At 39.7% G+C, this 72,089-nt stretch overlaps 1 protein-coding gene across 1 annotated transcript; it reads right to left on the reverse strand.

Annotated features, from left to right (window-relative positions):
* Positions 1 to 6,835: 6,835 nt before the first annotated feature.
* On the reverse strand, positions 6,836 to 49,968 carry LOC133766252 (histone deacetylase 2-like). The gene is made up of 2 exons (XM_062199967.1): positions 49,899 to 49,968; positions 6,836 to 7,606 (listed from the first exon to the last, which is right to left on the reverse strand). Exons 1-2 carry the CDS (start codon positions 49,966 to 49,968, stop codon positions 7,101 to 7,103), a joined length of 576 nt encoding a protein of 191 aa, XP_062055951.1. The 3' UTR covers positions 6,836 to 7,100.
* Positions 49,969 to 72,089: the final 22,121 nt, after the last annotated feature.

A 72,089-nucleotide genomic window follows, 5' to 3' on the forward strand; every position in this document is an offset into this window, starting at 1 on the left:
CTACATTTATTAAAAGTATATAAAAGAATAAAATGCTTAGGGAAAACATAGCACTGAAAACTGTGAAATATTTTTACAAGAAACTAAGGAATATCTAAATAAATCAAAAGACTTGATTCATGTCCCTGGATCCCCAGGCTTAAAAACGTTAAGGATTACTCCCCAGATTCAACCTGGTTAGAATCCCCACTGCTACTTTTGCAGAAATGGACAGAATGCTCCTAAATTCATAGGAAAATGCAAGATACCCAGGACAGTCAAAATAATCTTGAAACAAGGTTCTCTTTGAAGTGAAGAAAATGTTCTGAAATTGGATAGGATTGATATGAATATACTAGAATCACTGAATTGTACATGATTTAAAGCATGATCTGTTTGGTATATGAATTACATCAGAACAAAGGTGATTAAAAAAAAAGCCAAAAACTTGTGGCAGATCTGTCAGGAGAAATGTATTTACAGTGTACTGTTTAGTCTTCCTCTCCTATTCCTTCCACACAAGAAATATTAGAGCATTTATTTCTGATTTAGAATTATTGATCCAGGGGCTGGTGATGCAGTATAGCAGAGTGAGCCACTGCTTGTGAGGCCAACATCCTACAGTGGAGCTCTGGTTTGTGTCTTGGCTGCTCTATTTCTGATCCAGTTCTCTGATAGTGAACCTGGGAAAGCAGCAAAAGATGGCTCAAGTGCTTGGGCCCTTATTACTCGCATGGGAGACCTGGACGGAATTTCAGGCTCCTAGTTTTGGCCTGGTCTAGTCTTGGCCATTGTGGCCATTTGTGGCCAATCAGCAGATGGAAAATCTTTTGCTGTCTCTGTCTCTTCCTGTTTCTGTCACTTTGACTTTCAAATAAGCAAATTAAATTCAAAAAAAGAATCATGGGATGAAGATTTATTTTCTAGAGTATTCCAAGTCTAAGTTCAAAGCATTTAGTCATTGAAGAAATGGATGGTTCCGTCCGGCGCCGCAGCTCAATAGGCTAATCCTCCGCCTTGTGGCACCAGCACACCGGGTTCTAGTCCCAGTCGGGGTGTCAGATTCTGTCCTGGTTGCCCCTCTTCCAGGCCAGCTCTCTGCTGTGGCCTGGGAAGGCAGTGGAGGATGGCCCAAGGGCTTGGGCCCTGCACAGTGCACCGGCCGCAGCGGCCATTGGCAGGTGAACCAATAGCAAAGGAAGACCTTTCTCTCTGTCTCTCTCTCTCACTGTCTACTCTGCCTATCCAAAAAAAAAAAAAAAAAAAAAAAAGAAAGAAATGGATGGTTCCAAAAATTTTTCAGGTGTGATCAATTCTAGTTTGGTAAATATTTGATAGTGAAACAATGCTTCTCAGGATCTTTATGACATTTTGAATTCCAGTTTCCTTGTAATGGGCACCTTGGGAGGCAGAAGGTGATAGCTCAAGTAATTGGGCCCCTGCCACCTACTGCCAACCGGGAAACCGGAACCGAGTTCCAGGCTCCTGGCTTTGGCCTAGCCCACCTGTGGTAGAGACCAGCATCTAGGGAGATCTCTGTCTCTCTTTATGTTTCTATGCCTTTTAAATAAATTTAAAACAATTTTTTTAAAAAGGGGTTCTTATTTTTGCAAAGTCTTCAATATCGGAAGCAGGCCAGATGTCAAGGATTTTCACCCTCTTGGTTTAAAATCAAGGAAGCACATTCAAACATCCTCGCCTTTCCTTTAGGCCAGATGTTGGTCTTTGCAAGATCAGTTCATCTGGACTCCTAAATTATGGATTGCTGACTTTCAAAACACCAGGCTAACAAGCTTCCGAGGATAAGTAATGGAATAAATATTTCATGGAGAGCTGCAGGCCTAGATCTCTGACTCTAATTTCAGATTCCATTTCCTCGCTTTCTTCCCATTTGACTTCTTAGATTTAGCAGACACAGAGAAGAAAAAAGAGCCTAAGGCTATTTGAAAAAGTCAGTTATCACACACTTAAAGATTCTTAAGGTGTCTTATGTCTTTTGGAAATAATGCTAAAGGAAAAGGGCTTCACATACAATAGTTTGAGGCAGAGGTAAATGAATAATCAGGAAGTAGGAGTTAATTTAGCTCTTTATTAGAAAAGATGGCATCAGACTTGATACACCAATTTTCTCCTGGATAATTGGCATGAGGATCAGAGTCTCTTCACAGGGAGAAATCTGTTCATGAGACATAAAATCATCTGTCAGGGGCAGCTATTATGTCAGATAAGGTCAGCACTGTGGTCCTCATAACACTAAAAAATGAGGACTGAGAAGCCATGTTAACTAAAGAAGACTCCCTTGTGTTAAGATTGATGGAACACATTCAAACAAATGCAAATAATTAAAGTCATGCTCCAGAAGATGGTGAAGCTAAGGACGAACTTAATATGTGAAGAACTTAATATGAATCATCCATAAAACTGGAAAACTACGTAGCTGCCATTTACTGAATGCTTCCCATGTTCCAGTTCTTTCTATTTATGTAGTAGATGCCATTCCTCTATTTTAAAGAGTCAGAGACTGAAGTTTAGGCAGATTTATTAACGACCCAATATAACCAAGTTAGTAAGGTTTATTTGGGACTTTCACAAAGCTGTGAGATTCTGAAGATCCTACAAGGACATTCTTTGTTTGCCCTTCCAAATAACTCAACACTGTATGCAATTTCTTTCATTCCTGAAATGTGTTTAGTGCCTGCTAAGTGCTTGAAACGCATCTTTAGAATACCATATACTTTAATGAAGAATGGGATGAGAGGGAGTAGGAGATGGAATGGTTTGGGGGTGGGAGGTAGGGTATGGATATTCCAAAAGCTGTACCTATGAAATTTATATTAAATAAAAGCTTTCTAAAAAAATAAAAATACCACATACTTTGATCGAATGAAAAATGACTAAGGTGAGAATAAGGGGGAGAACTGCACTGTATCATTTTAACTATTCTGAGTCAGACATTATCTGGGCTTCAGTTTTATTACGAATTGTCAGACAACTAATATGAATGAGAAGAAAAATAATTATATTTCTGTACTATTATGATCTCACATATAAATGTTATACTCACTTGCATTACTTTATAATCTACAAATCTTTTTTTGTTAATACTTCAAAGATAGCTACTGGTCTTCTGACAGCATTTTTTAAAGAGATGCATGTGTGTATTTATTTGAAAGGCCCAGCATCAGAGAGGGAGAGACAGAGGCAGAGGCAGAGAGAGAGATAGATCATCCTTCTACCTGCCTGCTTGACTTCCCAAATGAGCACAATGCCTGGGGCTGGGCCAGGCTAAGCCAGAAGCCGAGAACTCCATCTTGGTCTCCCAGATGGGTGTCAGAAGTCCAAGTTCTTGGGTCATCATCTGCTGCTTTCCCTGGGCACATAAGCAGGAAGCCAGATCGGAAGCAGAGTAGGTAGGACTAGAACTGGCACTCTGGTATGGGATGCTGGCAACACATCTGCTTAACCTGCTGCACCACAACACCTGTCCCCTTTGACAGCATTTTGAAGGGGAAAAGTTAAAAGGGATGGATAGGTTGTAACCAGTTCTCTCGGGATAACTACAGACACCAATTAGACGGCTAACCATGTTTCTTACCTATTTGCTTTTCTCCACCCAACCACTAATATGCCTAAGATGAAAATTATTAGCCCAAACTCAGGCCTGAATGGGTGAAAAGCAATACGTGCTGAAGCACAGAACACTTCATTTGTCCTCTTTCAAACGCTCTGCAGCCTGAAAACCCTCCTGTGTGCAAGGCAGAAAGAAGCCAGCTTTTATCTGACAGGCTGTTTAAGAGGTTTGACCTCTGGCTTCCTTTACATCCCTGAACTTAACTTTTCATGTAGTAGGTGGTGTCCAGCATTTTTTTTTTCATGCAAATTTCCTTGTCAAAACTACAAAGGAACATTTGATCAAAGGTCAGCAGCCTCCTTTTGTATTCTGATTTGATAAAGTAATTTCTATTTCATCTTTGGCTCAGAGGCCAATTTGGGAAAGTGCTTTCTGACAGAGACACTACCCACGGAGGCCTTCCTTGCTCTCTTTAGGGTTAGCCCATCTCCTTCCTTGTTCTTCTTTTAAATCTTACTGGTTTTTTGATTGGTATATGTTTTCACTTTTTAATGGGATAATTCAGTTGGCCATCGAAGGAGACTGAACTTTGTTGTTAACTGTGGTTGAATTACTAGTAGATAGATAGTACTCTAGCAGTATTGGTCACCTTTTTTTTTTTTTTAATCAACATGTTTATCTCATACGAGTTTTTTAAAGTACTTCAGACATATCTTGCAGGACTTATGTAAAGATGAGTCTAGGAAGTTATTAGTAAGGGCCAAGTAATGAATTTTGCTCTTTCTTGACAGCCTTTTGTCTTGCTAAGAATAAGGAAATGAAGAACAAATACAGTCTTAGTTTATATAAATATAAATATAACCAACTTCTGCAGTCATTTGACTCACGGAAAACCCAGGTTGAATAAACAAAGTCATTCATTCAGCACGGTACATGTGCAGGTACTGAAGGGAAAGTAAATTCTGAGGTGCTAGAAGATGGGCAAATATCCATTTGAATTTTTATCAAGATTATCTTTTCGTATATGGTAGAGAACCTTGAAAACTTCAGTCTGATATTAAAGCCCAGATATTAAAAAATTATATTGCAAAATCAACACTGTAACAATTAGGTTTAAAGAGACAATACCCCTGATTATAACACAAAAATTCCATCAGACAAAGAAGATACTGTCAAGTAAAAACTTGGTGAACTAAATAACATTTGCCATGTAGAATACTTCACTGTTTAATAAAAGAGACAGTGACCACTAGAAGAAAGAGACTTTGAGAGCATACTGACTGGGTTTGAACCCAAGCCCTGCTACTTCCTAGGTATTTGACCTTGTGTAAGTTACTGAGACCCAGCTTGCATATCTATAAAATGAGGATAATTAGAGCTCCAGTACAGAAATACTCAGTAGATACTACATTTCCTTTCTTTACAATTTATAATAATGCAATTCTAGAAAACCATATAATAAATCTAGTAATAGTGTTGTGGAAAAGGCAGGTGGAATCATTGGCATTAAAGGTTCCACAGCTAAGAAGTAGATCATGGTTTTGTGTTCTGATAGTCTCTCTCCCAAAGTCATGAGCTCTTTCCTCTATTTTCCTAATAGGAATTGGAACAGAAAAACTTAGAATTCCTTTGCACTGAGGAATCCAAAATGCTTCCCTGACAAAATAACTTTCTTCTTTTACTTATCCCACCCTCATCCTAAAAGTTTTATTAATTTAATTGGCACTTTATAGAGCAAGCAGCCATTTAGTCCTGTCTAATCTTATTTATAAAGTCTGATCCTTGTGCATCACCAACAGTTTGCTCTCCCTCAGGTCAAGTTGAATGTCTCTTTGGGGTTTCTCTTTGCCTGATTCAATGCTTACACATTTTCCCCGGGATTCTAAAAACACTGCTTACTATTTAAACATATGATCAACTGCAACTTATTTATTTATTTATTTATTTATGAGAGAGAGCGAGCGCAAATACGCTTCCATCTGCTAGTTCATCCCCTATCCACAATTAGTTGGGGCTTGAACAAGGCAGAAGTTGGGATCCAGGAACACAATCTGGGTCTCACACGTTCAAGGCAGGAACCCAATTACTTGAATCCATCATTACTGCATCCCAAAGTCTGCATCAGCAGAATGCTGGAGTCAAGAGCCAGAGCTGGAACTGAATAACATACTTGATTGTGAAATGTGGGCGTCCTTACCATGAGGCTAAATGCCCACTTCACAACTTTTTTTTTTTTAAGAATTATTTATTTGAAAGGCAGAGTTATGGAGAGGCAGAGGCAGAGAGAGAGAGAGAGATCTTCCATCTGCTGGTTCACTACCCAATTGGCCGCAATGGCTGGAGTTGTACCAGTCTGAACCCAGGAGCCTGGAACTTCTTCCAGGTCTCCCACATGGGTGCAGGGGCCCAAGGACTTGGGGCATCTTCCACTGCTTTCCCAGGCCACAGCAGAGAGCTGGATCAGAAGTGGAGCAGCCCGGACTTGAACCGACACTCATATGGGATGCCAGCACTGCAGGTGGAGGCTTTACCTGCTACACCACTGCGCTGGGCCTCCAAATTGTTTCTTTACACAGATCTAAGGGCCTTTTCAGTGGGTATCTAGGGGAAAACTTAAAAATCAAAGCTATCTTTGATCTATGTGGTCAGTCCCAAGGCAGTGTGTCAGGGAAAGACACAACAGACCTACAACCTAGGGAACTGTGGAGAATTCAAACTCATTGCTTAAATCTTTTAATACCTAGAAACAGGGGTGGGCACTATGCACAGCAACTTAAGCTTCATCTTGGAACATCTGTATCACATATCAGAGTGCCAATTTGAGTTCAGGCTATTGTGCCTGGGATCCATCTCCCTGCTGATTTACCTGGAAACCAGCAGGACATGGTTCAAGTACTTGAGTCCCTACCACACATATGGGAGACTGGAATTGGAGTTCCTGGCTCCTAGCTTTAGACCGGCCCAGTCCTGGCTGTTGTTGTCATTTGAGAACTGAACCAACCTCTGTGTTACTCTGCCTTTCAAAAAAGAAAAAAAAAAGAAAAGAAAAAAAAAAAGCTCAGGAATAGAAGAAGAGCCTCTGTAAAGTACACACTCCCTTACTTTTCTTGTCCATTCTGCAGGCCAATGGGCCCACCCTTCCTCAACCTCAGAATGCCCAGGTTTTTTCTCCCCAAATCTTCCCTATTCCTTTCTCTAGTCCATTGTCATGTAGATTTACAAGGCTTTCTTTCCAATCTTTTTTTTTTTTTTTTTTTCAGAAAGGCCAATTACTTCTTTAATAGATCAGCTTTTTGACATAATAACTCACATCAATTTTAAATACTATCACATAAAGCATGGTGGAGAAAAGAAATTTTGCTTCATAATTAGAAAAACTCACAATAAAACTTGCCAAGGAAAACAAAAACAAAAAAAGCAATTTTGAAAATAAATACAGTCCATGCCAAAGTAGTATAAAATGAAGCTAGAAGTCCTCAAAAAGAAAACATTTTTCTTCCCCAGTATTTTTTCTTTTTAAATGGTTTCTTGAAATTGATGACTTTCAAATTCAAGGGTTGCTGAGCTGTTCTGATTTGGCTCCTTTGGTATCTGTTTTTTCACTACTGCTATCCTTGGATTTATCTTCTTCCTTAACATCTGCTTTTTTGTCCTCTGTTTCTTTCTTGTCTTCTTCAATTCTAGCTTTCTTTGCTCCTTTTTTATGATCTGATACATTTCTACGACCTCCTTCTCCTTCATCTTCAGAATCTGAGAATTCTTCATCACAAGCTATCCGCTTGTCTGATGCTCGAATAGAAATTCTCTTGTCTGGGTCTTCTCCATCTTCATCTCCACTATCTTCATGGACAGCATCTTCAGGAATAGCTTGCATTTGGACACCAGGTGCATGAGGTAACATTCGCAAATTTTCAAATAAACGCTGTTTTATCTTTTCCATGTACTCTGGAGTGTTCTGGTTTGTCATGTTTGAAGGGCTAATATGCAGTTTGAAGTCTGGTCCAAAATACTCAAAGTAATCATTATATGTCTTTCCAATCTTAAAGAGACTTTTTCCTTCCAGTGGGTAAGAAGGGAGAAAAAAACCTATCACTCTTGCAAGTGTCCTCAGTGAGCTAGAGCAGTAGGGGGAAATTGCTACATACAAGATCGATATGAGCCCCCTCTGTGCTGTGACTGCTTCAGCTCTGGTTTTATGCAGAAAAAGGAAAAATGTTAAGGATGGGGGTTGTTTAGGAGAGGGAAGTACCCCTGAGCAACCATTAGTTAATCAGGTCACAGGTAAGGAGAAGCAGGCAGTCACCTCCTGTCTGATATTTAGGGAGAAATGAATCAAGGTCCTGAAGTAATCAGGCCAGTGGAAGCAGATAGTTAATGGCCTTGCCAAGCAAGTCGTCTTTCTTTTGTTTGATGCTCCACCTGCAGTGAGCAGAGGTGGATCTTGGGTCCACATTTTTCAAAGCTGAAAGCAGTCCTCCCCACCACGTGGCTTCACAACAGCCACTGTGCACCGACTCGGGCTGAAACTAAATCACCCTGCACTTCTCTTTCTCTTCACTGTTGTTGGGGGATTAAGGACAATGAAGTTGTACTGGGAGGTGCTGTGATCATCCAGATTGCCCAAGATGTCTGGATGTGGGCCCCTAATTAACACCATTACCATCACTGGTAGGTATTCAAATGATCTAGTGCTGTTCTCAGGTGCTCAAGATCTTTCTCCCCTTTTCTTTTAAAGGAATAGAAGAGTCTTGCTGTACAGACCGTAGACTTTCCAGGCAGTGAATCTCAGTAACCTTGTGCCTAATTATCTACGACCTGAAAAGGAACACCTCCTTTCTGTCTGTTGGCCCCTCTCTCTGTCCCTTTAACTCTCAACTAAATTAATTAAAAATAAAAACAAAAAACAGGGGTGGGCATTTGATCCGACAGGGAAGACGCCTATGGGGATACCCACACCCCTCACTGGAGCATCTAGTTAAATTCTGGCTCCAGCTCCTGACCCCAGCTTTGTACTAACACAAATCCAGGGAGGCAGCAGTCATAGCACAAGTGATTGGATTCCTGCAACCCACATGGGAGACCTGGATGGGGTTCCTAGCTCCTAGCTTTGGCCTGGCAGAGCCCTAGCATTTGCAGGAATTTGGGGGAGTGAACCAGCAGACAGAGAACCCTTGTCTCTCAAAAGATTAAAGGGAGCACCTCTTGGAACCCTGAATTCTGTATAGCGTGGATACAAACAAGTAAAAGTGGTGAATATAACAGTGGCTTGTCTACTGCTTTCTATATATGCTATATGAATATTTTGTTGTCAAATATGCAAGCTAAATACCTCCAATGGTATTTTTCTTTTTTTCAGTAACAGCTTGAATGTAATATAATTAACATATGACACAATTCACCCACTTAAAGTGTAGAATTCAATGGTTTTTAATATATTCATAGAGAATTTACCATAATCAATTTTAGGATGTTTTTCTCACTCCAAAATGAAACCCTTTACCCACTGAATGTCACTTTCTATTCTCCCCTAACCCTCTGAGCTGTTGGTACTCTCTAATTTACCTTTGCCACAGTATAGTGGGGCTCTTTTTAAGCCTGCTTTTAAACCAGTAGAAAAAAACCTGTATCTCACAGTATTGAGCAGTACAGGCAGTGCTAAGATTGGAGTAAAACACACAGAGTCAGGGCTTTCGATGGTTTTAGTGAGATGGGCAAGAGCTAGGAAAACTGACCTGGATTTAAGGCCTGGCTCTATACTAGTAAGTTTTGTATTTTTAGATAAGCTCTTTTGAATTTATTTCTCAACTACAAAATGGGGATAATCATTTCTACTTTTTACATTTGTTGTAAATATTAAATAAGAGCACATGTAAAGCACTTAGCAGCATTCCTGGAATACCATAAGTGCTCATTACATATTAATTAATATTACCATATTAATTCCAGTCATTCACAAAAACTCTGCAGAATGGATTCTAGTCCATCAGACAACCTATTCTGCTACAACCTGACAGTTCTACTTCTTCTAAGGCGAGAAGCTGCCAACAGGTCAATTGTGAGGATGATTTCTGGAGAAGGATCCCAGGCAACAGTCGTTCAACAAGTGAACGAGAGTTGAGTAAGTGAAGGCAGGAAGTAGAAACACCTCTCTCAAAAAACTCGGTAGTGGGTTAAACCACAACTTGTTAGGCTCATATCCATGTTTGAGTCCCAGCTGCTCTGGTTCCAATCCATGTCCCTGCTAACACACCTGGGAAAGCAGTAGAAGATGGCCCAAGTGCTTGGGCCCCCGCCACTCACATGTGAAACATGGATGGAATTCCAGGCTCCAAGATTTCACCTAGCATAGTCTCTGGGTGTTGCATCCATTTGGAGAATGAACCAGTGGATGGAAGATCTCTTTTGGTCTCTCCCTCTCTCTCTGTCACTCTGGCTTTCAAATACATACAGGGTATGTATTTGAAGGGGTTGGCACTCTGGTGCAGCAGGTTAAAATTCAAGTCCCGGCTGCTCCACTTCCAAACCAGCCCCCACACCCATGTGGGAGACACAGAAGAAGCTCCTGGCTTCTGAATAGCTCAGCCTTGACCATCATAGCCATTTGGGGAGTTAACCAGCAGATGGAAGACCCCTCTCTGTGTCTCTCCTTCTCTCTTTTTCAGTAACTCTGGTTTTCAAATAAAATAAACAAGTCTTTTTTAAAATAAAGAAAAATTGGGCAGTGACTTCAGAGACAGTCTCTGTAGGATACAGTGGGTTTACAGATGTTTGCTGACCACTGGGGAAAGAACCAAAAGCAAGGAGCCAGATTAGAGATGCCAGAGAAAAGTGGATGAAGGACTTAAGCATAGGTAAACAGACACGATTATCCTGAAAATAAGTGCAATGTGAATAAATTTATTATATAAGCATTTTTCAAAGATTTCCCTGAAAGCAGAACCTGAGACTAATATCTCCATGCTATGTTGTTATTTCAGATTCTGACCCCAGAGAGTAAAAGTATAGAATAACAGGAGAGAAATGACAAGGAAGGAAGGACAGTTTCTACGAGTTCTTGGCCTGTCTATAGGCAACAGGTGCTTAACACTAATGGCTCTCCCAGAACCTCATGAAACACATTTCAGAACTGCCTAGCTAAGGGGCAAAAGGGCTAATATTAATCTTTTGCCCTTTTCCCTAAGCCAAAATGGTCTCTTGAGATAAATCTTTTGCATTTCTGGTATGAAAAATTTTGAGAGTGGATTTCTAAGGATAATCCATGTTGTGCCTTTTAAAAAGCCCCATGATGGAAAATAAAATCTGCAGGGCTCTTGCCTATGTGGAAGTCTGTGCAATTATATCCAAGTAAAGCCTAAAATCTGCATAGAACTATCACCAAGTAGTGCCTTGGTTGACAAGTGGAGCTGAGAAGATTTTACACTAATAGACAAGACATCCCACATGAAGAGCCATCACTACCGGGGTTTTTTAGACACGAGGCCCTATTTTAAGCACACAGATTTAACTCATTTAAGCCTTACAACCACCTTGCACGCCAAGGGAGAAAACTGAGGCACAGAACTTTGAGTAACCTACTTGAGATTGCACAGTTAAGCAACAAAGAGTCAGCTGAGATTCAGCACCCAAGCTCCCAATCACTGCACTGCACTACACAGCCTCTGATAAAACTGGTGTGGCTGAAGCAGGGGCAGGGGATTGTACGCATGTTGGACAGCGCCCACTCATTTACATTTCCCTCTGTTTCCTTCTGCCTAGCAGGCCATAAACAACTTCCATTCAGGCTTAGGTAGAACATTCAAGGACTTTGGAAGTTGTGTTTGATTTAATTTTATCCACCTTCTTGTCTAAAGTGAAACAGAACCCCAAAAAGAGCCAACTGGATAACTTAACATAAACTTGGCGCCTCTTGGAGTTGCAAGGTCTCATTTATTCTATTGAAATAATTTAGTGATCACCACTAAGAGTCACTTCTATAGTATGCTCAATAAGGTTGACTTAAACTTAAGAATATTTTAACTACACCTAGCATCAAATTTTTAAAAAGGTAGTCATAGTTATAATTGACTAACTCTTCAAAATTAGGCATTTATGTTACAGCACACCTCAGTTTGAATTCACCACTTGTCCAGGACTGAATAGTCAAATATAGAGACTGGCGCTGTGGCAAAGCAGGTAAAGTCACTGCCTGCAGGGCTGACATCCCATATGGGAAAACACTTTATTAGCATTAATAGTTCTTACAATGATTACATATTCAAATGATATCCTTTTGGTTATACTGGGTTAAACAAACGCATTATTAAAATTAATGTCACCTATTCCTTTTTACTTTTTGAAATGTGCTTGAACATTTTAGATGGTGTATGTAGCTCACATCATACACCTATTGGACAAATCTGGTTTCTGCTGTCTTCCCCACTCCCATTCAAACTTTCCCAGTCATTACACTACAGTGATCAATCTTGCTCTTTCTCAAATACCCCTGATATATTCCTAACATGGGGGCTTTCTGTTATTGTTGCTGCTGTTTTTTCAATGCCTATAAATTAAAAAGAAAAATGTTTTCCTACTTTGATGGACTACTTCATCTTTCGGCTTTGCATTTCAAACTTGCCTTCGCTCCACTAAGGGATGTTCCACATCTTTGAGTGAAGTTGAAGGACTGGCTCATAGCTTAATTATCATTAAAAGAGTCTTTAGCCGGGTGATGTTGACTTGTCTGGCTTTCCGACAAGAACAGAGTCCCATCCACTCATTCACAGATGCTGAAATTGCTTCCTTCAGTCTGGGTCCTTATGTGTTAGTACCAGTAGAGGGCAGCAGAGCCCTTTCCACTAGAGCATTTGGAATAAACACTGCTAAGGAAGATTTTGGCTGTGCAGTTATAGTCAAGCCTGGCTCAGGGAGTAATAGCCGATGAGTCCCATTATGTCCAGGATGGGGCACTTGACAATGACATTTCCTTCCATTTCTAATTATTTAGATGACTCAAACTTCTGAAGAAATGGAATTTGTATATTTGGAAGTTAGAGCATTATAGCAATCATGTCTGAAAAACAGTGTCACTATTTATTTTATGTTCCCATTCTCATCTACCCCTCATTTTCTATTTTCTCTCTTCATTTTATTTCTGTTTAAGAAGTGGCTAAGGTCGTAGGTCTGGTTTAAGCTGACATCAATGGATTGATAATTTTTTGTTCCACTCCTCTGCCTGAATTTTCACTAGTTGGAACTGGCTTTTGTGATTCACAATTCCTTTATTTATCTCTAAAGATTACTCTTAAAGGTAGATGGTCTTAACTCTAACTTTATGTAAGACCCAAAAATGATTCTGAACATTATTAACCCATTACTATCATAAGACTGAGAAGTTTCAATAAAAACAGATATATAGAATTAATAATTCCTGCAAGTGAGGCAGATAAAATGCTCACAGTTCTTTCAGTCATGCCATCTAGTCATGTGGATATGTTTCCTAAGAACATAAGAAAAAAGTTTCAGAAGTGAGTGTTTGGCACAGTGGCTAAGATTTCTGAGTGCCTAGGTTCGAGTTCCCATTCTGCTTCTAATTCCAGCTTCCTGCTGATGTGCACCCTGGGAGGTGGCAGGTGATGGCTACTGAGAGAAAATATTTGTAAAGATGTTTCCAGAGAAGGACTAGTATCTGGACTATAAAAGAATTAAAACTTAAAATCAAAACTTAACAGTAAAACAACAAACAAGGAAATGAGAAAATAGCCAAAAGACATTTCCCTGAGGAAGACATATTTTTCAGCAAGTAAACACATGAGAAAATGTGCAACACCATCAGCCATGAACGAAATGCAAAGTAAAACCACACTAAGCTAACACTGCACACCTATCAGAACGGCTAAAAGAAAACAGTGAGAACACCGAATGCTGAAGAGGATGAGAAGGGACTGGATCAACTGCTTGGGTCCCTGCTATACTCATGGGAGACCAAGGTTGAGTTCCTGGCTTTGGCCTGGCCCAGCCCTTTCTGTTGCAAGCATTTTGGGAGTGAAACAGCAGATAAAAGACATTCTTTCCCCATTACCTCTCTCTGCTATCAGAGAATTAAATACATCTTAAAAAACCCAATTTCTCAAAAAGTATCTTTAAAATCCAACAGCTAGTGAGGGTGTTTGTAAGGAATTAAAAAGTGCCTTGGTCAATTAGTGATTTTCAGATTGAACTCTTAGCTAGAAATTTAAATAAACTGATTCTAGAAAGATGTTTCACTTTCCAGTTTTTTTTTTCTGACTTAATTCTTTTTTTTTTTAACTTTTATTTAATGAATATAAATTTCCAGTGTACAGCTTATGGATTACAATGGCTTCCCCCTCCCATAACTTCCCTCCCACCCGCAACCCTCCCCTCTCCCGCTCCCTCTCACCTTCCATTCACATCAAGATTCATTTTCAATTCTCTTTATATACAGAAGATCAATTTAGTATAAAGATTTCAATAGTTTGAACCCATATAGAAACACAAAGTGAAACATACTGTTTGAGTACTAGTTATAGCATTAAATAAAAATGTACAGCACAGTAAGAGATGCCACCTGCCTTTACCTGGCCAGCTCTTCTCCCAGGCCAGCCAAGTAATGAAAGTCAACAGAGTGCCTTCCCCTAGGAGGTTCACACCTCCCTTAGGATATACCCCATGTGAAGAGATAGATAGGTCTGGGCCTCTTAACTTACAAGGCCTAAAGCCCACCAGATTATTATCAAGCCCCTTCTATCAGGTTCTATTTGCCTCTCAATCAGAAAACTTAATTGTAGCTTAGATAGCACCTTTCTTAGCTCCTCTAATAATGACTCTGTCCTTTGTTCTAGACCCTGTCTAGCGCACTTGGGCCTCATTCCTTTGTAATCATAACCTCTACTCTACCACCAATGGCTCTACTCCCAACCTGTGTGTACTGATGGTCCTCTTCCCCACTTAATGCTGTATAATTGTTCAAACCTGGTAAATGCCACTCTTAGGATCATTGGTTACTATCCTCACTCTGTCTTTTATGACCTTGTCTAAATATGATCAGACTCGGTAAACTTGGAAAGCTTCCATAGCCTTGGCAACTCATGATGAGAGCCTAGGGTGGTTACTGGTGCCATAAACTAGAGTGTCAATTTGTTGGGTCAACAACAGGAGCCACTGTGCACTTGCTCCTCATGTGGGATCTCTGTCCTTAATGTACTGTACATTTTGATTTAATGCTATAACTAGTACTCCAACAGTATGTTTCACTTTGTGTTTCTATGTGGGTGCAAACTGTTGAAATCTTTGTACTAAATTGATCTTCTGTATATAAAGAGAATTGAAAATGAATCTTGATGTGAATGGAAGGGGAGAGGGGAGGGTTGCGGGTGGGAGGGAAGTTATGGGAGGGGGAAGCCATTGTAATCCATAAGCTGTACACTGGAAATTTATATTCATTAAATAAAAGTTAAAAAAAATTTCACTTTCCAGTTTTTAAAGAGCACGCAATACTTTTTACAAAAAGGATCACAGTCACTTCTTCATCTCCATTCTTCATGGAGAATACAATGTTTAGGAAGAAAAATTTTGACCTTGGCATGCTGGTCAAATAAGGTAGCAGGCAGTGACTGTAAGCTTCCTTCATTCTCTGCTCGGTAGGATGCCACCAAGGTGCCTGTCTATCATGTCTCAGCAATAGTTTTGAATCAGCACTCACTGAATTGCTCATCAAACTTGTGTCACTGTTTTGATACCTTGTACTTACATGGATACCCGCTATCATGCTCTGGTTGTCTTTATTGTGAGGACTGTTAGGCTCCAAAAAGAGTCTGTTTAGACAAATAGTCTCCAAATGCTTAAGGGCCAAAGGAGAGAGACATGAATTTGTTAAGCCATAATCATAGCTACTATACCAATAGCCACTGGAAGATTTCATTGCTGTTTATGGCCACACAAATCAGTCTCAGGCTGGATTGTCTGGGCTTTGTTTGAATTTGGTACTTAACTTTGAACTGTAGGTTTTGAAAATTTCCACTCATTCTTGGGCATATAACCTTAAGAAATTGGATTCTCAAGAGATAGTTGAAGATAGTGTTGAGCACGCATTTTAGATATAAAATAGGATTAAAGAGTTTCATCCTGTTGAAATGTTTTATCAGTTGAGCCCCTGAATACAAATGTATTCCTGAAAGCAGTTTAAGGCAGCTATAGGAAGGAGAATAAGAAAAGATTTCTAATATTAGACATGCAGGACTGAGAAAGAGATGAGAAAAAAAAAAGACTACACAAGTGGATATGGGATAGACATTTCTTTTTTGAATAGTGAAGATATTCTGAGGGAAAACTCTATTTTCCCTTAAAATAACTCCATGCAACACAAATACACCAATAAATATTTATTCAAGAGTCTAATCTAGATTTAAGAAATGGGGAAAAGATTTTTGCCTTCTGAATCCATCCTTATAGTGAAAAAAATGCTGAATTATGAATTAAACTGCCAATGATACAAACTTAGGAACTACACAGGACACATGAAGTATGTTTTCAATAAAAATTCAATGAACCTTCCTTTATCCCAGGTGTGGGACCAGACGCTATGAGTACTGACTGAGTTTAGGCTATGCTACCCCAAAATAGGGCACCCTGGCTTTTGAGAAAGCAGCAAAAGCAGAAATGTCTCTCTGACCTCCTCATGCTGTTTCCCCTGAAACTAAACATAAATGAATTCTCTAACATTCCTTTTAAAGTAGGACACAACACACTTATTCCAAAGGGGTCTTCCCTGTACTGGGAGGAAAGAAATGAAGCACAGCGACACCAAGAAAAGTCTTACCCACAAGCTCTGCTAAGTTTCCACAATTTTATTGTCATTAGAGCTCACCTTTTTTAATACTTAGAATCATGGTTTTATTATGAAGGATTCACATACGAGGCCTGGGAAGGTACAGAGGATGCATCATCCTCCTAGCCCATCAGAGACCACCCCCTTTCATCCAATCATATTTTCCAGTACTGTCCACTATCCTACCTTTTTCATATTTGAAAGGCAGGCAGGCAGGCAGAGAGTGAGAGCCAAAGAGAGAAACCATCCACTGACTCACGCCTCAAATGCCCACAAGCTGATCCAGGAGGAAGCCAGAAGCCTGGAACTCAATCAGTTGTCCCACACTTGAATCAGGGGCCTTAGTACTTGAAAAACCATTCTCTGTCTCCCCAGGTACACATCAGCAGGAAGCTGGGATTGGAAGACAAGCTGTGACTCAAACCCAGGCACCCTGATGTGAGATGCAGGTGTTCCAAGTGGTGTGTTAACCGCTGTACCAAATGCCTGCCCCAACTGTCTGTTTTTCATCAAACCTAAGGACGAACATACACAGGTTTCCCTGTTTCTTTGGGTTTCCATTTCTGAAGGTTCCCATATCATGTAAAACTTGTATTAAATAAAATATGTATGAAACCTTAGCCATGAACCCAGGGATAAGTAAAAAAGAGAAAATACTTTCTCCCCTAAAATTTTGGGCTGGCATTGTGCCATAGTGTGTTAAGCCACCACCTGCATTGCCTATTGCCAATTTTTATATCTGGCAATTAAAAAATTAGAACTGGCTTGTAGAAGTTACAAGAGATGAAAATACACATGAGTCCAAGCTTAGATCAGCATTCAGTAATGACTTGGAACATTTCCCCATTAAGCATAGTGTTTTCTAAAGCTTTAGAAGATGTTGTTTATTTCATGACCCCACATTTTCTGAGTGTGTTGATTTGCTTACTACAGTAGAAATCATTATCTGTTCAGGGCAGGCATCTCAAACAATGAACTCCTGTGAGTTTATCATTTGCAGAATTTAAAAAGCTGCTGTTCCTGAATTCTGAAACATTTAACGAGCTACAATTATAAAGGTATATTATTCAAAGTATAGGGTACTAAAAAAATAATAGTAAGTATCCCTTTTTTTAAAAAAAACTACAATCCACTTGCAGAGATAAATGATTATAATGAAAGTTTAGTCAGTGTTTGGTGGCATATTTAGTAAGTACTAATACTATACGGGAATATAGTTTGTTGAAGGGCAGGTAGTTTTATCTGTTTTGTTAGTAATGGTTAGTGATCAATGACATTTTTTTCTGAATGAATGAGCAACACAGGCAACAGGTATTAGACAGAAAGAGCTGTATGGAAGGAGTAGTCCTCAAAGGCACCATGGAGGATGTGAAATTGGAGTTAACTACACAGAATTTTTTAATCCTATACTAATGCCTTAATTACTATACTGGAGAAGAGGAGTACAAAAATCAAGTCAATCACTATTGTAAGATGATCCCAAGAATCTGACAGAGAGTTAAATAGTCAGCCCTCTGTCTTCCCACTATCTCCTATAATTCAAAAATGTACAGAAAAGCAAAACTCCAACAATACAATTATGAAATAGTCACTAGTCTGAAAATAAATAGTATGGTACTTTAAAAAAAGTGTATACAGTCTCTTTTTCTTGCCTGTCATTTCATTTTTTTGCTATTAAATTTATCTTAATTTTTTATTTATAAAAAAGGAACAAACTTCATGTATTTCAAATATGCAATTTTAAGAGCATAATGACTCTTCCTACCCTACCTGCCACCCCTCACTCATTCTCACCCTCCTTCCTTTTCTTATTGTTTTCATCTTTACAATGACACACTTTCAGTTTTCTTTTTATTTTTTTTAATTTTTGACAGGCAGAGTGGACAGTGAGAAAGAGACAGAGAGAAAGGTCTTCCTTTTTGCCGTTGGTTCACCCTCCAATGGCCGCTGTGGCTGGTGCGCTGTGGCTGGCGCACCGCGCTGATCCGAAGGCAGGAGCCAGGTGCTTCTCCTGGTCTCCCATGGGGTGCAGGGCCTAAGCACCTGGGCCATCCTCCACTGCACTCCTGGGCCACAGCAGAGAGCTGGCCTGGAAGAGGGGCCACCGGGACAGAATCCGGTGTGCCAGCGCCGCAAGGCGGAGGATTAGCCTGTTGAGCTGCGGCGCCGGCCACACTTTCAGTTTTCTTTATAATCACCTTTTCATTTCTTCCTAAACATAGTTCCAGAGTCCTGGGAAGGAGTAAAATTTCAGAGGGACAGAAATGCTGCCCTCTCTGTCCCTGGGCGGCAGAAGGGGTTCCTTCTCTTTTGTTTTCCAGCCTGCAGGCTGAAGGAGCATTAGGCACAGTAGTCTGTTCTGCATTGTTTTCCTAATGTGCAGCCTTGCCACACCCCCTCTCTCAAACCTATTTCCAGCCCCTACCCTAAGTCAACAAACAGCACAGCCCACGCATGCACGCATGCACATCGGGTATGTATCCGTGTTCCAAGAAAATCAAATTCAGTTTCTTCTTAATAATTTCTTTTGAAAATCAACATAGTACCCCCAATGACTATGGTTTGATGACCCAAGAGATAATTGAGAGACCAGAAACACGAAAATACCAGGAGGAGTCCTGAAATCCATCGACCACTTCCTCTCTTAAGTAGAAAAACCATTTATAAGATGCCATGTCTTTGGTGATAAGAATATCTTACCATTCTCACTGCTCCAGGGACTTAGTAGTAGTGTTATTTGGTTGCAGCAATTCAGTACCACATTATTTGGGGGAAAAATTAGGAGTAAACAACCATATGTAAATGTGCATGTGTATGTGTGTGTGCAGATAACCCAAATTGATACACATAAACCATGGGTCTTCAAAAAGTCTTTGCAAAGTATGTATTCTGAAAAACACTCTATTTATATTTCAAATTTTTAGACCAAAATAAACATATCTTTGAATCCCATTTGTTTAAAAATTTTTATTTATTTATTTATTTGAGAGGTAGACTTACAGACAGTGAGAGGGTAAGATAGAAAGGTCTTCCATCCACTGGTTCACTCCCCAAATGGCTGCAATGGCCAGGGCTAGGCCAGGATGAAGCCAGAAGCCAATAGCTTCTTTTGGATCTCCCATGAAGGTGCAGAGGCCCAAACACTTGGGTCATTTTCTGCTGCTTTCCCAGGAGCATTAGCAGGGAGCTGGATCAGAAGCGGAGTACTTGGGACTCAGACCGGTGCCCATATGGGATGTGGCTCCTCAGGCAGCAGCTTTACCTGCTACATCACAGTACCAGACTCTGCTTTTCTCAGTCTTGAGCTTGAGCTCAAATGAATCCCTTAGTCCACATTTCTCTATTGTTTAATCTTCTAATTATTTAGGCCAAATATCTGAGTGGGCTCTCTTAATTCCACATCAACAAGCACTTGGACCAGATAACTGTCTGTTGTAGGAAGTGTCCTGAGTTGTATATTATCTTTTGCAGCATCCTGGGCATCTGCCTACTAGATGCCAGTAGCAAACCGCCCTTTCCAAACTATCTCCAGAAACTGACATGTGTTCCCTGCAGGGGCTATGTGGTGGAGGGGGTCACTCTTGTCCCAGGCTCATTCTTTTTTTTTATTTATTTATTTTTTTTTATTTTTGACAGGCAGAGTGGACAGTAGAGGGAGACAGAGAGAAAGGTCTTCCTTTTTGCCATTGGTTCACCCTCCAATGGCCGCCGCGGTAGGCGCGCTGCAGCCGGCGCACCGTGCCGTTCCAATGGCAGGAACCAGGTGCTTCTCCCGGTCTCCCATGGGGTGCAGGGCCCAAGAACTTGGGCCATCCTCCACTGCACTCCCTGGCCACAGCAGAGAGCTGGCCTGGAAGAGGGGCAACCAGGACAGGATTGGTGCCCCGACCGGGACTAGAACCCGATGTGCCGGCGCCGCAAGGCGGAGGATTAGCCAGGCTCATTCTTTACTCCTCTATTCTGCATACCTTTCCACCTAATCCATCAACATACCATGTTAACTCACTCCTAATATGATTATTTTTTGCACTCTCCCTTACTACCACCCCTCTACTTTGTCTACATGGATCTGACCATTCTAGGTATCTCATATAAATGATATTCTATACTATGTGTCTTTTTTATAAGTGTTTTCATTTAGTAGTATGTCTTCTAGGTTCATCTATACTGTGCCATGTGCTACAATCTCCTTTTTTTTAAAAAAAAAAAAAGATTTATTTGTTTATTTGAAAGGTGAAGTTACAGAGAGACAGAGAGAGAGAGAGAGAGGAAGAAGCAGAGAGAAAGAGAGAGAGGTTTTCCACTTGCTAGTTCACTCCCCAAATGGCCACAATGGCCACGGCTTGGCCAGATTAAAACCAGAAGACAGGAACTTCTTCCGGGTCTCCCAGGTGGGTGCAGGGGCCAAAGCACTTGGGCCATCTTCTGCTGTCCCAAACACATTAGCAGGAAGCTAGAGAGGAAGTAGAGTAGCCAGGACTCAAATCAACACTGCAGGCAGCAGCTTAACCTGCTACGCCACAGCGTCAGCTCCAATTTCCTTCTTTTTTAATGTTGAATATTGTTTCATTGCTATACACCACATTTTGTTTATCCACTCATCTGCCAGTGGACAGAATTAGAATTGTTGGATCGTCTGGTAAATTTATTTTTAATATTTTGAGGGAAAGCCATATTATTTTCCATAGCAGCTACGCCATCCATTTTATATTCCCACCAAGCATGCACAAGAATTTCAGCTTTTCCATATCCTTGTCAGCATTTATTATTTTATTATTTTCTTTTTTAAGATTTATTTATTTATTTGAAAGGCAGAGCAACAAAGAAAGAGATTTCTACCTGCTTGTTCACTTCCCAAATGGCTTCAACAGCTGGGGCTGAGCCAGGCCAAAGTCAGCAGCCAAGAGCCAGGAACCAGGAACTCCATCAGTGACTCTCACATGAGTGGCAGGGATCCAAATTCTTAGGCCATCATCCACTGCTTTCCCAGACACATTAGCATGGAGCTACATTGGAAGTAGGGCAGTCAGGACTTAACCCAGCACTCCAGTATTGGAGAAGAGTGCCACAAACAGTGGCTTCACCCACTGTACCACAATGTAAGTATCAACAATTATTTTCTGCTTTTTCCATACTAGCCATCCTAACGGGTATGAAGGGATATCTCACTGCAGGGTTAATCTGCATTTTCCAGATGAACAGTGTTGCCTAGCATCTTTCCACATATATCATCACAGGTTTTAGCACGTGCATTTTTTTTCCCTTAATACAGTGTCACATAATTTTCTAACTCTCTTGTCAACTGATTGCTATATACTATGCACCTCTTGGGACTTTGTATCCCTATCTTGGTCTTTTTCAGTGAACTTATGTTGGTTAGTGAAGGAGGAGGCTATTTTTTCCCATTTTTGTGGAAAATACATATATTTGAGTGGCAGAGAGACAGTGAGCAAGTGAATGTACTCCCTCCTGCTGATTCATTCTCCAAAAGCTTGCACTGGCTCTGAGTTGGGCTGGTTGAAGCCAGGAACTCAATCCAGACCTCCCACATGGGTTACAGGAACCCAAGTACTTGAGCCATTATCATTGCTTCCCAGGGTCTGCCTTATCAAGGGTTGCTGTCAGCGGCCAGACCTGGCAATTGAACCCAGGCACTATGATGTGTGACACAGGTGTCATTTCAATCACTAGGCCAAATGACTGCCTGATTGTCATTATTCTTTAGGCTTCTAAAGGCTATTATCCCACAGTGGTACAAGAGTAAATAAATGTTCAACTTCAGATGGCTATTGATAAGACTTCTAGAAGCTCTCTGGGTAAATTCCTTACTCAGTTAACCCACTTCTATAACTGCTACGTAACATTGTCAACTAGCTGTTTAACTTGAAAACAGAGGTTCCTCCACCCACCCACCCTTTCCCCATTTCTGTTTATTTTTACAATTTTTGACCTCAACTTTGAAGACGTACTTGGAGTCTCTAACTTTATGTACTATCCATGTTAATTAACAAAGTCCTGTTTTAAGATTTTTAAGTTTATTTAAAAGGCAAAGATGAAGGCAGAAATAGGGAGAGGAATAGGAAGATGAGATAGAGAGGGATTGAGAGGGGGGGAAAAGTGGGGAGAGAAAAAGAGAAAAGAAAGAGAAAGAGAGGGGGAGAGAGAGAGAGAGAGAGGATCAATCAAGTGCCTATACATTGGTTTGTCCCCCGCATGTCCACAACAAGTGTCCAGGGCTGGGCCAGGCAAAGTCAGGAGCTAGCAAGGTCTCCTATGTGGGTAGCAGGGACGCAACTGCTTGAAATATCTCAGGCTGTGCATTAACAGGAAGGTGGAGTGGTTAGCAGAGCCAGGACTCAAATCCAGGGATTCTGATATGAAATGTGGGTATCCCAAGTAGCAACTTAACCAGTGCATCAAATACTACCCACCCTAGTTAAGTTCTCTTCAGAAAAATTTAGAACACATTAATTTGTGTTCACTATACATTTAGATTGTATAAAAAAAAAGGACTTTCATAGTTCTATGTTAATTTTTTTCAATTTGGCATTGATGATTTTCTCTAAGAAACTCCAAAATACTTTCAGAAATATTAACTTATGGGGCCAGCATTGTTGCATAGCACGTAAAGCCATTGCCTGCAACACCAGCATCTCATATAGGCACAGGTTTATGTCCTGGCTGCTCCACTTCTGATTCAGTTTCCTGTTAATGGCCTTGAAAAGCAGTGGATGGTGGCCCAAGTACCTGGGCCTCTGCCACCCATGTGGATGACCTGGAAGAAGTCCTGGGCTCCTGGCTTCAGCATGGCCCAGCGCTGGCTATTGTGGCCATTTGAGGAGTGCACCAGTGGATGAAGGATCTCTCTCTCTGTAACTCCTTCTCACTGTCTCTCCTAACTCCAACTTTCAAAATAAGTAAATAAAAAAAGAAAAGAAACATTGATTTATACACACAGAATTCTAAACTAGCAACTCCATGAGAGCTCATTCCAATGAGCTCTTTTATCACATGGATTTCAGGTTATATTTCAATGGTGACACTCAGGTGAAATATATGAAATATATATATATATATATATGAAATCTATTCTATTTATATGAATAAAAACTAAAAAAAAGCATGCTCCACTTAATATTTGAACTTCTTATGCATTTTTGCTTCCCATCTAAGCATCCAACCCTTTGCTTGCAGAGTCTTCTTATCACACTCAAGTCAGTCCTGCATGCCGGACACTATGAATATAAAAGAGTAATCCCTCAAAAGGCTACCCATGGAAATCAGAATGAAATGTGAACAAATTCTAAAATATGATGCAGAGGATGCTTTAAGGGGAGGATGTCTACAGTTACACGGAAATGTGCTTAAAAAGCTACCTGCAATGACATGTGAGCCACACAGATCACTTATTTAAGATGCTTCCTCCCGCGTGGGAGACCAGGAGGAAGCACCTGGCTCCTGGCTTCGGATCGGCGCAGTGCACCGCCGTATTGGCCATTTAGGGGGGTGAACCAACTCTGTCTCTCTCACTATCTAACTCTATCTGTCAAAAAAAAAAAAAAAATGCTTCCTATGTATAAGGAGCCAGAGGCATCCTGTGTGGGATATATGCTTAGTCATGATCTCTGTTCCTTACTCTAATGGATAGTAAAACACTTACTGAGCTACTACCACTACCTCAAGGAAACTCGTATTAACCTTGTATACAAAGAAACAGAAACAGAGGAAGATTGGTGACTTGCCCAGTTGGAGTCATGCTTGGTATCAAAGCTTATGTTTTCCTTAATGTGCAATGCCTTTCTTAAAGTGTAAATAGAAGGATGTAGAAGGTATTAGGAGTATTGAGAAATAATTAACTGAGAGTTGGAGAAATGTTCTTGGATGAGATGGGATTTTTTTTTTTTTAATTTTTGACAGGCAGAGTGGACAGTGAGAGAGAGACAGAGAGAAAGGTCTTCCTTTTGCCGTTGGTTCACCCTCCAAAGGCCGCCGCGGTTGGCGCGCTGCGGCCGGCGCACCGCGCTGATCCCATGGCAGGAGCCAGGTGCTTCTCCTGGTCTCCCATGGGGTGCAGGGCCCAAGGACCTGGGCCATCCTCCACTGCACTCCCTAGCCACAGCAGAGAGCTGGCCTGGAAGAAGGGTAACCGGGACAGGATCGGTGCCCCGACCGGGACTAGAACCCGGTGTGCCGGCGCCGCAAGGCGGAGGATTAGCCTAGTGAGCCGCGGCGCTGGCCGAAAAATTTTTTGATACCAAGAGTTAGCGATGATGCCTTATTTTTCACCGATTCTGGTATGCATTCAAACAGCACAGAGGTGTAGTTTTATTGCTGTGTGCCATTTGGATACCTGTGGTTGTACACAGAAGTGATTTAGGGATGACATTTCCAGAACAGTTTATTTGCCCCAACAAAATTCTTGCCTGGGGCCTCTTCTCTCCTAACACAGTAACAAAATGCTTGGGACTGAAAGTTCAACATTTTTTTTTTTTTTTAACAGAAAACAAAGCCAGGGCATTAGAGAGGATAGGCTCAAATTTTTATCTTTACCAAAATATTGCTCAACTGATATAAATCAATTTACTTGTACTGGGTTTGAAATTCAACATTTGAGCCAAGTCACAATATCCCTGCCTTGAATAATTCATGTCGTTTGACATGGCTCTTTTAAGCCTTCCTGTTAAACTTGAGAATTAGCTTTTTCTTTTATTCTTCCTTAATCAAAGGTTATTTGGAGTCAACTTTGAGCAATTCCTCAAGCTGTACCTTTCAACTTGATTCAGTATTGTCAGGATTTGGAAGTAGGTTGCTGCTCGTTCTTAAGCCTGCAATATTTTTCAATGCCTTAGTAAATGATGAATAGGTTCAAAATCTAGCAAGCCATTTTCTAATTTCTCAAGGGTCTTTTTAACACCTAATTTTCTTTTCATCAGATGTTATTTACTGAATAACTCCAATCAACTGCTTAGGTATTGTAGCTTACAGTGATTCTGGCAGATAATAAATGTTAGTATAGGGAAGGTAAAAGAGAGGAACCTCAAATTCAATAACGCTGTTTGTTTGAATTGGCTCCTTTTTCATCACACTGAGTCAAAGCCAAGATCTTTGCTCAGCCATTGTGATAAGATCCTTGGGCTCCTTGTTGGTTTCCCTAGAACATTCTTATGTGTGCAAGAAACATCTAAGAAACAACATCTATTATTTATCTTAAAAATCACATTATGCTTTGCATTTTATAGGCACAGTGGGCATATTAATGTGTAATTTGTCAAAGATATAGGAACAAAGATGTTAAATTAATATGTCATACAGAGCCCAGCAGGAAAAAGTCATTCCGACTTGGAAGGTAAATGGACTAAAGCATGAAGAAGTCACAGAGGGCAAACACGTGGAAGGTAAGTCACAATAGCCTTTTCTAATGTATAGTAACCATTACACATCAAATCAAGCATGCCTTCAGAATGAGCTCAGAATCATTTTCAACACAGTCTATCAGGAAGTCACAGTTAATTTTTTTTTTAAAGATTTATTTATCTATTTGAAAGTCAGAGTTACATGGCGGCGGGGAGTGGGGGGATGTCTTCCATCCAATGGTTCACTCCCCAATTGGCTGCAATGGCTGGAGCTGCGCCGATCCAAAGCTGGGAGCCAGGAGCTTCTCCCGGGCTTCCCACGCAGATGCAGGTGCCCAAGGACCTGGGCCATCCTCCACTGCTTTCCCAGGCCACAGCAGAGAGATGGATCAAAAATGGAGCAGCCAGGTCTCAAACCGGCACCTTATATGGGATGCCAGTGCTTCAGGCCAGGGCATTAACCTGCTGTGCCACAATGCCGACCCCATAGTCAATTTTTTAAAAAAAATATTTATTTATTTATTTATTTGAAGGGCAGAATTCACTCCTCAATTGGCCACAATGGCCAGAACTGGGCAATCTGGAGCTAGGAGCTTCTTCTGGGCCTCCCACATGAGTGTAGGGGCCCAAACACTTGGGCCATCCTCCACCGCCTTCCCAGGCCATCAGCAGGGAGAATGATTTGAAGTGGAGCAGTAGGAACTTGAACCATCCCCCATATGGAATGCTGGTATCACACACGGTGGCTTTACCCATCTCACTACAATGCTGGCCACACCTTGAAACTTTAGACTGAGATCTCTGTATTGGTTCTTCTGAACTTCAGTACTGGTAACCCTGACCTACACCTTCCAGAGCTGCTGCTGCTGCTTTTTTTTTTTTTAATTAATTAATTTATTTATATGAAAGGCAGAGTTACAGAGACATAGAGGCAGAGAGATAGAGAGAGAGGTCTTTCATCTGCTGGTTTACTCCCCATATGGCTGCAATGGCCAGAGCTGTGCTGATCTGAAGCCCGGAACCAGGAGCTTCTTCTGGGTCCTCCATGTGGGTGCAGGGGCCCAAGGACTTGGGCCATCTTCTACTGCTTTCCCAGGACACAGCAGAGAGCTGGATCAGAAGTGGAGGAGATGGGACTCGAACCGGCGTCCATATGGGATGCTGGCACTAGAGGTAGCAGCTTTACAAATTATGCCACAGCACTGGCCCTAACCTCTAGAGCTTCTAAATGTGGTTTGAACCTCTAGTTCCTCCCCTAAATCTGTAATACATGATATACAAAGAATAGATTCTGCTTCCCTGTCAGAACTGCAGGCAAACAAGAGATACTACATTTTATATTCTTAAAACTGCAGATGTTTTTCCAGTATTTTGAGCCCTAAATACGGTAGCTGTTTTTCCATGTTTATTTCTGTTATACTAAACACTATTTGTATCATTTCTGTTAAACTGTGTCCTCAAGGTGTTTGGATCTTGAAGAATCAAAATAAAAATAAGAAAGTATTCTTATTTTCCTTCTGACCTTAAAGTTTTCAAAATTTACAAACAGCCAATTGAAAAGGGACAACTTATTTCAAAAGGAGAAGAAAATATTTTTGTCATTCAAGTTAGTGATATGAAATGTTTACTTTCTGAGCTCAAAGAGGATTGCAATCGACAGATATACACATGACCCTCAGTACCGTGAGTTTATTCTATCTGCCACCTGCAAATGAGTTAACTACATCAACTTACCGCTGCCCTTTAAAGGTGTGTTTTGCAGAGGGGATGTTAAGGACTATATCCCAGAATCCCTTAGCAAATATAGTTTTGGTATGAGTTGGTCAACATGAAGCCTATGTGTAAGATTTTTGAAGGTGAAGGAGTCTTTACTGCCTTGAGGTAGTTGTAGCCAGACATATGGCTGGAGATATTTCAGAGCAGCATCCTGGTGAGCTCACCAAAAACATGCTTCATGATTGCATGTCAAGAGTGTTGGTGTCAGTTTCCAAAGACTCTTAAGAAATGCAATAGGCTACTGGTGAATACACACCCTCAACAGCTTCAGAGCTTTAGACTGTGATCTCAATATGCCATCTCCATCTCTGCTTCCCTAGAATTCCTAACATTTGTATAAATTCTCAGTTCATACCTTTTTTATTTAATAAATGTGAATCTACAAAGCGCAACTTTTGTATTGTTGTGGCTTTCCCTCCCAACCTCCCTCCCTCCCGCAATCCTCCCCTCTCCCATCCCACCCTTCATCAAGTTTCATTTTCAATTACCTTCATATACAGAAGATCAACTTAATATATACTAAACAAGGATTTCAACAGGCTGCCCTCACACAAACCGCACAAGGTATAGGGTATTGTTTGACTAGTAGTGTTGTTTTTAAGTTTCATAGTAAAACACATTAAGGACAGAGATCCTACGTGGGGAGCCTGTACCCAGTGACTCCCATTGTAGATTTAACAATTGGCACTCTTATTTATGGCGTCAGCAATCACCCGAGGCTCTTGCCATGAGCTGTCCAGGCTATGGAAGCCCCTTGAGTTCACCAACTCTGAACTTGTTTAGTCAAGGCCGTATCACAGTGGAGGTTCCTTCCTCCCTTTGGAGAAAGGCGCCTCCCTCCTTGATGGCCTGTTCCTTCCGCTTGGGTCTTGTTCACCAGGATCTTTCATTTCGTTTGTTTTTGCCACCGTGTCACGGCTTTCCATGCCTGTGAGACTCTCACTGGCCTTTTAGCCAGATCCGAATGCCCCAAGGGTTGATTCTGAGGCCAGAGTGCTGTTTTGGGCGTTTGCCATCTATGAGTCTGCTGTGTGTCCTGCTTCCCCTGCAGGATCATTCTCTCCCTTTTAATTCTATCCTTCATTATTTGCTTACACTGGTCTTGTTTGTAAAATCTCTTCGACACCCTATCTTTTTTGATCGGTTGTGTACTTATACTTGTCACTTTACCAAGTGCGCTGACAGTGGTACATGTCTCCTTGATAAGATTGAGTTGAAATCCCCTGGCACATTTCTAGCTCCACCACTGGAGGTAAGTCTGAGTGAGCCTGTGCCGAGTTATATATCTCCTCCTTCTCTTATTCCCACTCCTATATTTAACAGAGTTCACTTTTCTGTTAATTTTTAAATGCCTAAGAATGATTGTGTATTGATTACAGAGTTCAACCAGTGGTATTAAGTAGAACAAACCGAGCAACAACAACAACAACAAAATACTGTCACTCCTCAAATAGAGTGGCATCTCTTTTCCTGACACTGGCTTAATACAATAAGTAAATGAATGAATGAATGAATGTCAAGAACATATCTTACAGCATTATTCTTGATTATTCATTACAATATGAAACTAATTAAGACACAGATATTTTTTATTGTTGTTGCTGACCACATAATTCTAAGTTATGTTTCCCATTGTCTCCTGTAATCTTTGAAGCCATTTGAGTAATTATGGCCATTGGATCTATTGTAAACAGAAATGATGGGTCAAGACATCCAAGAATCTCTTGTACTATCTCTACATTCTATTACCCACCATAGGGGTCTTATGTTGTGATGGTACAATCCTACGAGAGCAGAGCTTCCATAAGTCTGTTTTATGAAAGCTAAGCAGAGAGGAGCTACCTTGTCTACATATGCTAAATTTATAAATGCTTATTGTGTCAAAGCTACTCAGTGGCTAGTGAAATTTGTTTCTAAAGATGATTTTAGCCCAACCTGATGATTTTGGAGGCATAAGACCTATATTTCAAAGACTTCATAGAAGCTATTCTCTACCTTTTAAAACTAAAACTGTACTTTTTATATAAAATGTACTGTAGGGGCTGGCACTGTGGCACAGTAAGTTAATCCTCCACTTGCAGAACTGGCATCCCATATGGGTGCTGGTTCGAGTCCCAGCTGCTCCTCTTCTGATCCAGCTCTCTGCTAAGGCCTGGAAAAGCGGTAGAAGATGGCCTAAGTGCTTGGGCCCCTGCACCCGTGTGGGAGACCTGGAAGAAGCTCCTGGATCCTGGCTTTGGATTGGCACAGCTCCAGCCATTGCAGCCATCTGGGGAGTGAACCAATGGATGGAAGACCTTTCTCTCTGTCTCTCCCTCTCACTGTCTGTAACTCTACCTCTCAAATAAATAAAATCTTAAAAAAGTTTAAAAAAATGTACTGTATTATTAAAAGAATTCTGTTAGTCTGATATAAAATTCACACAAATATATATACATTTAAGAGTAAAAATAAATCAGAAATAATATGTGTGGATATATAGACATATGTATATACTGTATATATATTTATATATATATGCATATGTAATATGTTCAATTTTTTAAGAACTATTTTATTTATTTATTTCAAAGTCAGAGTTATAAAGAGAGAGCTAGAGACAGAGTTTCTAACCTCTGGTTCACTCACCAGATGGTTTCAACAGCCAGGACTGGGCCTGGCTGAAACCAGAGTTTCATCTGGGTTTCCCATGTGGGTGACAGGAACCCAAACACTTGGGCCATCTTCCACTGCTTTTTCATAGGCCATTAACAGGAAGCTGGATCAGAAGCAGAATGGCTGGAACATGAACCAGCATCCATGTGGGATGCTGGTGTCACAGGCAGTGGCTTTATCACCTACGTCAAAACTCTGGCCCCCCATATGCACAATTTTTAATACAAAACTACTAAGTGGTAAGTGGATGGAGGACACAAAAAGAAATCATGCAGTGAAAACATACACTTCAAAGTGCTACTTTTAATGGTAATATGCAAACTGAAATATACTATCACTTTAAAGTTATGAAATTATCATTTAAATTATTCATTTGAAAAGTAGACTCCCTCAGTAGGCTGGATTCTAGAGAATCTTTTCATATTGTAGGAATGGCAATATTAACACATGTTTTTAGAATGAAATTTTATTTAAAACGGAAGATGACAGAGAAATGGCCATAATCTTTGCCTTAATAACTGTATTCTAAAGATTGGTTGAAAAGTGGAAAAAATCTATTTATATGAACAAGTTGGCTCCAATATTTTACACAGTCATGTAAAATGAAAATTCCAACAGCTGTGTTAAAATAATTATGGTTTGCTAACAGTACATAGTTTTACATAGCTACAAAAAGATAACATAAGGAACTGGCACTGTGGTGTAGTGGGTAAAGCTGCCACCTACAGTGCTAGCATCCCATATGAGCACCGGTTTGGGTCTTGGCTGCTCCACTTCCAATCCACCTCTCTGCCATGGCCTGGGAAAACAGTGAAAGATGGCCCATGCCCTTGGGCCTCTGCACCCACGTGGGAGACCCAGAAGAAGCTCCTGGCTCCTGGCTTCTAACTGGCCCAGCTTGGGCCATTGCAGCCATTTGGGGAGTAAACCAGTAGATGGAAAACCTTTCTCTCTGTCTTTCCCTCCCTTTGTCTGTAGCTCTACCTCTCAAATAAATAAATAAAAATATATTTAAAAAAGAAGGTTGTGGGGCTGGCGCTGTGGCACACTGGGTTAACGCCCTGGCCTGAAGCGCCGGCATCCCATATGGGTGCCAGTTTGAGTCCTGGCTGCTCCATTTCCCATCCAGCTCTCTGCTATGGCCTGGGGAAGCAGTAGAAGATGGCCCAAGTCCTTGGGCTCCTGCACCCACGTGGGAGACATGGAAGAAGCTCCTGGTTCCTGGCTTTGGATCAGCGCAGCTCTAGCCATTGTGGCCAACTGGGGAGTGAACCATTGGATGGAAGACTTCTCTCACTTTCTCTGCCTCTCTTCTTTCTGTGTAACTCTTTCAGATTAATAAACAAATCTTTAGAAAAATACATGAAAGATTGTTTTGAAAAAATTCTATATTATTTTAAAAAAGGTTGTTTTTTTTAAAACTTTTATTTAAAAAATATAAATTTCCAAAGTGCAGTTTATGGATTATAATGGCTTTTTCCCCCCCATAACTTCCCTCCCACCTGTACCCCTCCCATATCCCGCTCCCTCTCCCCTTCCATTCACATCAAGATTCATGTTCAGTTATCTTTATATACAGAAGATCGATTTAGTATATATTAAGTAAAGATTTCATCAGTTTGCACCCACATAGAACATAAAGTGTAAAATACTGTTTCAGTATGAGTTATAGCATTACTTCACGTTGGACAACACATTAAGGACAGAGATCCTACATGAGGAGTAAGTACACAGTGACTCCTGTTGTTGACTTAACAATTTGACACTCTTGTTTATGGCGTCAGTAATCTCCCTAGGCTCTAGTCATGAGTTGCCAAGGCTATGGAAGCCTTTTGAGTTCACTGACTTCGATCTTATTTCAACAAGGTCATAGTCAAAGTGGAAGTTCTCTCCTCCTTTCAGAGAAAGGTACCTCCTTCTTTGATGGCCCGTTCTTTCTACTGGGATCTCACTCATTCAAGATTGATGTGCAAATAGATCTATTTGCTATAATGTAGGATGGGGCCTCTGTAAGTAAGGAGGGGAATTTCTCTTTTTTTGGGAGGTCAATAGTATTTTAAAAAATTATTTGTTTGTTTGTTTGAGAGACAGAGTGACAGAGATGAAGAGAAACTGGTTTACTTCCCAATGTTCAGCTGGGGCTTAACGCAAGAGCTGCGAACTCTATCCAGGTCTGCTGTGTGGGTGGCAAGGTTTACTTTAGATACCACTGCTGCCTCCCAGGATCTGTACTAACAGGAACATGGAGTCAGGTGCTGGACCTGGGTATCAAACCCAGGTACTTCAATAAGGGAATCAGGTATATTAAATGGCATCTTAACACTAGCCCAAAGACCTGCCCCAGTCAACAGTTTTACATACCAATCCAACTCTGTCAAACAATAATGAATGACCAAAGGAGAGCCTCATGTCACCTTCTCACCATCATTCATTAATAGCCTGCACTCAACTCTATTGCCAGCTTGTTGAAATGGTTATTCTTTTTAGGTTCTACTCTTGACAAAACAGTCACACTGATTAAATAAGATGAACCACCCATTAAAACCCTCTAAATGGCCTGCTAAAATTTAAAGAAAGAACTATCCAAATTCTATACACATGGTCTACTATGACCATACACCTTGGTTTGCCTGAATCAGACTCAGTTTTATCCTGCTGCTGTGGATTAGCTGTCAATAAGATTCCCTCACTCAAAAATGTTCCAGCTTGTATGATAAGGAGAAGAACAGAGTTGTCAGATAAAACACGAAATACCAAATATTTCATAAGACATACTTCTAAAATTACTTGTGTTGTTTATCTGAAATACAATTTTAACAGGGTGTCTTTTTATTTGCTTTATATGGCAACCCTATCGACTCTACACGAATAGCCTTAAGAGTTATGCCCTTGCATATCACTCTATTGCCGTTCCCCCTACACCCTCCTACTCCAGCCCCACTGTCCTTCACTTGCCCTGAATATAACCAGAAGAGTGGCAGAACAGAGAGTAAATTTGCAGAGGTGGCTAACTGCTGCAGTGCACATGGAGCAAACACATGGCAGAAAGCAAGAATTTAGTTATGGGCTGTTTTTATATAGCCTAAGAAAGTTAAGGGCCATGAGCAGGAATGGAGCTAAGTTACCAACTCTGTGGGCCTTCCTCTCTGTGGTTGGTTAGTTGGTAAAGAATGCAGAAGGTGGAGTGGAGAAAAATACAGGGACCCAGCTGGCCTAAGAGCACAGGGACTTTGTCCTTGCTCCATCATGGAACATTTCCACTCGTTCCCTTCTTTGTGTCCTCACACTACTCTTTGATCTCACCGGATCATTCCTCTTCTCATCATTCACCCAGCATCGGAGCAACCAGGTCTCACCGGATTCCAGCTCAGAAAGACAGTTTCTGATGACTCCAGTAAAAGAAACCCTACATGTTCCCATCTTCTGTCACTATCTAAAATAATATTTTTTGCATGGTTGTCTTTCTCTTCCAATCCAGATGCTCTGTAAGATCAGAGAATCTTACCTTCCTTATTCACTGGTGAGGTAGTGTTTTCATACTCAAACATGCATAGAACACAGCTGATACTCAACAAATTTTAAGTATGAAGTGGGTGAACACCTGGATATCAAAATACAAAGTCTTGAGTTTCTGGGCACAGGAATATACACATAAAGTTTTTCTAGATAAAAGGGGTCACACTTGTTTAGAAAGACCTTGGACTTGGATCTGAGCTATTTCCAAATGTGCAATAATAGTGCATATGGTAATGGTTTCATAAAGTGTGTTAATCAAGAAACCACAAAAAAATCATTTCATCTAGGAGGTTTCTTCACCACTATTGAGTACTGATTATATTTACATAGAAATTGACTTATTACTATGCAGCTGACAAACACTGATGAAGGGAGAGCCTGCAAAAGCATATTTGTCAGAGATTCTCCAATCCCAAACACTGACAGGAAATAATAATTTTAAAGATTACCACAATAAAATGACATTTGTGTGTCATAATACTTCCTTTCCCTGCAGCAGAAGCAAAGATTAATAAAGTTAATAAAAAACAGTTATTATATTTTTAAAAATTAAAATGTGTAGGAATGCTTGATGATAGATCTTATGATAGTAAAAGTCTAAAATGACTGCTTGGGGCTCTCAAAATCCACTTAGGGTATTAAGCTGCTATAAAGGGCTTAAAGAGATTATAAGAACATATTCTTATATTCTATATACTTTATATAAGTAAAGTATATATAGGACTTATATAAAGTATATATAAGAATATATAAGTATACATAACATATACTTTATATATAAGAACATGTTCTTATATAGAATAATATAAGAATAATGAAATTATTCTAGTTTGGTTTGTTCAAGAATCATCCATTATATGGGTGGATGTGTATGAAATCACTCTCTGTGTTTGTCAATAAATTTAGTGATTTACCTATTTATCAAATTCTGTTTTCTATGAATTCCTACAAAATGTATAGAATACATATTTAAGTATTCAAGCATGTTTTCAGTCTAATTTGTCTTCTCCCATGTACTTATTTTAAAATGAGTCACCTTTTCACTGATGTTGCAGATAATTTTAAAGGATATAAACAGCCTCAAGTGAAACTGGCTCTCATGTAGTCAATCTGAGCTTTCATTCAGTTGAGACTAGTGTTAAGATGGCTATTTACCTGTGCCAAGTACTCAAAGGGGGTTTCTGTGCCCTATGTCACATGCAAGGGTCAGATCCTTTGGTTAGGGTTTAATCTGACACAGAAGGTCAGGTTAGCCCTGCCTAGATTTCAGTAGGATTTATTTTATAACAATCTATTATTCTAGAGAGCATTTTATGTTAAGCAGCTATTCTAATTTCTGTAAGTCAAAACTTAAGTGTTATCTGATAAGAGTTTAAGATGTAAGCAAGACCAACATAGTGAACATAGTGATTACTTTTTCCTTTTGATTTACTTTCTCGTTTATGCATTTGGAATAGTTAAAATGATAAATATAATAATTTTTTAAATATAAATAATTAGCTTATGATTATAATAAAGATCTCCACAAGCTCTGACTTCAGTTATGTTAAAAACTACACTGACAAAAGGTCCAAAATAATATACTGGAGATTAATTAGAAATTGTTCAGAAGCAAGCAGGGGAGAATATGCTGCAATTTAACATATTATTATTCTATTTCAATTTCTACTCTGGGATAATCACTCGCTAATTTAAAAAGACCTTTACACTGAGTAAGGGCACACACCACCTAAGGATCTGAGGTGACTTCCATTTGATTATGGAAAACAGAAGAGATTTTTGTTTACTTCACTCCCTCCTCACAGTGAACCTCTAGCTGACATTGGCCAGGACAGAGATTATATCTCATTCATTTTTATTCTCAAGTTGCTCAATAATGTAGTTAAATTCAATACAAGGATAATTATTTCCTCATCACGGGTAGAAGAAACAACAACCATCATTTATCTTTACTATTTTTAACCTGGCCTTGGATTAGGATATAAGATGCAGGGTATTAGACAAAAATGGAGAAATATCAGATAGGAGCCTTGGAATTTTATAAAAAATCCATGGTCTTCTTTAGCCATTCTCTCTGGGACACACCCACCCTGCCCTTCCCTGCTATTCCTTAATGCCCTCAGCTTCACATGAATCTGTTAGATTTTCTTGATTTTTTTTTTTTAATTTGAGAGATGAGCTGAGCCAAAGGATCAGAAATTCTGCCCTTTGTCTTGGCACTATGGTTTTGGTTTATTTATTGTTTTGATGTTTTTCTATGCTGGTTGTATTTATATTAAACCCCTGGTTAGTATTAAATACATGTATATAGATGTATATGTGTGTGTGTGTGTGTGTGTATATATATATATATATATATATATATTTGATAGTAAGGTATTAGAGTAAGCATTTAGTCTAGTAGTTAAGAAACTCACGTTCCACAATATTGTGCTTGGGTTTGACTCCTTCCTCTTGCTCCTACCTCCAGCTTCCTGCTAATAAAGATTCTGAGAGGCAACAGAGGTGGCTCAAGTAAGGTTCCTGCCACCCATGTGGGAGACCTGGATTGAATTCTTGGCTCCTGGCTTTAGCCTGGGCCAGCCTTGCTTGTTTTGGGCCACCACTCATTTTTCTTTTATTTATTTATTTGAAAGTTACAGAGAGCAGTAGAGACAGAGAGGTCTTCCATCCGCTTGTTCACTCCCCAGATGGCCGCAATGGCCAGAGCTGTGCCGATTTGAAGCCAGGATCCAGGAGCTTCTATTGGGTCTCCCACATGGGTGCAGGGGCCCAAGGACTTGGGCCATCTTCTACTGCTTTCCCAGGCCATAGCAGAGAGCTGGATCAGAAGAGGAGCAGCCGGGACTAGAACCGGTGCCCATATGGGATGCTGATGCCTCAGGCCAGGCCTGTAACCCACTGCACCACAGCACCAGCCCCTGGGCCATCACTCATAATCTCTTTTTCTGCTTGTCAAATAAACAAAATCTTTTAAAAATTGATTTTACAATGTACAAAAATCAACAGCCTTTGTATACACAGACAATGCCGTGGCTGAGGAAGAACTTCTAAGTTCAATCCCATTCTCAATAGCTACAAAAACAATCAAATACCTTGGAATAAACTTAACCAAGGACGTTAAAGAACTCTACGATGAAAATTATAAAATTGTAAGAAAGAAATAGAAGAGGATACCAAAAAATGGAAAAATCTTCCATGCTCATGGATCGGTAGAATCAATATCATCAAAATGTCCATTCTCCTGAAAGCAATTTATAGATTCAATGCAATACCAATCAAAATACCAAAGACGTTCTTCTCAGATCTGGAAAAAATGATGCTGAAATTCATATGGAGACACAGGAGACCTCGAATAGCTAAAGCAATCTTGTACAACAAAAACAAAGCTGGAGGCATCACAATACCAGATTTCAGGACATACTACAGGGCAGTAGTTATCAAAACAGCATCATACTGGTACAGAAACAGGTGGATAGACCAATGGAACAGAATAGAAACACCAGAAATCAATCCAAACATCTACAGCCAACTCTTATTTGATCAAGGATCCAAAACCAATCCCTGGAATAAGGACAGTCTATTCAATAAATGGTGCTGGGAAAACTGGATTTCCAAGTGCAGAATCATGAAGCAATATCCCTACCTTTCACCTTACACAAAAATTCACTCAACATGGATTAAAAACTTAAATCTACAACCAGACACCATCAAATTATTAGAGAACATTGGAGAAACCCTGCAAGATATAGGCACAGGTAAAGACTTCTTGGAAAATACCCCAGGAGCACAGGCAGTCAAAGCCAAAATTAACTATTGGGATTGCATCAAACTGAGAAGTTTCTGTGTTGCAAAAGAAACAGTCAGGAAAGTGAATAGGAAACCGACAGAATGGGAAAAAATATTTGCAAACTACACAACAGATAAAGGGTTGATAACCAGAATCTACAAAGAAATCAAGAAACTCCACAACATCAAAACAAACAATGCACTTAAGAGATGGGCCGAAGACCTCAACAGACATTTTTCAAAAGAGAGAATCCAAATGGCCAACAGACACATGAAAAAATGTTCAAGATCACTAGCCATCAGGGAAATGCAAATCAAAACCACAATGAGGTTTCACCTCACCCCAGTGAGAATGGCTCACATTCAGAAATCTACCAACAATAGATGCTGGAGAGGATGTGGGGAAAAAGGGACACTAACCCACTGTTGGTGGGAATGCAAACTGGTTAAGCCACTATGGAAGTCAGTCTGGAGATTCCTCAGAAACCTGAATATAACCCTACCATTCAACCCAGCCATCCCACTCCTTGGAATTTACCCAAAGGAAATTAAATTGGCAAACACAAAAAAGCCATCTGCACCTTACTGTTTATTGCAGCTCAATTCACAATAGCTAAGACCTGGAACCAACCCAAATGCCCATCAACAATAGACTGGATAAAGAAATTATGGGACATGTACTCTATAGAATACTATATAGCAGTCAAAAACAATGAAGCCCAGTCATTTGCAACAAGATGGAGCAATCTGGAAAACATCATGCTGAGTGAATTAAGCCAGTCCCAAAGAGACAAATATCATTTGTTTTCCCTGATCGGTGACAATTAACTGAGCACCAAAGGGAAACCTGTGGAAGTGAAATGGACACTATGAGAAATAGTGACTTGATCAGCTCTTGTGCTGACTGTTGATGTACAATGTAATGCCTTATTCATTTTAGTATTTTTTTTGTGAATTCTGTAATTAACACACAATTATTCTTAGGTGTTTAAATCTTAACTGAAAAGTGATCCTGGTTAAATATAAGAATGAGAAAAAGAAAGGGAGGAGATGTACAATTTGGGACATGCTCAATCGGACTTGCCCCAAATAATGGAGTTAGAAAAGTGCCAGTGGATTCCAATACAATCCCATCAAGGTGGCATGTACCAATGCCATCTCACTAGGCCAGGTGATCAATTTCAGTTCACAATTGATCACACTGATAGATCTAAGAGTCAAAGGGATCACACAAACAAGACTAATGTCTGCTAATACTGATAAAACCAAAAAAGGGAGAGAAGGATCCAACATGGGAAGGGGGAGACACAGCAGACTCATAGAATGGCAGATGTCCTAAATAGCACTCTGGCCTCAGAATCAGCCCTTAAGGCATTTGGATATGGCTGAAGAGCCTATGAGAGTATTTTAGGCATGGAAAGCCAAGACACTCTGGAAAAAAAAAAAAAGACGACGACGACCTAAATGAAGGATCTCAGTGAGTGTGATCCCAGTGGAAAGAACGGGGCCATCAAGGTAGGAGGTACCTTTCTCTGAAGGGAGGAGAGAACTTCCACTCTGACTATGATCCTGTCGGAATAAGATCAAAGTCGGAGAACCCTAAAGGCTTCCATAGCCTCGGCAACTCCTGACTAGAGCCTAGGGAGATTACTGACGTCATAAACAAGAGTGTCAAATTGTTAAATCAACATCAAGAGTCACTGTGTACTTACACCCCATGTGGGATCTGTCCTTAATGAGTTGTCCAAGGTGAAGTGATGATATAGCTAGTACTGAAACAGTATTTTTACACTTTGTGGTTATGTGTGGGTGCAAACTGATGAAATCTTTACTTAGTATATACTGAAGCAATCTTCTGTATATAAAGATAATTGAAAATGAAAAAAAAAACAACCTTGGTTTTAAATTGGAAGTTACATAGAAAAGTAATCAATCTTTTTTAAAAAATCAGGTAGGATCTCTGTCATTAATGTGCTGTACACTGTTATTTAATGCTATAACTAGTACTCCAACAGTATTTTTTCACTTTGTGTTGCTATGTGAGGGCAAACTGTTGAAATCTTTATATATACTAAACTGATTTTCTGTATATAAAGAGAACTGAAAATGAATCTTGATGTGAATGGAAGGGGAGAGCGAGTGGGAAAGGGGAGGGTTGCGGGTGGGAGGGAAGTTATGGGGGAAGCCTTTGTAATCCATAAGCTATACTTTGAAAATTTATATTCATTAAATAAAAAAATAAAAAAATAAAAAAATAAAAAAATAAAAATTGATTTTAAAGATTAGTTTATTTTCGTACCAAAATTTTTTGAAATTCATACAGATTGTTTTCATGATATGGATTTTCCATGAATTCATACCAATATACCAAATTTTTATTCAACATCACAAGAATAATTCCAGTCTTCTCTCTTCATGTTTTGTTTCCTTTTCAGACAGTGAGAAGCTAGGCTCTCATAATACAATATATTCACTCTTTAGTGAGTCTCATTCAATATAACTTCCCATTTTCATCTCATTCCTTCCCTTCCTTGCACTTCTCTACTCAGTTGGGCTCTGACTCTCCTTCTTGGGCCTCCCTCTTGTGTAGAAGCCCTTTTCCCTCAGCTTGGCGTCTAATATCCCATGTTAATCCACTCCTCTTGAGCTCTCTCCCCACACAGGGACAATCCCCACTTCTGCAAGGGCTCTGAAACTGGACTGTCCCTCTTAAAGGACAGCTCTTGAGCTCTGGGTCCCCATACCTTCCCACACTGAACTGGGTGAACTTGTCACCCTCCTTGGTCGCCAACACCCTACACTAGGCTACTCCTCAATGTAATGCTTACCATGTTCTGTCTCTACTAATTTCTTGCTCAAGATTGTTTGGGAAGAGCAGCTAATGGAAAGGGAAGAAAAGAGAAGAATTATTAGATTAGTTTTGAAGAATTAAAAAAAATAAAAAGTTCTCTTATAATCAAGGAAAAAAAAACAAAGAAGTGCAACTAATGAAAATTCAGACAGTTGCAAAGAGCTCATTGTCTCCAGTGTACCCCTATTTCCACTTGCTTGCATGTACAAATGCATGTAAAGAAGCTTTTTTTCCCTTTGAACCTAATGGGATTATAATAACTGTTCTGCTACCTTTTTCCACCAAATATATCTTGGAGGCATTTATATGGCATCCCAACACATTTCTTAAATAAATAAGAAAGCATTTTTGTTTCAATTGTAAGTGGATAATAGTCTTCTATTTATGAACATTTAGGCTATTTCTGATTTTTTTCTTCCTATAGTAAATGCTACAATGTATGTCCATGCAGAGATATCTTAGTTTTTCACATATAAAAATCAATTTAGAGAGCAGCAAGATGGTGAAATAGGAAGGGAGCACACTGGTAGTCTGGGAAGAGACAGTTTAATAAAAGTGGAGATACTGCAGGTTCAAGGAAGAGTAGGGGAAGAAACAGCAAAGGAAATTCTTCCAGAACTAGTGATTCACAGAGGACCTGTGTGGAGAACGTGGGAGTCCACGGTTCAGGACACCAGCGGCAAAATCAACACACCAGCGCTGGAACGCGAGGTGAGCCAAACCTCAATAGCCTGAGACACCAGTGGGAAAGCAGAAGGAGGAGACTAGAGGGAACAAGGCTTGAAACCCTGTGGGGAAAAGTTCACCAGCCTAGCTAGTAGAGAGAGGAAATAAAAGTGACCGATAAGGACACGAGTTTTTCTATCTCCACTCACCTATCAAAGGCGAGCAAGACAAAGAGCAGGTGCCATTTTGGACATACGTCATAAGCAGGGTGACCTCAGGTCTGCACCCACCCTCAGCCAAGCAGAAAAACCTGACTTGGGGGGGTGAGATAACAGGAGATTAGGACCTAGTGAATGTGTGGTGCTAATGAACTGAGACTGAAAAAACAGACCGTGGGGGAGAGAACTCATGGAATTCACATGAGTACTCTCCAGAGACACTACAATTTGGTAACCTTTGCAACCCAGTGGGAGACTGCAGGAGAATTGGAGCCCACACTGAGGGCAGCACAGATTCCCTGTGTGGTCCTTGGGAAAGAGCTTCTGATCTCTGGCTCCTGTGGGTATATCATTCGCCTGCTAACTACCTCCAATTCCATTCAGCTGTGTGGAATTATTTCCCTTTAGAATCAAAAAAGAAAGAAAAAAAGCAGAGAGATTTACCACACCTAACCTGGGAGTGTCACCTTTGGCACACCCTTAACCCTGAGGAACCAAACAGAACTCTCAGGCCACACCCATCTCAAGCCTCTAAGGATCCATCAAAAGCAGACAGTCCACTTAATACAGTCATAGTATAACAAGAAAAAACACCACAGCGAGGGAAGAAGAATCCAAGGAATATCTCTACAATGCCAAGCAACAAACACAAAAACTGAGGAAACAAGAACAAGGAAGACATTATGACACCCCCAAATGAACAAGACACCCCAAGCCAAGATTATGAAAATGGTGAGATGGAAGAAATGCAAGATATGGATTTCAAAAAATTTATGATAACAACAATTAATAGTTTTCGAAAACAAATGCTTGAGCTACGGAATTTCTTACTGGATAGAAAATCTCCTTTGAGAAAATGAAATCTTAAGGAGGAATCAAAATGAAACACAGAAACTAGTAGAACAGGAAAGTGTGATAGTGAAGAGAAATCAAAATGAAATGAAGAACAATAGATCAAATGACAAACACATTAGAGAGCCTTAAAAACAGAATGGGCGAAGCAGAAGAGAGAATATCAGACTTAGAAGACAGAGCACAGGGAAGTATACAGTCAAACCAAAGAAAAGAAGAGGAAATTAGAAATCTAAAAAATATTGTTGGGAATCTACAGGATACTATTAAAAAACCCAACATTCGGGTTCTAGGAGTTCCTGAAGGCATGGAGAGAGAGAAAGGATTAGAAGGCCTTTTGTGAGATACTTGCAGAGAACTTCCCGGGTCTGGAGAAGGACAGAGACATCCTAGTACAGGAAGCTCATAGAACCACTAGTAAACATGACCAAAAGAGATCCTCAGCACGACATGTTGTAATCAAACTCACCACAGTGAAACATAAAGAAAAGATTCTAAAATGTGTAAGAGAGAAATGTCAGATTACTCTCAGAGGATCTCCAATTAGACTCACAGCAGACTTCTCATCAGAAACCCTACAAGCTAGAAGGGAATGGCGAGACATAGCCCAGAGAGAAAAACTGCCAGCCCAGAATATTATATCCTGCAAAGCTCTCATTTGTGAATGAAGGTGAAATAAAGACCTTTCATAGCAAACAGAAGTTGAAACAATTTGTCACCACTCTTCCAGCCCTGCAAAAGATGCTTAAAGATGTGTTACACACAGAATCACAGAAACATGGTCATCAATATGAAAGAATGCAAAGGAAGGAAATCTCACAGCAAAAGATCACAGAAAGCTCAAAGTATAATTAGAAAATATCTTTGGCAAATGGCAGGGCAAAGTTACTACTTATCAATAGTCACATTGAACGCTAATGGCCTGAACTGTCCAGTTAAAAGACATAGATTGGCTGATTGGGTTAAGGAACAAAACCCATCTATTTGCTGCTTACAGGAAACACATCTTTCCAACAAAGATGCATACAGACTGAAAGTGAAAGGCTGGAAAAAGATATACCATGCCAATAGAAATGAAAAAAGCTCAGGCTAAAATTTGTGTTATCTTATTCAAAACGTTATCCTAATTTGGAGATTTTTAACAGTTTATTTCAAAATGTAAATCAAGGACATTGGCAGATGGAAAATGTTACAAGTATACTAATCTATTTCTCTTTGACATAGAATTAAAATCTGATTCTCTGTTAAAGCAATGTGTTAAAGTAATCTATTATTCTCTTGATGTCTGTTAAATTCTAATTGTTCAAAAACAGCTGAATTTTTATTAAGAGCTATGGGTTATTTAAATATGTGCTTATTTTCAAAGATTTGAATAATCGCCTTGTAACATTGATCAAATTTGGTCTATATTATGTCATAATTTTAAGGAATCTTATTTCAACCTGATATTTTGGATTTTGAGCCTTCTTGGCATTCTTGACAGGCATTCAAAAAAATCAAAGTTTCAATCTGGACTCTAAAATTTCCAGTAAATCTTGGACTTTGGTTTTTCCAGTTTGGGCCCAACTGAAAAAATCGAAGAACCTATGTCTCTCATCTTATAGAGACACCAACTAATCAGGCTATTTGGATTATATTAGAAGTACTGTCAAGATGTGACATGGTACTAGATTTTAAGTTTCTATAATGGAAAATGCTATTAATACAAATGTTTGAGAATTAAAAAGTTTAATGATCTTGTTTTACTAGACATGATAGTTATCTTAATGAGAAAGCCCCAGAGGCCTCCTAAAGGGTTAAATACTTGTAAAATCCTACAGGTGCTTTCAAAAATTCTGTGAAGTAAGTGCCTCTTGTTGGTTGATGAGTTTATAATTTTAAACATGGCAACTTAAAGTCTTTTGTCATCCACAGTTATATATGATTTGCTGCTCATAAAACTAAAGCGTTGTTGGTTCTGTGTTTAGCTGTCCTCCTATAGGTTCCTATGGACTTTTTCCAGCCACTTCTATTGTATTCAGTACTTTTGGATGGCTCTGTAAACAGATGAAGCCAATAATGTATTAACAGTACCAACTGAGAGAAAATATGGTTAACTGAGGTTACTAAAAACAAAAAGCAATTTAAATCAATTGGCAATTTACAAAAAGAGTTAAAGATTTTAAAAGCTATTATTAAAATTGCTATATTGGTCTATTATATTATGTTATATGTATGTACATATTGTATGTCCACATGGGAAAATTTTATTAAGAATTTTATTTTAATTGGCTTATAGATAAGATTGTCCATAAATTTAAGCTGCTAAAATTAATCAAAGATACATTTTAATTCGTGTGACCTGAATCTCTGTATCATATGTTTTATACTTGTTGGTAGAAAGAAACTAAAAACATCTTATATGTTTCTGCTTAAGTTTACTGGTTAAACAAACTGCACCATGTTAGATATTTAAGAGGTGTTTCCAAATACATGATTCTTAAAATTTATAGAAGGCATTGGACCTTCTGGTAAATGTTTTCTTAAGTTGTTATCTAATGGTTGAAACGGTTTGCTAAGTATTCATGTGATATTGCTATTGTCAGCAAGCGATCTAGGACTTGCTCCCTCATTTCTCTATTCTAAGCCAAATTTGTTCTTTCATTTCTCTATTCTCTTCAAGGTAGGAAACTAATTCTATTATGAAGGAATCTGTAGGATGCACAATTTAATCTTTAGACCTTATAAAAGAGATGGCTAACATTTTTCTGTAATAGCATAGCCAAAATAAGAGCTTAAATTATAATTTCATAGCTAGATTTACTTCGCCATCAGCAAAGTAAACAGTAAGTAGAAAAAACCTCCCTTTCAGACCAAAGGGAAAGAAAGTTTTAAAGTGAGAATATAATTTTCCTCATGGGCATTGTCTACCTTAGAAAAACTACTACAGAACATGCCTGTGACTATAGACTTGTAGTTCAGGCCACCGAAGATTAGAGATGGGACACGGGCACTCCCTTGACTTGCATCCTCTGGTCTGCTTTAACACAAACCAGGAGGAAAAGAAAGCTAGGCATCAGAAGCAATGGGTGGCAGGCCTATTAATGGCTGATCTGTACAGTGATCTGCCCTCAAGGAGACCCAACAGGCCAGTCCACTGCAGTGGCTTTCAATGTGGTAAGCCTGGGCTTCAGCTTGAGTTTGATTCCTAGCACTGACTCTTACTCAAGCTTCCTACCAATGCAGACCTTGAAAGGCAGCATGATGGTTCAAGTCAATGAACTTCTGCCACATACATGGGAGATTTGGGTTGAGTTCCTGTCTCCTGGCTTTGCTCTGGTCTAGCCCCATCTTTTGTAGGCATTTGGAGTGTGAACCAGCAGATAGGGGCAGAGTCTCTTGATCTCACTCTCATTCTTTTTTTCTCTATCTTCTCTCTCAAATAAATTAAAAAAAAAAAACAATTTTAAGAGCACAATCAGATCATTTTGTCTAAATATGTGATGGTACCTAAATCCTTTCTTTCAACTTAACAGCATATCCTGAGTCTAGGCAGGGCCCACACAGGAGTAAATACCAGAGAAAAACTGCACCCTATAGTAGCTGATATCTGTCTTAATATCATTTGCAATTCTACACGGGACCACATTCCTTACTTTCTCATAGGCATTTAAATTCCGCTGTGAGCCGGCGCCGCGGCTCAGTAGGCTAATCCTCCGCCTTGCGGCGCCGGCACACCGGGTTCTAGTCCCGGTCGGGGCACCGATCCTGTCCCGCTTGCCCCTCTTCCAGGCCAGCTCTCTGCTGTGGCCAGGGAGTGCAGTGGAGGATGGCCCAAGTGCTTGGGCCCTGCACCCCATGGGAGACCAGGAGAAGCACCTGGCTCCTGCCATCAGATCAGCACGGTGCGCCGGCCGCAGCGCGCTACCGCGGCGGCCATTGGAGGGTGAACCAACGGCAAAAGGAAGACCTTTCTCTCTGTCTCTCTCTCACTGTCCACTCTGCCTGTCAAAAATAAAAAATAAAAATAAAAAAAAAATAAATTCCACTGTGAGCAGATTACTCACTGACGCAAGAAGGGTTCTGGAGCTAAAATCAAGTTAAACTTTTTTTTATAAGATTTATTTATTTATTTGAAAGTCAGAGTGACACAGAGAGAGGCAGAGAAAGATAGAGAGAGAGAGAGAGTGAGAGAGTGAGAGAGAGAGAGAGGTCTTCCACCCGATGGTTCACTCCCCAGTTGGCCGAAACGGCTGAAGCTGCGCCAAGGGAGGAGCTTCTTCCGGGTCTCCCATGTAGATGCAGGGGCCCAAGGAGTTGGGCCATCTTCTACTGCTTTCCCAGGCCACAGCAGAGAGCTGAATAGGAAGAGGAGCAGCTGGGACTCGAATCGGCGCCCATATAGGATGCCAGTGCTTCAGGTCAGGGCATTAACCTGCTGCACCACAGCGCCAGCTCAAGTTAAACTTTTTGCTGGGTTTCTATTTGTCTTTCAGCACTAAATAAATCACTTTGTTTTAAACTCATAATCTTTATCATTCTCATATACATCACATTTAGTGAAAGACAAGATCAATACATAGGATGATCGATAACGACAAAACTGAAAACAGTGTCTTAAAGATGAAGCCACCCAGGGAAGTGGACAGGGCAATAAAGCAAGCAAGGTACAGGGGTTTAAAAGGGCAAATTACCTTAGCAGAACTGAGAGAAAAAGAGATTTCAAACAAAAATTAGTGGAGATTGTCTTTGTGGTACAACAGTGCACCTGCTGCTTACAATGCCAGCATCCCATATTAGAGGGCTGGTTTCAGCCCTAGCTGCTCTGCTTTCCCATCCAGTTCTCTGCTCAAGTTCCTGGAAAAACAGCAGATAATAGCCCAAGTGTTTAGGCCCCTGTCATCCATGTGGGAAACCTGGACAAAGTTCCTGGCTCCTGGCTTCCACCTGCTCAAACTTCAGCTATTGTGACCATTTGAGGAGTGAACCACCAGATAGAAGAGCTCTCTCTCCCTCTTTCCAATTGTGCCTTCCAAATACATAATTATTTTTAAAAGATAAATTAGGTGGGGCTGGCACTCTGGCGTAGATGGTTAAGCCACCACCTGCAGTGCCAGCATCCCATATGGGCAATGGTTCAAATCCCAGCTGTTCTATATCTAACCTGCTCCCTGCCTATGCATCTGGGAAGGCAGCAGAAGATGACCCAGGTCCTTGGACCCCTGAAGCCATGTGGGGGACCCAAAAGAAGCTCCTGGCTCCTGGCTTCAACCTGGCCTGTGTGCCGGCCATTGTGGCCATTTGGGGAGTAAACCAAAAGATGGAAGTTTTCTTTCTTTCTCCTTCTATTTATATATATATATATATCTGCCTTTCAAATAAGTAAGTTTTTTTTAAAAAAAAAAAAAAGATAAATCATGGGGCTGGTGCTGTGGCATAGTGGGTAAGGAGGCCGCCTGCAGTGCCGGCATTCCATATAGGTGCTGGTTCGGGTCCCGGCTGCTCCACTTCCGATCCCGTTCTCTGCTATGGCCTGGGAAATCAGTAGAGGATGGCCCAAGTCCTTGGGCCTCTGTACCTGTGTGCGAGACACAGAGGAGGCTCCTGGCTTTGGATCGGCACAGCAATGGCTGTTGAGGCCATCTGGGGACTAAACCAATGGATGGAAAACCTATTTCTCTCTCTTTCTCTTTCTCTCTGTCTCTGCCTCTCCTTCTCTCTCTGTATAACTCTGAATTCCAAATAAACAAATAAATCTTTTAAAAAAAGAAATTAGTGGCTGGGTTGGTACATGCATTTTATAGATAAGATTTAGAATAAGAAAATATTGTCCATCTCAGGGGAAAAGGAAAAAGCAAAACCATTAACTCATTTTCTTCCACTACCTTAAATATTTCAACAAGGCTTCAAGTTATTTACTACTAAATTTTCAATTAAGCATTATATTTGGATTGCATTAATTAACCATTGTTTTAAATTATTACTCATCATATACATGTCCCAACTAAACACAATGGAAAAATATTGTTAGAATAAAACGCAAGACAAATTCTTGTGAGGAAGAACCCTATTACAATGAAACTATTTAACCAATTAAACTAGATTTATATGGTCCTTGACTTGAAAAAGGAGATTTGGGGGCCAGTGCTGTGGTGTAGCAGGTTAAGCCGCTGACTGTAGTACCGACATCTATAAGGGCACCAGTTCAAAAGTCCCGGGTGCTACACTTCTGATCCAGCTCCCTGCTAATGCACCAAGGAAAACAGTGGAGGATGACCCAAGTCCACAGGCACCTGCACTCATGTAGGAGATTTGGACAAAGCTCTTGGCTCTTGGCTTCAGCCTGGCCCAGGCCCAGCTGTTGCAGCCATTTGGGGAGTGAACCACCAGATGGAAGAGCTCTCTTTCTCTCTCTGTCCCTCTGTAACTTTGCCTTTAAAATAAATAAATAAATAGACATGACAATTTTTTAAAGTCTTTGATACACATCTGAAGATCTTTAATACACATTCTTTCTGTATCATATCCACAGGATTAGTAACCTGGTGGAATTTGTAAGTAAATTTTTTACAATCCTAAAATTCCTAAGGATCCTAAAAAATTTTAAATCCTAAAATACGAAGATTCTCAAGAATTTTTTTTCAGATTTATTTTATTTATTTGAAAGGCAGGTGACAGAGAGAGAAAGAGACAGACACAGAAAGAGAGAGAGAGAGAGAGAGAGAGAGAGAGAGAGAGAGACAAAGATCTTCTATCCACTGGTTCATTCCCAAATGGCTACAAGAGCCGGGGCTGGGCCAGGCTGAAGCAGGAGCCTGGAACTCTGTGCATATCTTCCACATGGGTGGCAAGGGCCCAAAGACTTGGACCATCTTCCACTGATTTCCCAGGTGCATTAGCAGGGAGCTGCATAAAAAGTGGAACAGCACTTTGAAATGAGATGCCAGCATCACAGATTTAACATGCTATGCTACAACACCGGTTCTTTCTGATGATGCTTTAGGTGATAACAGTCCCAAAAGAAAACACTACTCCTTGTGTTTTCCTGCCTATCATACTTATAAATGTTCCTTTACTAAATCAACTTTGCATGATCCAGAGTGCCATCTATTGTTTGCTGGAGAATTTGCTCATATGGAGAGTGAATGTGGAATGGTCTTGCAGGGAATTTAGCTATGAAGGGATACACAGCATTAGGCATAAGCAGAGAAAGGGACAGGGTAAAGCCATCTTTTTATCCTTTCAATCTGTTAGAACATGTATGTATCATACCACATCAGAGTATCAATAATAAAGCCTCATTTAAAAAAATTATTGCAATATCTGGCTCTAACTTTGCTTGTTGGGGTTACTTTCTATAACCACTATGGTCTCACAAGATTCAGGAGAATGGGATAAACCTTGATCTTTAGTCTCTGCTACAAGAACAGTTGTTCCTTTTCCAGAGCATTGCGGACCTTTTGGAAATAGGAATCATTTTATCTTATCTTAGCCTAGAGGAACTTTGCTGAGACTCCTAAGGCCTCAGAAACCATCCCACATCTACTTGCACCTCCTGGGATACAATGTGCCTTGCGCCACCACCACACACAGACTCCAAGGCCTTCTTCTTCCCAGTAGATGGAATTACTTCTTTTCATCTCTGGCCCACATATCCAAATCAATTTTCAATAGATTCCAGACGGATTATGAGAATATGTAGTATTTTCTTATAGTCTATCTTCTGGTCTTCCTCAAAATTCAATTCTAACCATACGTCTTTTAAAATCATTCTTCTGCTACTTATTTTCTACTGATTTTAAGATAAAACACAAACATGAACTAGAAGACCCTTCACAATCCTTTCTCCAGCTTAACTTTCCTATTTTACCTTTGGTCACTTGGTGTCCTTCCCCACCAATAATCTGTCTATATTCCAACTTCATGGAGCTACTGATCATCTCTGAACACCCAAGTAACAGAAGAAACTAATATTCTTGAGCAATTATTAAGTGTCATCTACTAACCCCAGGAGTTGCCGTTTGTCTTATTTAAGCCACACAACTGATAAGGATATTGATGCTCAAGCACATTAAGGAACTCACCAATAAGAGCCAATGAGTCATTGACAAGGGGCCAAACTGGCTGCTACTACTCAAAATCTCCCAACTTCAATGCTCTTTCTCACTTTCTCCACCTGGTAGAAACTTCTGATGCCTTAAAGCAAAGCCTGGATTTTCATCTCCTCTGAACTCTTCCATGGCTAAAGATGGATGTTCCCTTCTTTCATTCACAGCACTTTTAACATTCCCATCACAGCTCTTATCCTATGACCTTCTTGTTATCTGCATTTGTGTTTGTCTAGAATCACTAGCTACATGGGTTTTTTGAGAACCAGGACTAAAGGTATACTATTCATCTTTGATATTACGCTCCTGCACAGAACCTAGTGTAAGATCCTCTACTATCTGATAAGGAAACAAATTAATCTGTAAACTATAGACTGTCCCATTGCCACCTTTTCAAGATTTATTTATTTATTTGAAATGCAGGGTTACAAAGAGGGAGAGGAAAAAGAAAGTCTTCCATCAGATGGTTCACTCCTCAAATGGCTGCAATGGTCAGGGCTGGGCCAGGCCAAAGTCTGGAGCTGGGAGCTTCATCAGGGTCTCCCGTGTGGGTGCAGGGGTACAAGTATCTGGGCCATCCTCCACTGTTTTCCCAGGTGCATTAGCGGGAAGCCAGATCAGAAGTAGAGAAGCTGCAACAGGAACTGGCACTCATATACAATGCTGGCACTGAAGGCCACTGCTTAACCTGCTGTGCCACAGCATCAGCACCACCTATCACCATCTATGAATACACCTGGAATGAAAAATAATTTATGTTTTGCCTGGTAAGAAAGTTTCTAACCATATACTATCCAAGCATGCCAAATAATGGGATATGCCACTTGTACATGATACTGGCAATAAAAAATTTGCTACAAAGCCAAAGATTAGAACTATTAAACAGAGTGAAAAAGAAACATAATTCCTCATGGCTCTCCATGAGATACAAACTTAATTTTACAAAATTAACTCAAATCACAGAATTCCTTGAATGAAGGCAAAAAAGGGTATAGCAGCAATGAATTATTTTTATCTAAGGAAAGGAAGATAAGCATGACAGACTTGTGAAAACAAAAGACTGAAAGAAAACACAATCATTTAAGATCAAAGGTGACTTCATGAAGACTTTAAAGCTCCAAGAGGAATTCTTTCAATGATTTCTAGAGGTTATACAATATCTTAATGGTGATCAATAACGATAAAAATCAGCAGAAACGAACACAGAGTTTAAAATGGTTTTCAACTGAAACATGGATCAATGGAACAGAAGAGAAAGCCCAGAAATTAATCCACATACATACAGCCAACTGCTTTTTGACAAACGTGCTCACACCATACAGTGGACTAAGGAGAATCTCTTCAACAAATGATGTTGGCAAAACTAGGTGTATATATGTAGAAGAATGAAATTACATCCATACCTCTCACCATACACAAAAATCAACTTAAAGTGGAGCAAAGACCTAAATTTAAGGCCTGATATTATGAAGTTGTTGAAATAAAATGTAGAGGAAACACTCCAAGACTTCAGTGTAGGGGATGACTTCTTGGACAAGACCCTTGAAGCACAGGCAGCAAGATCAAAACTAAATAAATGGTACTATATCAAACTCAGAAGCTTTGTACAGCAAAGGAAACGATCAACGGAGTGAAGAGAGGACCAACAGAATGGGAAAAAATATTTGCAAACAACCTGACAAAAGATTAATATCCCGAATATATCAGCATCTTAAAAAACTGAACAACAAATAAAACACAACCAATCCAGTTGAGAAATGGGAAAAGGATTTCAATAGATAGTTTTCAAAATAAATACAAATGACCAACAAATACATGAAAAAACGCTCAACATCACTAGCCCTCAGGGAAATGCAAATCAAAATCACAATGAGATATCACTTCACTTCTGTCAGAATGGCTAAAATCCAAAATACAGAGATTAACAAATGATGGCAAGGATGTGGAAAAAGGGGAACACTTACACACTGTTGGTGGGAATGTAAATTAGTGTAGCCACTACAGAAAACAATATGGAAATTTGTTAAAAAACTGGAAATAGACTCGCCCTATGATCCAGGACTCACTACTGGTTATATAGCCAAAAGACATGAACACACTGTATCAAAGAGAAATATGCACCATGATATTTACAGCTGCACTGTTTACAACAGCCAAAATTTGGAACCAACCAAGGTTTTCATTGTCAGATGAATGGATAAAGAAAATGTCGTATATACACACAATGGAATATAATTCAACTATAAAAAAGAATAAAATTCTATCATTAGCAGCAAAATGCATGCAACCGGAGGACATCACGATGAGTGAATTAAGCTGGACCCAGAAAGACAAATACTGTGTATACTCACTTACATGTGGGGTATAGAAATTAATTTAATTATTTATTAATTAAATAGTTAATACTAAAATTATTAATTTTAAAATTTTAAAATTTAAAGAACAAGCAAAAAAGAGAAAAAACAAAATAAAAAATGTGCCTATCAGTATTGCTGCAAATACAGCTTTATAGAACTTTTATAACTTTGCAAAATCAATACCTACAAATGCCATACTACTATAGTTTTAATGATTTGTGATTACTTTAAAAGTTACTGTATATGGATGAAATAGTCATTTTTCCATTCAATTATCATTTATAGCAATTGTCTATATTCCCACTAAACTAGGGTCTTTTTGCTTTTTACTTGTTAAACTTCGTAGTGGTGAAATATTAAGCCTTTTTATTATAATTTAATTTTAAAATTTATTTTCTCAAAAACTTTAAAAAAAGAAAGAAGGGGAGAAGGAAAGAGGGTAGGGGGGAGGAGGAAGAGAGGGAAGAAGGAAGGGAATATCATGTTCTTAGAAATGTATGACAAATCACACTGAATCTATTAACAACCAATTAAAATTATAATTAAAAATTAAAAATGTTTTTGAGTGTTCTAATCTAGAATTTAAAAGGAAAATGAAATGAAGCATTTTAGCAGCTGTGTATTAGAAAAATGAAGTGTCTGAGTAGGATCTCATGAAGCATAAGATAAAATCTAATTACTCTCTTCAGCAGAACATGAGCCACAGTTTTAAAAATTTAATTAATTTTTATTTGAAAGGCAGAGACAGGGACAGAAAAAGAGATACATACAGATAGCTCCCAACTGCTGGTTTATTCCCCAAATGGCTACAACAGCAGTAGTTGAGTCAGACTGAAACTGGGAGCCAGGAGCTCAGCAAAGGTCTGCCATGCACCACATGTCAGGGACCCAAGCATTTGAACCACCATCTGCTATCTCCAAGAGTGCATATTAGCAGGAAGGTGGAAGTGGGAGTGGAGTTGGAATTTTAACCCAGGCACTCCAGTCCGTCCCAAACAGCATTCTAACTGTTGAGTCACAGCTTTAACAAAAATTGTCAGTTCACTCTGTGAACATGTGTATGAAATACTATGGCACTGAAAGGCTAATTTATCAATGACAAATTAAGACACTACAATGGTAACTATTACAATGATGTAATACTAAAAATTCAGTACTCTTGGCATTATTATATATATTACACTAAGCATGAAGTAGAAGACAAAATTCTCAGAAAAGGCAGTTATCATTTTCAGAAGTTTATTGATCTAGTCATCAGAAAAAAGAAATGCTGTTCAAAACTAGATCTGTTTATTAAAGAACTTTGAAGTAATCATTTGTAAAGTTATTTTACACTTAATTAATCAGGGTCCAGGAGGGTCATTTTAATCATATATTTAATCAGTTCATTTTAAGACTTGTCTTTTTAGCAGTAACCAAGTGCAAAACAGACATATTTTAACTGAGAGACTAAATCCCCAAGCTAATCACCATATGATGAATGATCTTGGAATATATGATAGAAGATGTGAAAGTGTTTTATCCAAAGAGAGTTCAAGAACCTTTGTATAAGAAATATTTTCTGACTCCCAGGCATTGACATATGTGCAATGATTTCAAAATAAATATATTTAGGACAGGGAATAACTTCCTGTACTTGCTGATTTTGTCCACTAAAACTAAATTAGATACTTGGTTCTTAGAGTAGTGCAAATAAAACTGTCACTGATAGTTAATGCTCCATTTGGGGAAGACATTCTATTGTAAATTACTAGGAGTTCCATTGATGAAATTCAATTGGAACAGAATATGGCTCAAAACATCTTATTTATAACTCAATTTAATAGGAGATATAACATACTTCATTTTTTCAGCTTTTAGAATAATGGCTCATAAAGTTAATTAGCCACATATTCTTGTCAGGGTATTCACTAAACTTAGTCCTGAACTAACACTCAACTTCTATAGTCATCCTCTGTAGTAGCCTAAAAATAAGTTTGAAAATGTAGATAGGGCAAAAAGTTAGAATGATAATTTATGTTTCTAGTTCTTCGTTTCACTGATTATTCATTCAATGAATTTTTTTTTGAGCAATTACTTAGGATTGGAGAAATGTACTCAAAGAACACAGAAATAAACAACGGCAATTCCATCTCTGCTCTCATGGAGTTTATAGTCCATATACAGTTTATATGACAATCAGCTAGAAAAAAATATTTGCATGAAAATACATTTCTTGTATGCAGAATGGCGAAATAGAAAGCTTTCAGTCTTTGAAGTCAGGCCAACTTGAAACCCAATCCTGCCTCAGGGAGAGCCAGTTTTCATGTTTTATCCTCCTCAAAAAATAGGGATGGCAGGAACAAGCTTTGCGATATGGCAGACTAAGCTACTTCCTGGACTCCTGCATCCTACAGCAAGTGCTGGCTTGAGCCCTGGCTGCTCTACTTTGCATTTCACTTCCTGTTAATGTGTTGATGTAGGCAGCACAAAGTGTCCCAAGAACTTGTACCCCTGTCAGCCATCTGTGAGATCAGAATGGAGGTTCCTGGCTTTTGACTTCAGCCTAGCCTAGCCCTGGCTGTTGTAGCCATTTAGAGGGTGAACTAGTAGATGGAATTCTCAATTAAACAAATAAGTCTTTTAGAAAAAAAACAGGAATTGCAATACCTCCTGAAGAGAATTCTTCTGAAGATTAACTGGGATAATATCTGGGAAAGGCCTGGCAATTAATAGGTATTCAAATCATTCCCTTTGCCTCACTTATTTTCCATTAATATAAAACTAGGTAACATAAATTTGGCAGTAAAAAGTTATTTTCCTCTATTAAATTTAAGATGTTATTCAATAAAAAAGATCTACTTGAAAACTAAGGTTAAAATAAATTTCTTAATTAATGAAGATGTTATCGTCATTGAAAATAGTGTATACTGAATTTTGTTATTATTTCAATGTTCATCCAATTTTCTTACAATAGAAAAAGTGGAAAAAAAGAAATAATGTTTTCATTGCCTTAGGGACAACTAGGTTTTTCTATTCAAAACAAAATGCACAGAAAGCAAAGAATAAAGTACATACATTCTGAGCTATTTTCTCTCAGGTATAAGACAATCAAGTTTATGGAATTAAAACTATTTAGGTCTATATAATCAACAGACATTTGAATAAAGCTAATACAGTTAAGGGAATTATCTGTAGTTTTAATTAACAGCAAACTTGGGGCCAGTCCTATGGCATAGTGGGCTAAGTCTCTACCTATGGTGCCAGCATTCCATACAGGCACCAGTTCCAGTCCTGGCTGCTCAACTTCCCATCCAGCTCTCTGCTATGGCCTGAGAAAGCAGAAGATGCTCCAAGTGCTTGTGCCCCTGTATCCCCATGGGAGACCCTGAAGAAGCTCCTGGCTTCTGGCTTCAGATCAACCCAGCTCCAGCAGCTACAGCCATTTGGGGAGTGAACTCTGTTTCTCCCTCTCTCCATCCCAAACTCTACCACTCAAATAAATAAATAAAATCTTTAAAAAAAACTAGAAAACTTTTTACTTACTAGGGTTTTGGATAAAAGAAAATATTAATCTTCATTAGAAGCTTTCATACATATTAAATTCCTTTAGGGTTTAATTTTAATTATATTTTTAAGACATTAAGTAGAAGACTTAATCTTACAAGTGACATTATCAACAATGACCATACTCCTTGTATTTCTTCAGGTAGTGATAATAGTTATTTAAACCATATAGACTTTGGGCCGGTACTGCAGCTCACTAGCCTAATCCTCTGCCTGCAGCACCGGCACACTGGGTTCTAGTCCCGGTTGGGGTGCCGGATTCTGTTCCGGTTGCCCTCTTCCAGGCCAGCTCTCTGCTGTGGCCTGGGAAGGCAGTGGAGGATGGCCCAAGTGCTTGGGCCCTGCACCCGCATCCCACAGAGAAGACCAGGAGGAAGCACCTGGCTCTGGCTTCGGATACGCGCAGTACACTGGCTGTAGTGGCCATTTGGGGGGTGAACCAATGGAAAAGGAAGACCTTCCTCTCTGTCTCTGTCTCTCTCTCACTGTCTATAACTCTCTCTCTCTCTCACTGCCTAACTCTGCCTGGCCAAAAATAAATAAATAAATAAATAAGTAAATAAAATAAACCCTATAGACATCGGGCATTTTAATTTATTACAGTTCATGTTAACATGATCTTCCTTGGAACAAGGTTTAGGATTGGCTTATAATCTAAAATTCCACTTAAGATGAGAATGTGAAAACATTTTCTTCTTGAAATATTAAAAAAAAGAAAACCTGATAACCAGATTAATAGTACTTTAAGGCAGAAATGAAAAAAAAAAAAACTTAGATAATTTCCTTATTGTGTTCTGGGAGGTAATCACATTCATAAGGTTTAAGGTCCTATTTTAAGTCAGTTTCAGAGTCAAAGACTTAGGTGCGGCCTGTACTTGAAACCTGGCAAGTTGGCTCTGAGCACATGGTATGGGTATATATGGGAGGATGGGGGTCTGCAGGTGTGTATCATCTTTTGTTTCCCTGTTTTTTTCTGGTTGCAGGGTGCAAATAAAACACCTGGGAATGCCTGCTTCACTGAGCACTGGAGGGACAAGTTTACTACTTATCTCACAGGTCTGGATCTGCCTTTTAGGGTTCCCACTTGTGTTTCCAGCATTGTAGGAAAACCTAAAATTTTTCATTATGCTATCTCTTTTTAAAAAAAAAAACAATAACTAAAGGAAGAAACCACACAAACAAGCAGATGTGTTACACCAAATTTTAGCACGTTGCAGACCTTTGCCACCATATTTTCCCTTCAGTCAACTGGTATAGATATGAGTGTAGTCATGACAGAAACAACACAACAAAAACAATTAGTTATGGATTTGAGAAATGACTGGCTTCATTATCACTGGCTTTAGTCAACGGTGTAGGGTCACCATAAAATATAAGCAGGTAAGTCAAATCAAAGTGGAGTAGCAAAGCTTTATGAACCATCAAGTCCTGGGTCTGAGCGCAACTCCATCATTTCACAGCTTCATGAGTACATCCAAGTACTCACCTCGAAGAAGACTCAGTGCTAATCTGTCAAGTAGAGAACATTGGTATCCCCTCATGGGATTGAATGCAAGTGATGTGAGATAATACATGCATATGGCATGGCATGGTGCCATGCATCCAGTAAACTTATCACCATTATCATCATCCTGGCTCATTTTGGGACTGTTTTATTACAGCTGCACTGAAAATTAAGTCAATGCACTATAATCCCATATGGTAAACACATGAACACATTCCACATGAAACACACATACAAAAATCTCAAATTCATATCCAGTTTTCTCTTCTAACACAAATGTACTGAATAGTCACAAAAATTAATCCTTTAAACATACTCAAGTTAGAAATTATCATTTATAAATATAAAATGCACATAACAATATGTCTACAGGAAGTGAAATTATAGGATGAGATTTCCCTTGACATGGAATGAATGTCATTTTTTAGTTTTAAACCATTTATATAGCAATTAGCGTCACTTAATTAAATTCTTTTTGAAATTATGACTGCTGCTGGCCCTTCAAGAACCTGTAATGGCTATCTGTTTTTGATGAATTCTTCTAGGGAAATCTGTAATTTTTTAGATTTTCTCCAACATCAGGGTTTAATAATTTCCGAAGATTTTCTTCCCTCCTCTCTACCCCCACCTCCTCGCCACCAAGCAAAGAAAGCCATGGGATTCAACAAAATTGTTTGACAATGTTTTGTTAACATTAGGCATTCCACAACCAATCCACATTTTTTGTTTCAACTGGCTTTTCTTAGTTACATGAAATCTACCAAAATGTATGGGATGATCAGAAAAGAGGATACCACATTTCACCAAGTTTCAAATCAACAAAGGAACATGAGTTTAAAGTTCCCAAAATAACTTCTTTAAAAAGATTAAGCTTGTACATAAACAATAGAGAAAAATTCAACTGTAGTAGTTTAAAATGGCTCTCTGGAAAATAGATTCAAAAGGAATGCATTTATATAGTATCTTTGCTCTTTTTGTAAGGTCTCAACAGATTTATAACATTTTTAGATATGCTTCTCAAGTTAAGTATAAATACCACTAGTCGTTTTTATTCGTACTGTAGAGATGAACTCTTTCATTTACCAAACTCAGAGGACAAGCAAACACGACTCTAGAAACTAGTACAGGTCTCAGAAGCTCAAGGACATCCCAATAAGAGGAAAAAGGGAAGATGGGAACTTCTCTGCATCAGTTACAAGGAACAACAGCTGTATTCTACTTATTTTACCCAAGGAAGTACCAAATACAGATTATCATTATTTTCCTCCAAAACATTCACCAAACACAGATAGCTAAAACTGGAATTTGCCCTAGCACCTTCAGACTTCAAATCTGCCCATCCTAATGCCTGTTGTAATTAAAGGAACAATTTCTGAGAAGTCAGATGAGAACAGAGCACCGGTGAGAATCTACTAAAGAAGCCTGTGTTGAATGATCAAAAAGCTGACTGTGAAATTGAAACTGCTTCTAAAAAGTTCATATTCATGTAAATTCATCTGAGATCCACCTCAGTTTAATCTCCCAGTGCATCTGAGTATCAAACTCATTTTCCAAAAGATCAAGAAATTGCCAAATTTCCAAAGAAGAGAAAATCAGCAGGGAATGACTAACCTTTCCTATATCACAAAGAATTTACCTTGCAAAAGGCAACTAGGCTTCTCAGCCACAGAGGGGACACAGCTGGGAACATCAGAAAGAGCACGACCTTTCGATCCGAGTAGCAGCGAGGTGGCAGGGGAGAGTCCTTATACCTACACGCTCTCCACATTGCTCTGGCTGATGCCTAGTGCATTGCTATCACCTTCACCTTCTCTTTCGTGTCAAAGAGAAGCTTTTAGGGCGACGTGAGTGCCAACAGTGGCCTCTTCATTGCAGGGAAAGCTGCTGGGAGTGAAATACAACCCTTATCCAGCCTTTAATTGCAGCTCATTTGGTAGAATTCAGCTCACAAGGAAGAGATTTAAGGTCTAGCTGCACATTCCTTATTTTCAGTCTATCAGATCTCATATCAAAATACATCCCCAAATCAATAAAAAACAAACACATGGGGGGGTGGCTATGAGAACCCCCCAAGTGCTGACTTACCGAAGAAGCTGAGCCTCCGGAGAAAGCCCGAGAGGACGCCTGTCTCTGACGCACCTGCGTACTCGAAGAGATTTCAGCTGAAACTGCCTGAAACTTGATTGGAGGTCCACGTGCAGAACCACTCAGGCACGTGGTCTGTTTGAATGCGGTTGCTGTGATCACCTTTCACTACTCACAATCCTTGAAGAAGAGGTTTTTAAGAAATCAAGTTTCAGTATGGTCTCAACCCCTCTAAACCTCATTTGTACTATTTAAATAATACTATTTAAAGGGTTGTTGTGGGGGAGTAAATGAGATGGTTGATCCTGGAAAAGAGTTTTGTATGGCGCCTCAATAAAGCACTCAATGAATGTTAGCTCTTGTGTTACTACCACCACTAAATGAGAAAAGGTTAGCAGACGTTTTAAAACAAAGAGCGGCCACGGTGATTATCATTCTCATTATTACCACTCATGTTCAACCAGTTGACTCGCTGTTTTCACGAATTTCCCCTCTCTCTTCAGTTTCTAGGCCACAGTGGCCACAGCTCATGCTGGGGATCACAGAAAGATGAGTCTGAGATCTGCCTTGCGACTCAGCAGCTATTGAAGCTTGGGTGATTTGTCTCACTCCCTGAGCCTCGGTTTTCTCCTTCTGAAAATGAGCATGTTAACGGGACTTTGCTCCATAGGTTATTTATGAGGATGCGATGACACAGCATCCAGGACAGAGAACGAATTCACCGGACTTAGCGGCTGCTATTGGCACTGTTAGTATTAGCATTCACTTTGCTTGGCATAACCTTCCCATCTGAATACCTGCTTTCTTTACATTTTAGTTTAAAAATGTCCTCCATGTATCCACATGTCTGTTCTCAGGTCTCCTTCAAAGTCTGGGAATCAAGAAAGAAATTGGAGGTAGCTCTTGGAATTAAGGAGCTCCTTGTCTGGGAGTGGAAAGATGTCAGGTGTAGAAAGTTCTTAAAGCAATGAAGAGTGCCAAATGGCCAGAGACTTGTGTATTTTAATGGTGGTATTAATTTAACCTGGAAAAGATCTAGGAAGGGAGGCGATGTATACCATGTACTGTTATGGTTCGGAGCATGGACTTTGGTGTTAAAAAGATCTGGAGTTAAATCTCAGCTTTGCCACTTCTTTGCTAGATAATTTTGGGTAATAGTCTCTCTGTGCCTCAGTTTCTAAATACGTACAATAGGGATATTGGAGAACGTAGATGAGTGACAGTGAAGACTACATTGGAAAGGCACTATAGGGCCGGTGCTGTGGTCTAGGGGGTAAAGCTGACATTTGCAGTGTCAGCATCCCAAATGGGTGCTTGTTCGAGTCCCGGCTGCTCCTCTTCCCATCCAGCTCTCTGCTATGACCTGGGAAAGCAGTAGAAGATAGCCCAAGAGGTTGGGCCCCTGCACCCACGTGGAGATCCGGAAGAAGCTCCAAGCTCCTGGCTTTGGATTGGCCCAGCTCCAGCCATTGCAGCCATTTGGGAAGTGAACCAGGAGATGGAAGACCTCGCTTTCTCTCTCTCTGCCTCTGCCTTTCAAATAAATAAATATTTTTTTTGAAAGACACTGTAAATGCTACAGAAACTTCAATAGTTAGCTATTATTAGTAGTAATGGTATTAATATAGATAATAGTGTCATCAAGACATTGATGGTGATACTCAATGTGATTCTTTAATTAAGAGCAGGATTTGAATACAAAGGTGGGACAGGAGATGACATGAGAATAATAACTCAGAAGTGAGAAAGAAGATAGTATTAGCAGGAACCAGAAGGTAGGCACCAAACACTAAAATGAGTCATTGCCTGGGGCCGGCGCTGTGGCATTGTAGGTTAAACCTTTGCCTGTGACTCTGGCATCCCATATGGTTGATGGTTTGAGTCCTGGCTACTCTACTTCCAATCTGGCTCCCTGTTAATATGCCTGGGAAAGCAGCAGAAAATGGCACAAGTGCTTGTGCCCCTGCACCCATGAGGGAGACTTGGAAGATGCTCCAGGCTCCTGGCTTCGGCCTGGCCCACCCCAGCCATTGAGGCCATTTGGGAAATGAACCAGCAGATGAAAGTCCTCTCTCTCTCTCTCTCTCTCTCTCTCTGTGTGTGTGTGTGTAAGTGTGTGTTTCCTTCTCTGATACTCTGCTTTTCAAATAAATAAATAAATAAGTCTTAAATGAGTCATTGCCTGTCTTGGTTTGTTTGAACTGAAGAATTTTTCCAGGGAAGCAGGACTTTGGGGAGTTTCTAAGAAAACCAGCATAAGTTGATCTCCCTATGATTACACAATTTTGACCTAGCAAATGGGGGCCTTGAAGACAAGAGTTTAGGCTGTATTTTTAGACAGTGAGAAGTTCTTGAGAAGGAGAAAATCATCTAGAAGTGTGTTTCAGGCAATTGGTCCACAAAATAAAGGTGTTGCGTCTTGTCCTTGCCAAGTAAGTCTCTTTCTCATTGCTCCATTCACAGTTCTTCATTTAGTGTGTACTTCACTGTATCTGTGTCCAAGATTTGTGTGTATGTTCTCATAGCCTTACAACCTTTGATGTCAGGATTGAGAATGCACCATTGTGTCTCCACAGGTCATATACATATGATTCAGTACAACTCATTATCAATTGATGCTTACTGATCTCAGCTTAGAATTGAACATTGGGTTTCTGTGTGCCTGGTAATTATTCTTCTGTTTCCATATAAAGACAATCAGTTAAAATTTACACATGAAATAATTTTCTATAAAATATAAGAAAGGATTATTTCCTTCTCCATTAATATTTTTAGTTGAGGAAATTTTTCTTATACATTCATTTGACTAACAAATGCTTAGTACTGTTGCATTCCAGTCCCTGATGTGGATCTGAGATACAGGTAAAAAGTTGAGATTCCCCAGTCAATCCCCATAAGGAAAGCAATGAGTAGAGTTCCCATGCCAGGTTCAAACTGGTTTCAGCTTATTTTCAAATGATCTTAGGAACTTAACTACTCTATTGGAAGGTTTGTTTCAGGTACTATCAAAGCAATGAATTAAGCAAATAGCATTTGTATATTTCTATGTGTACAGGTCTGTAAAGAAAATTAAGATATATTACCCAGTGAAACAATACAGCACGGTGATTTCAAAGCAAAGGTTCTAGGGCCAGAATGACATGGATTCAAACCTCAGCTCTGCATTTAATTCACTTACCTTTGATAAGGCATTAACTTCTCTGATTCTCAGATTCTTTATGCAAAAAATGGGGAGGAAGAAATAGTACCTCACTGTTATAAGAATAAAAGGGCCCAGTGTTGTGGCTTAGGGGTAAAGCCACAACCTGCAATGCCAGCATCCCATATGGGCTCTGGTTAGTGATCCAGCTACTCTACTTTCTATCCAGTTCCCTGCTAACGGCATGGGAAAAGCAGCAAAGACCCATGTGCTTGGGCCCCTGCCACCCACGTGGGAAACCTACGAGAAACTCCTGGCTTCTGGATTAGGCCTGGATCAGTCCTGGCCATTGCAGCCATCTGGAGAGTCAACCAGAAGATGGACTATCTCTCTCTCCTGTGTCTCTTCCTCTCTCTCTGTAACTCTGACTTTCAAATAAATAAATAAATAAATAAATCTCCTTAAAAAAGAATAAGAAAATGAAATAACATATGTAAAGCATGTGCACTAAAAACACATTTTATGAAAAAAATATGTTTCTGAAGTCCTTGGATAATGAAACATGTCTCAGTTACTAGCTAAAGACAGGCTTCCTTGTCGACAGCTCATTCACCCATTTAAGCTCACAGCTTATAATTTCTTGGCTAAGCAAGTTTGTAAATTTCATAATTCTTAACAAACTTCAGTTTCTTGGGTTGGGGTGGGTTCCTGAGTGGTGAAGGAGATGAGCATTCCACAGGCATATTAAGAAATGGTATTAGGATTAATATCATTAGAGAAGGGAAAGATGCCATTATGATAAAGGCCCCAGTTATCTCCACAAGATGCTATGGATGGACAGGGCTGTTTTAGGATTTCCAATATTAGGGCAAAAGTACTGGGGTTTCATACTCATTTTAAAGGGAACAGGGTATTGCCCTGAGCTGGGCATTTCTCTTGAGCTGAGAGAAAAACCATAGAGAAGCTGGCCTGAGATTCATCAGCCCATTTCATCCGTGCAAGTTGGTAGGTCCTAGGAAGGGCTCTTGACATTAAAACACCCTGTCCCCCACAAATGTGGTTGCCATACTTTCACATATATATAAAGTGAAACTTTATATTTTTAAGTGACAATTTAAAAATGATAGGCTTTTATTGTATATGCTCCCTATTACTACTGCTAGTATCATTATATTTAGACCTTTCTTAATCCTCCTTTATTTAATGGTGCCTATCTCAAAGTGTTTTGGTGAGGATTAAAAATCGTATAATATATGGAAGATACTTTGCAAAGTTCCTGGCATACTCAAATGTCTGGTGTGTGTTAGCTATTTTTGTTAAGAGAAAGTCTAGAAATACAAGACTCATTAATACACGGAAAGAAGGAAACTGTGCTAAGATTTTAAAACTTACAGACTGACTTAAAGCACTGAGCTTGTCACCGGCAAAGTTTACATTATGGTATTTGACTAGTGGGTGTCTCCGTCTAGTTTTATGTGAACATGAAATGAAGGTTTGCGTTTTGGCACCTGGTGGGAAGCCTTAGCTACACTGTGACCATTCTCTCTCTCTCTCTCTCTCTCTCTCTCTCTCTCTCTCTCTCTCTCTCTCTCTATCTCTCATATTAGAATGAAATCTGAGAATACTAGAATTACATTCTGTCCAATTGGAGGATAAAAATGTAAACAATGGGAACAACAAAGGGACAGAGACCAAGATCTAATAAACGATCCAATCTGGAGATACGGAGTATTTATCACAGAGGTAGGTCCTCATATCTACCAATTTTTAAATACTTATTTTCTATTCAAATCTTTAAAACATGAGTTGGTATAGGTAGATACCAAATCTCACTAACTGCTTTTTTAAAAGCATTTTTTATAAGTTGTGTTTTATTTTATTTTATCTTTTAATTCAAGAGATAGAGAGCAAGCGAGCTCCCAGCCAGTTGTTGTTTATCCACCAAGCACCTGCAATGGACAGGACTGGGCCAGAGCAAAGCAGAGAACTGGGAACTCCTATGGTCTCCAGTCTCCTTTGTTGTGGCAAAGGCCCAGCCAACTCAGTCATCACAAGCTGACTCCCAAGGTCTGCACTGGCAGGAAGCTAGAAGAAGGGGCCAAGACTGAGAGTCAAACCAAGGTACCCCAGAGTGGAACGTAGGCATCTCAATCAATGTTTTAACCATTAGGCCAGACACCCACCCCTATAAACTGTTTTTAACTTAAGGAACATAGAATCAACACTAATGGACACAGCAGTAGTTTCTTTTGTTTGCCTTAGTAACTGGAATGGTTTTATACACACACATTTTATGTACCTATTCATAAAGGTAGATTAAAAACAAAGGCTTCTTACTGTTGCCCTACTGCAGTTTCTCCTTCCCCAGTAGGATTCAAAAGCCTACTTTGAGATCAGAAACTATATCCTATTCTGACTTTGTTTTCTTTTCACCTCCATCAAACCCTAGAACAGTGCCTGGAATGCAGTGGTACTCAATGAAAATTTGAATGAATGAGTCAATTTCAGAGCTAGAAAGGATATTAGCAATACTATAGTCCTCATTTTAGAACAATGTTCAGGGATCCTGAGGCATGTGCAGAATAATGCGGAGCTGTTTGAGTTAGAACCTTCCTGCAGGTTTTCTTTCCACCACAGACAACTTCTACCTTTGTCTTCTAAGGACCCAAGTAAATCTGGTCCAAGAATTGCTGTCTGTCATTTCTATCAGAGTGTGCATTTTTGTAGATACTTGTTTCTGCAAAGCTAGGAGTAAAACAGCATTTACAACCCATACAACAATGTTAACATGGCCTACCCATCTTCCCAGTTTTTTCCTTTCATACCTTTGTGAACTTACTTCTATTTGTAGGATGTGTGAGGCACTCCTTTCATCATTCTTCATAGTTCTGAGGTTCCTCTGAGTTGCCTATGATCCCACATATGTGGAATATGTCTAAATCCTGAATTTGAGAAATGGAAATATGAGCAAGTTTGAGAAACAAAAATCTTTTTAAAAGTTTCTGTTGTAGAAAATATTATTTATAATTTGAAAGAGAAAAATATTTTTAAAGAATTCTCTATGATCTCATAACCCTAACATGATAATAGGAATCTGGTAAATTCCTTCTAGTCTTTTTCATAGTTATAATTTCCCATAATTATAACCAAAATTTATCAACATCTATGAATCCTATTTTTCACTGTATAATAAGCATTTTTGTGCTTCAGCATAGACTTTGTAACTATAATGTTCATTGTTTATACAATATTCTATTAAATTCATATACCCCAACTGATTTAACCATTTCTTTAAAAGTGGCAGGCTTTTCCATTCATTTAAAATTTTTTTTTTTAGTTTATTTGAAAGGCAGAGTTACAGAGATGCAGAGGCAGAGAGAGATCTTCCATCCACTAGTTCACTCCACAGATGGCTGCAATGATTAGAGCTGGGCCGATCCAAAGCTAGGAGCAAGGAGCTTTTTCTGGGTCTCCCACATGGTTGCAGGGACCCAAAAACTTGGGCCATCTTCTATTGCTCTCCCAGGCCATAGCAGAAAGCTGGATAGAAAGTGGAGCATCTGGTACTGAAACCGGTGTACAAATGGGATGCCTGTGTTGCAGGCCTGGGCTTTAACCCACTGTGCCACAGCACTGGCCCCATCATTTGAAAATTTTTAAGCTTTGTTTTTACTTTTATCGGTACGAAATGGGGAGGGGAGAAAGGGAGAGAAATTTTTTTTTTTTATCTACTGGTTCACTCCTCCAAGTGTCTCAACTGCTGGTCTGGGCCAGGTTGAAGCCAAGATCAGGATTACAATCTTATCTCCTATGTGAGCCATCATCTGCTGCCTCCCACAGTGCACATGATGGGGAGTAAAGCTGGGACTTGAACCCAGGAATTCTAATATGGATGCTGGCATCCCAAGCATCTTTATAACTGTTATGTCAAATGCCTGTCCCTATTCATTTGATATTTTAAATCATCACTGATCAAAATCTTGTATCATATACTATTTTTTTCATATTTTGGGATGTTTGTTTAGGATAATTTTTTTTTTTGACAGGCAGAGTGGATAGTGAGAGAGAGAGAGACAGAGAGAAAGGTCTTCCTTTTTGCCGTTGGTTCATCCTTCAATGGCCGCTGCGGCCGGCGCATCTCGCTGATCCAAAGCCAGGAGCCAGGTGCTTCTCCTGGTCTCCCATGTGGGTGCAGGGCCCAAGCACTTGGGCCATCCTCCACTGCCTTCCCGGGCCATAGCAGAGAGCTGGCCTGGAAGAGGGGCAACCGGGATAGAATCTGGCGCCCCGACCGGGACTAGAACCTGGTGTGCCGGCGCCGCAAGGAGGAGGATTAGCCTGTTAAGCCACAGCGCCGGCCTAGGATAAATTTTTAAAGTAGAACTTCTGAGTCAAAGAGAATGGACATTTTTATGGCTCTTCAAATACAGGTTGCCCAATTTCTGGTCTGAGGATAAAATTCTGAGTTTAATTAAATTGAAGAAGTAACAATTGGAATTCCCTGTGATCAATATTGCCAGAGCTATTGTTCTGAGCTAGGGTCCATCTTTTCGGCTCAACTTACGGAGACCCATTAGAATCCTGCTGGATAAGAAAGTTATTTCTTTGAAATCTGCATTAGAAACTCTAGCTAAAATCAAGTGTTGATTTTTCTTACTCTTGTCTTTTATCTGGGATAGTTTCCTAATTTTGAAGCAGGAAAAAGAAAACTTTTTGGGCAAACACAGTTTCATGCCATTCTTTCTAATGAAGTTAACACACTCCGAAATTGAAACTTAAACAAATGGAGTATTAAGGCATTGAACACATCTGCAATATTAAGTCTCACTGTCAAAAGCCAATGTGGCTTATTATCAAATACCCCCCTCAGGGGCCCAGGTTTACCACTGAGTGCACAGAAAATTGGGATTGAGGGTTTTTCCTCTATAGTCACGTGGTAACACTGAGTTGTAACCCTCCATAAGAACACATGCAAAAAAGTCAAGCAAACACTTCTAGAAGCTTCAATCAGTAAAAAGAGACTTTCATCTGTTCCTTACCGTGCAACCAAATCATTAGGTAAACAGGCACTTGATGTTGGTTCCTCAAACCAGATAAAACTTTATGATGTCCCAGAGAGTGGATGTAAGTGGATGAAAAATTAATAACACTTCCTGCTTCAGAGTTTTACAAGTGCTTTCACACACCCTAACTTTACAAGGGTCTTGGGAGTGAGCACTATTTTAATTCCCATTTTATGTATGAAAAAATGAAGGCTCAGAAGCATCAGGTGATTTTCCTTCAATCACTAGGCCAGAAAGAGAGTGAATCAGGACTAAAATCCTTGTTCTTCAGTCTCAAATTCTGTATGATTATTATCTTCATCATCACAAAGCACTAATCAAAAAGACGTATTAGGTGATGGTTAAAGATTCCTGAGCTATTTCAAAGTATCTCTGAACATGATATTTCCAAATGATGAAAGATGCAAAGAAATGATGAAGACTTGTATCTGAATTGTCATAGAGTTCAAGGCAAAAGACAAAACTGTGGATATAAGGGAAAGAAAACCACATTCCCAATCACTACATAGCTACTACTGAAGCCAGGAAATGCATACTCATAGAAAATCTTGGATTCATACTCTGAAATACCCATGCCCTTTTTAAAAAAGATTTATTTTATCTATTGGAAAGGCAGAGTTAGAGAGAGAGAGAGAGAGAGAGAGAGAGAGATCTTTAATGTGCTGGTTCACTCACCAAATAGCTGCAACAGCCTGTGCTGGGCCATGCAAAAGCCAGGAGCCTGGAAATCCATCTGGGTCCCCCCATATGGGTGGCAGTGCCCAATCACTTGGACCATCTTCCACTGCTTTCCAAGGTGCATTAGCAGGGAGGTGAACTGGAAGTAGAACAGCCAGGGCACAAACTGGCACCCATATGGGATGCCCATATTGCAGGCCATGGCTTAATCTGCTGTGCCATGAGACAGGCCCCCATGGCATTACCTTTTTGATTCACAGGTAACAGCCTCCCCTACATCCAATGTTATACATACACTTGACCTCACAATTAAGATTTCCTAAGTGTACACATTCGTGCTATCTTTAAGTCATTGATGCATGTTTGGAATGTTAAGATCTTAAGAGACCTCCACAGATGATTTGAGTCAGTCTTCAACCTTTTGACAAATCTGGATTCTTATCCATATGAGGGAATTGAAGGCTATACATGTTGTGACTTGTTCAAGCTCCTACATTCAGTAACGATAGATGAAGGGAATGAGTGAAACTCCTACAGGTGAGATGCTTTTCCCACAACAATTGAAGGAGAATCAACATTTTCTTCTTTCCACAGAACTTCAAGACAATAAAATAGGAGTTCCACCCTATTGTAAAAGTTCAGATGGTCACTTCTTCAACCCTTCTCATGCAAAGAGAAAAGAATTTTGTGGGTATGAGATGACGAAGTCTCTGACATCTAGGATCCACATTTCTCCAGTAGGAGACACTGATGAATTCAACATTGCTCCATTCCCATGGCTTTGCTTTCTCCCTCTCCCTGGACTGTTCTGATGGTGGTGGGAAGACGTAGTTCTTCCCACACCCAGATTTGCAAAGCAACATTCAGAATTCTCCTTTCATCTCTCCATGTCTTATTTTCTAATCAATCTTGCCCAAATACAAAGTTATATTGATTCCTGCCCACTTTTCTATACCTAATTCTCAGTTGGTTTAGGATGGGATGGGAGTGGCAATGAATAACTAAATTAATTGGCTTTCTTATAAACCTCAGAAATTTCCACGACTTGACTTAGTTCTTACCTATACTAGACACTTCCTTTACAAACCTCCACTTAACAACTTGCCAAATCAACTAACACTCTCTAATCCAGGTTTTCTCAATCACAGCACTTCGATACTTGGGGCTGGATAATTCTTTTTTGTGGGGGAGTGGCTGTCCTGTGTAATGTAGGAAGTTTAGCAGAATCTCTGACCTCTACATACAAAATACAAGAAGCATTTCCCCATCAGTGACAACCAAAGATCTCTCCAGACTTTGCTAAATATTCTCTGGAAGACAAAATCTGCCCTGATGGAGACCCACTGCTCTAATCCATCAGGAATACTTGGTCTGATTGGTGATCATGGCCAGCTGAGCTCTCCAGGGCTGTTTACCCGCCAAGATACCCATACCCTTGGGATTCTATTAATTGAGCTCTAGTTTATCAAGTATCAATTATAGATTTCAGAGTTCTTTATGTGAATTAAACTTATCATAACAGCATAGTTTACCTAAGTATTATATAATCCAGTGAAACACTCATATGAGAGCAAAATAAGAGTTTTGTTTCTATTAGAAGTCCAAAGATTGGAAAAAGACTTCATATGGCTGAGACAGATTATTTCTTCACCTTGTCTTTCTTCTCTCAGAGATACAACTAAGCAACAATTCCCAGCCTCCGCGTGTGATGGATTCTGGGCAACTGAATGTGAGCAAAAATGAGGAATACTATTCTTACAACTCCTCTCCTTCTCCATTGCTGCACTTGCAATGAGTCCAGAAGAGGTCTCTGAGAGACTAAAGCAGGGGTTGGCAGGCTTGCCCTGCCATATAGTAAACATTTTCAGTTTTGCATATTCTTTTTTTTAAGCAATCTTTTAAAAAGGTAAAAAATATTCTTAGCTTGTGGACTGTAAGAAATACACCTCAAGCTAATCAGACCCATGTGCATAGTTTGCCAACCCCTGCCATCTTAATAGGTATGATGGTGCCACACCATCTTCTAAAAGTCACTTAAAAATTCCCTGCCAACTTAGGCATAAATAAAATAACTGAAATATTATAAGGCATTGTAAAAATCTAGAATGAAAATGCATATAGAACCATTTCTCTTTAAATTCTCATTTTTACTTTAAAGATACTAAAAGTGGAAGTCAGGGCATTCATTTGGCAGAGTGGTTAAGATCCGCCATCTAATATTGGAGAACCTAGGCTTGATTTCCATCTCTGCTCCTTATTATAGCTTCTTGGTAATGAGCAGCCTGTGAAGCAGCGGGTAACGGCTCAAGTAATAGGGTCCCTGCCACACACACGAGAGACCTGGATGGAGTTTTTGGCTCCTGGCTTTAGCCTGACCTAGACCCAGATATTGTAGACATTTGAGGAGTAAATTTCTTAGAAAAAGGAAATCATAGAGTCTGCAATTACAGCAACTGTATAAGAAGGAAAAATAGTGCAAGGTTCCAGTCAGCAGGTGCAGTCCAAAATGAATCCTTGCTTTTCCACCAAAAGATGTGAAAGTGAACAGCCATGCTCTGAATTCAAAGTTTAAACTATTTTTTATTATTCCACATTTTAACGAGATTCTATTCAAGTAGAGGGCGTCTATTTTTAGCTCTCTTTTTTTGTGAAAACAGACTGAAATCAGATGGCAGAAAAGCCTTAAAAGAAATGGAGCAATACCACAACACTGATTCCTCTCTCTGGGCCTTGGTTTGAACATCAACTCTCCCTGAATTTTATAATACAATTGTGTCAGTGTTCTAGATGCAGAAATGTCCGAATCCTCAAATGTTTGCCATACAAAGCTGTGCAAAACAATGGTCAGAATAATTTGTTAATGTAAATGGACATGTGAAGGCATAAAAGAGCTAAGCAAAAGTAATTAAAAAAAGAGTCTGTTATCAGTTCATGTTAATATGTCTCCTTGTGTTCACACTTTTTTAAAAAATTAAAATAGAGCTAGTCACCACATGGGAATCCTACACAGTCTAGCTTCAGTATTTATAAAGTATTAACTTCATAATTTACACCATATCCTATCTCTTCTGTAGTTCCTGTCAGCTCTCCTAACAAAATGTTTAGCAATCATCTCAGATAGCCTGGGCTGCCATGACAGAATGCTGTAGACTGGGTGAATCAAACAACAGAAATGTATTTTTTCCCATAGTTCTGGAGGCTGGAAGTCCCAGATCAGGTGCTAATATGGTAAGGTTCTGCTGAGGGTTTGTAGATGGCTGGTCCACTTTCTTGCTACGCTGTCACATGTGGGGAGAGAGAAGGTAGTAGGATAAAAGAGAGAAAATGAGTGGGAGAGGAAAAGGAATGAGAAAAGTGGGGAGTACAAGGGGCAAGAAAGCTGTCTGATGTCTCTTCTTTAAAGGGCACTAATCCCATCATGAGGGTCCCACCTTCACTGACCTCATTCAAACCTAGTTATCTCCTGATGGCCTCATCTCCATAATTCATCACACTGGCAGTTAGGGCTTCAACATAGGAATTTGGGGAGGAGGCAATTTCATTCCACAGTAGCAATCAATAAGGGGTCTCTAAGGTGCAAT

This window comes from Lepus europaeus, chromosome 9, assembly GCF_033115175.1.
Source record: "Lepus europaeus isolate LE1 chromosome 9, mLepTim1.pri, whole genome shotgun sequence".
Lineage (NCBI taxonomy): Eukaryota > Metazoa > Chordata > Mammalia > Lagomorpha > Leporidae > Lepus > Lepus europaeus.

Excerpts from the sequence above, each read along its gene's own strand:
- LOC133766252 (XM_062199967.1), bottom strand. The coding sequence starts at position 49,968 with ATGATCAGTAGCTCCATGAAGTTGGAATATAGACAGATTATTGGTGGG. Across the intron at positions 7,607-49,898 it reads AGGACACCAAGTGACCAAAG|GAAAAAGTCTCTTTAAGATT; the intron begins GTAAAATAGGAA and ends ACCCACTGGAAG.